We start from the raw sequence: 60,948 nt of genomic DNA, 5'->3' as shown, positions 1-60,948 counted from the left end.
GGATTGGGATTGAAATATTTATTTAGTTTTTTTTATTATTCCATTGCAGCATTTATGAATTTATTTATTTATTTCTCTCTTTCAAGTAAGTCTTTGATAGAATTATTTAATGCCCGATTTAGTAATTTAATCTAGTGATGTCCGATTCGGTTCTAAGATAAAATAAAAATAAAAAGATAGGATAAAATACAAAAAGGAAAAACATTGTTTTTATTTTAGCAATTAATTTGGCCGTCTTTCTTTCTTGAGATTAATATTCTTGTTGCGGTTTGGGTTAGTTAGGGTCCGTTTTGCCAAAGTTCATATTTTTACTGCTTTTCGTTATCGTCTTTAATTAGTGCATGTTTCGGTGTTTTCTTGAGTAGATTAGGGTTTCCGTTTTTGCTCTCAATTTCAGTGCATGCTAGGTTTAGAGTTTTTAATTACATGTCGTTTAATTTGCCAAAAGTGAAATCAAACAACCTTGAAACCCCGAATCTGAATTGAGTTCAGTATCTTTTTGTTTTTGATTGGAAGAATGAAAAATTTGAGATTAAAACACATTCCCCAAGGAGATGATCTAACCCTTAGGCTGAATATTACACGACATAACTAATATACTTGGGATAGCTTCCGAGCTACTCATTTTTTGAGTGAGTCAAGTTTCTGGCACCGTTGCTAGAAAATGTCGGTCTTAGTCTCAAATTAGCGTTTTTCCCGTCATTTTTATTAGTTTTATTAAAAAAAAAAAAAAAAGGAAAACAGAAAAGGGAAAAATTTAAGTTTTGAAAAAAAAAAATAAACACATAAATATGGCTGCACCTACACCGCGCACGATAATGGACTTTTTGCTGCTTGAATATGCCACGGCATCCTTTTCCACTATTTGTCTAATGAAGAACTTGCTTTCATGATGCAGCGCAGGAGGATGTCATTGCTACCCGAGTTTTACGGGACAGAATCTGAGTGCCTCTATCAGCACCTAGCAGAGTTTGAATTAACTGGGAATATGTTTTTCCTCATGCTAGAACTGATGAAGCTATTAGACTGAATTTATTTCTTGCTACTTTGCAGTATGGGGCATGAATATGGTTTCAGTCCTTGAGACCTCACTTTATCACTAATTGGTCTGATATGGAGTGTGAATTTTTGCATGCGTTTTGTCCCTCACAAAAAACTCAATTTTTGCAAAAACAGATTCTTAATTTTGTGCAACAGGATGACGAGACATCTCAAGCTTGCTGGGAGCGATTTAAGGATCTTCTAAGTACTTGCCCACATCACAGGTTTGACTCAGGGAGGTTAGCCAATTATTTTCATACTGCTCTTACACCTAATTGCAAGTATTTTGTCCAGACCATGTGTAATGGAGAACTCTTCAGCAAGGATCCAGATCAGGTATTATCGTTCTTCGATTACCTAGATGACAATGTCCCACGATGGAATACACGATACAATCAGGTACCTATGATTGCACACCCTATCAGCACAATTAGTGGTAGAGAAGCATATGAGCCAACATATTATCAAGATGATCCTCCGCCTCAATACCAGCCACAACAGATCCATCAGAGCTGTACACCGTCAAACCTTTTTGAGGAAAGCATGACACAGATGGCGAACTTGCTCCAACAGTTCATGCAAAGTCAGATCAATCAGTATACTCAACATACCCTGGACTTTAATGAATTATGGGACACCATTATGCGATGAGCATGTAGTTGGACATCTTAGAACAAAAGGAATCACTCGCGGAACCTCAGCCTAGTTCTTAATAGTACCGACAACAACAACAACAAATGAACGATGTTCTCTTTGAGACAATAGAGACCGCCACTACTTCGAGAAGCGAGAAAGAATTTCCCCAACCTGAGAAGCTCATCGTCGGACAACCAGTTGTCCCAGCACTGGAAGTTACGGCTGAAATAGATGAATTCAAAGAAAAATTAGAGGAAATGGGCCTAGAAGTGGAGAAGTTAGTTGATGAGGAGATTGATACTCATACAGAGTACCAACCTGTGGTACCTCATACTCCGAGCTTGGAAACCGTGGAACGGTCACTCCTGCATGAATCAAATGTCAAAGAGCCCAATGTAGAGGCAGACCCTTGTAATGGTGAGATGATATGTACACTCGATAAAGAGGGTGACCAGTCTGGTGAGAATCTCATTTTCAAGGAATCAGGTAAAACTCGTAATGTTAATGCTTCTAAAGAACTACAGGTACTTATTCCAATAACTCTCTCTCGAACACTGGTTCGTAAAGAAGCAAATTTCCTGGACACGATGTTGAACAAAGACCCTTTCTTATCAACATACGAGGGTCGAACTGCACACATATTGTTTGGTATATTGACGAGCATTAATTCATTTGAGGTTGATTTTCGTGCAGGTATGAAGACTGATCGATTGTGGCGGCTCAAATTTGGAGACCCGCCGGTGCAATTTATAGACCTGTGGCCACCAGACGAAATTCCTCCTAAGCCTTTACCAAACAATTGTGATGTTTTTCTTTTCTTTATTTTTCTTTAGATCGTCATTTAGGCACAAAAATGACCCTTTTAATATAAACATATATTTTTCTTTCAAATCATTAATAACTTTATACACGTAATTAAATATGTATAAACATATATTATAAAAACCACCCTTAGGCATGTTAGCCATAAGTCAAGTTTACCCCCATGATTGGGTTGTGCGGTCCGAAGACTGGACTTAGCTGGCTAACCGACTAAACTAAATCAACGTACGTAAACATTAAGTGAAATTTTCCTTATCAAGTCCTGGTCCGGAACCAGGTGTGCACTCAGGAGAAATTCACTAACATAAATAATCACTCTATAAACAGTGTGAGTGCACTTTGATCTGTTTAAACTTTAAGCTGCGGTACCGAACATTTGTGAATTTGAACTTCCTTTGCCATAAAGGGTTTTAAAACCATCTTATTATAATTTATGCAATTTAAAATAATATCGTGAAAATCTGATCTTTCTCATATTTTCATGAAACATGCAACGTAGAAATAAACTCAAGCCATACAATTTTTGTGTTAAATATATATATATATAAACCCAAAAATAAATGTAAGAATATTAAAGATTAAAATTGGTATAATAAAATATGCGTAAAAAATAAACTTAGGGGAATTTTATGAAACTAAGTAACATAATCGAAATTTACTTATAAATAAACTCGGGTAAATTTTAAATGAAAATATAACATAGTCAAATTTACTTACCTCTTTTTGTGCTACGAACACAATGACTATTTCTAAAAAATGAGATCGGAAGGAGTGGGTGAGTGAGAACTTACTCAAAAATTTTCTCTCTACCACTAATTATTTCACTCACTAATTCTTCTTTTCCTTTGAATTTTTTTGTGAAAAATGAAGGCTGAAAGCTTTGTATTTATAGGAAAATTTTGGGGAAGAAAATAAAATTTGTAAAAGTGTAGGGAAATGAGTGAAATTATAATTTTTTTAAAATTAAAGAATGGGCATGTGATGGGTTAGGTATGGGTTAAGTATGAGATAGGGATGGAGATCATGTGGGGGAAATAAGAGTGCTTGTCGACACTCCTATTTAATTAATTTTTAATTAATTACTTAATTAATTAATTATTTTTTTAAATTTTTTTTAAATCCTCATTTTTAAGCTATGTTTTAGTTTTTTTTTTTTTAAATTAAATTCGAATTTCAAAAACTCATGTGGGCCCCACATGGTCTTGTGGGTCCCACACAATTTTGAGACCCAAGTGGGTATTACGTAACTCTAATAGTTCTCATATGTTTTTATGAGCCTTATATAGTTTCAAAACTCATGTGGACCCCCCACAGGGTTTCGGGAGTCATGTGGGCCTCACACGGTCTTGTGGGCCCCACATTGGATACATATATTATTATTATTTTATCATATATTTTTACAAATTATATCATTCAAAACATTATTTTATGTATTTATTTACGTATACAAACAGTGTCTATCCTATTTTATCCTATGAAATTTTATTTTGAATAGGCCGACCTCTAGGGAGCTACTGAGTCGTAATGGTTTCTGAGCACTTGCTTAGATAAGGTCTTTCTTAAATATCAAACATGGAATCAAGAATCCTAACAGAAAAACACTTTCGTTTTGATACTAACTAAATGACCATTATTATTATTCTACAATTTTTTTTTTCGGTTATTACAAATTTCCCTCGATTATCTGGTTGTAATGAAACCCTAAGCTAGATTCGCATAACTAGGATTTAGTTGATTGTGCATAATAGGGTTTGATGGCTAGAAAGGAATCCATGTTCGCTAGATAGGGTATGCCCCGTTCTCCTGATCGTGCTCCAAACGATTGGTGCGAACCCGGCTACGCTATGCTACTTGAGCGGATTACTTGTCGTTGAAACCATAGGATGGATAATTGATCGAACCTAGTTATTGCGAATTAACAGCTCAGGGTGGATTCATAACAGGGGACTTGCTTTTCCATAAAGAATTCAATTTAATTAACTTGCTTTCGTAGTTTAAATAGAAAACCCCAATTCAACCTTTTCTTCTTGTTATATCATAGTAAATTATATTGATTCGGTAGACCGCTGCATTGAGTCCCTGAGGATCAACACCAGAATTACTCACTGTTCTACTGAACTTGGGAGTAGTTAGATTTATAAATTTGATGTTTGATAAACAAGGACCCAAGCCTTGGCGAAGTTTTCAAATTTTGGTGCTGTTGCCGGGGATTGAACTCGGGTCACCCGCGTGATAGGCGGGAATACTCACCACTATACTACAACGACTGCCACATCTATTGCACCAACTGCCACATCTGGTGGAGAGATTGAGTCACCTATGAGTCCTCCTGTGCCCGTTGTTGCGTTTACTTGAAAAATTCATCAACATTTTAATAATTATTTAAGTAACTAATTAATTGCTTATTATATATTTTTATTTTAAAAAATAATTCAAATTTATTATAATTTTTTAATTATATGTTGAATATATGTTATAAATAATTTTAATTAAATATTAACTAGTATTTATATTATTTTAAAATTTTAATTGACTTTCTAAATATTTTCTATCAATTAAAGAAGACTATAATTTATAATTAACAATAATATAATGATTTTGTGTTTATTATGTTTTTATTTCAATGATATTTTGTCAGCAATTCATCATTAGTTTTTAAATAAGAACATCACACTTATAAAAAAATTAAATAGTATAAGGGTATTTTGTGATAGTTGTAGATAATTATAAATATATTTTGGAATAATTGTGAATAGTGATGAGAATAAATTTAATATAATTATGAAGATACTTTAGAATGATAACATGTAATTAAAAATATTTTAAAATAATTATTATTAATGATTGGGATAAATTTAACATTTTAAAAATGGTAAGGGTGCGAGTTCCACCGTCACAGCTTATAGTTCCAAGCATTGAATAATTGAGTCATCTCATGATAATTAAAGGGCCCCAAATTACGCGTTAATCACAGAAGCACCGCTCTGCCTTTTCCGTAACGTGGCGTCGAGCCATTGGTTCGATCATGCCGACAACTGCTTCAATTACCAAATTACCCCTATTCATCCCAAGATATTCACGATATCTACCCCTGCTCGCCTTCTCGCACTTCGCGTCTCATCAGCTCAAGTTCATGACTGGGAGCGACTCTCAGTCTCTCTCGCTCTCTCTCGGCCATGTCTTCTTGAATTTCAGCGGATTCTGTGAAATATCCTTAGGTTTCACAGCCAAAGCAATCGATTTTGGCGGAAGAACCCTAGGTTCTGCTTTAGATCCAGTGCGAATCTCAACTAAAAGATTCCAAGAACAGGTTCGCTTCAATCTACTCAACTCTCTCTTTATCGACATCGTTCTCAAATATCTGTGTATGTGAAATTCGAAGTTGTGTTTTGTGTTGATTCAGAGAAATTAGTGATTGCCAACTCTTACTTGATATTCTACTGAAAATGGGGAAATTTTCGTCTTCTGATACTAATCTTGATGTGTATGTTGCTTGCTACTTTCAAAGTTCGTCGTTCTACTTACACGTTTTAAAGTATGAAATCGGGCTATATGCTGTTAGCTACAGTTGCTTTTTGCTTTTATGCTCCATTTTTGCATTTTACTGTTGTTATTGCTATATTTTATCGTCTTCGTTTATTTTTGGACATTTATACTCTCTAAGAATGGGTTATTTAATGTCTGCAGTTAATTTTTGGACGTGGCTTAAGATTTGGTGTCTTATCAGGATATTTTTTTATAACTAGCGGTGATCTGGTATTTAATTTTTGAATTTATGGAGAAGTTTTTATCTGACCAAGATCCAACCTTGTCCAACTCTATGAATTTATGCCTGATTTTGATTCTAAGCTTCTCACTCGCATTTAAAAATGTTTTACTTTTACATTATACTTTTTGTATCCTCTATCCATTTAGAATTATTTTCTGAAACTCAACTGTATTTAAATAGTGTATATTCGAACCTTGGGATGGGATAGGGGTGGGTTTGGGATGCGGTAATGGGGTATGTCAGATGGCTTACCTTTTGTTGGGTAGATCTGCTCGCTATCTCAATGAACTGAAAAAAAGAAGAAGAAGAAGAATTCATTGAAACAAACAAAAGGTTTGAACCAAATATGGAAGTTTTTAGAAAAGATTATAAGCACGTCCCTCCAGTGGATACTACGAATGGAATGTAATGTCTTTTGAACTCAAAAATGCCGCGTCAGAATTTCAAAATATTATAAATAAAATTTTTAACAATTATACAAAGTTTACTATTATATATATTGACGATATCCTTATATACTCTGAATCAATAAGTCAATATTTTAAACACCTCACTATTTTTTACAATATTGTTAAAAGAAATGGTTTAATTGTTTCTAGACCAAATATCAAATTATTTCAAACCAACATCAGGTTTCTTGGTCACCAAATTTATCAAAATAAAATTACCCCAACCCAAAGGTCTTTAGAATTTGCTGATAAGTTTCCAAATGAAATTACCAATAAAAATCAATTACAAAGATTTTTAGGATGTTTAAATTATGTTGCAGACTTTATTCTTAATATCAGAATTCTAGTCAAACCATTATTTAAAAGACTCAAGAAAAATCCTCCGGCTTAGAATGAAGAATGTACTCAAATTATTGTTAAAATCAAAGCCTTAGTCAAAACCCTCCCTTGTCTTTGTTTACCAGATCCTAAAACTTTTATGATTGTAGAAATTGACGCCTCTGATGAAGGGTTTGGAGGTATCCTTAAACAAAAAATTAATTCAAAAGAAATCTTAGTGAGATTTCACTCAGGAGCCTGGTCTGGTCCTCAAATTAATTACTCAATTATCAAAAAAGAAATGCTTTCAATCGTTTTATGCATTCAAAAATTTCAAGGTGATTTAATTAACAAAGAATTTTTATTTCGAATTGATCGTGCCAGTGTAAAAAAATATTATTGAAAAAGATGTTAAAAACCTTGTTTCAAAATAGATTTTTGCAAGATGGCAAGCAATCCTTTCAATATTTGATTTTCAAATTGAATTTTATTCCAAAGCCTCTTCTTCAAAAGCTCCAGAAAGAATTCCTATTCCTATTTCAAATAGGTTTTCTCCCATTGAGAGACCTTCAATACCTCAAACCCTCAGCTTCAAAGATATCATGGGAGGAAAAGTGTCTTCCCCACATCCTTCTCCTTCAAAAAACTCGCCAAAAGGTTACTTTACCAAAAATCTATATGAAGATTTATTTCCTATTGAACTCGAATGAGAAGCATCCCAACCCTTTGAAATTATCAAAAAATACTTTTTTTAGGGGATGTCATTTTGATACTCCTGATATTATCAAGGATAGAAGATTTTATGAATTAATCCTTATTGAAACCAATTCAGTTATCATTGATCATACGTTTGATCTTCAAGAACCTCAAAAGATAAATTTCTCAAAATTAAAAATTTTAAAGGTAATTTCTTCTTCCGAATGGGGACAACATTCTCGAACTTCAAAAGAATTTAAAGGAATTTATATTCCTTAAACCTATGATTATCAAGACTATCAAAAGGCCTGATATTTTATTTTTTATGTAAGAAATTTTACTCACTCTTGGTTTATTCATTTTAATCAAAAAATTATTAAATATTTTTCAAAATGGTTTCTCATATGGTTTTCTTACTTTGGTGCTGAAGTAGGAATTTTCCCAAAAGTTATTCAAAATGATTTTGATCTTTTTAGAAAAAAATTTAAGCTCCCTTTTGACTACTCAAAAGGATGCTTTGAAGAGTCTACTAGCCTCTTTTTCTTTTACTCATTTTTCATGATCACATGGATATTCTGCTGGGATTATGTTCTGATTTCCCCATCTGATAGTTCATTTGGTCATTCCAAAACTTTACGAAGAATTTTTAAGATCCTTTGGTGGGACAAATTCATTATGCCTGAAGGCAAAGTTAGTGCATGACTTGCAAAAGGCCATTGTTCAAAAGTTTCCCTTGTTCAGAAAGAAAAGAAGAAGATCCTTGAAAACGATGATACTATATCCACAGTATCATCAAGAAAGTCAAAATCTTTAATGAAGTCAAAATTACTCAAGATTATTGCTCAGCTCAATTCGGATGATTTAGGATCCGAACCCGACTCGCCAACCGCTCCAAAATTCAATCTACTAGGGTTTGACATCAACGCCTGGTATAAATTTATTCAAGACCCTCAAGAAAGTTCCTCGAAAGAGGCTTAAAGCAGAAGATGCTGCTTTCTTATTCAAGACCGACAGGCCATCCTGTCATTTTCTCAAGATCTTATCAAGAAAATTTTACAGCTGTTAGCCATTTGGCCCAGCTTGTATTATTCTATTGTAAATTATGAGTGTGTAAGTTTGAGTGTTTTACACATGTCCACCTTTCGGCCAGGGTTGTATTATTTTATTATCTGTCTTTTTTAAAGGTGGTGAGTTATCACACAAATGCAGCCGTTTATGTGTTGTCACCTTGTCACCTTTAATTAAAGATGTTTGTCGTTCGTGTCGGCTCGAGTATCTTGTAAGGAATCCGTGAAGACTTAAGTGGTCGATGGGGCCCAATGAGCACTCGCACTTATTTTCCCTGGATTCCAAATATTTTCAAGTCCGAGTCAAGTCTGTCTATAAATTTGAAGCTTAGCTTCAGTTGTTCCTTGCACCAAGTTGAGGGTTTAATTTCTATTAGAGAAAGTCTGAGTCCTAGAGCTCCACTCAACCTCTCACTTCTCTCACCCCCCACACTTCTGTAAGTCCATTATCTTATGTTGTAAAAATTACTAAAGCCTTTAATAAAAGTTTTCGAGTGTTTTGTTTCAAGTTATTTAAACCTTTCATAAGTATGCTCTGCACTCGCGACATCGTTCGATCTTGTGCATCAGAAAATTTGTTTTACGTTTAAATTTGTTCATTCAGTTCGTTCATTCTCTAGATTGCTCAAGGGTTGTCTGTCAAGCTTGACTAAGCCAGTTATTCAGACATAATAGCACGTCCCTCCAGCAGACTATTAGTCACCCCTTAAATCTGAGAAAAATTACTTTCAATTTGCTCATACTATTTATGATGCTTCTGTCTTTTGCTTGCCAAATTGTTTAAACTTTCCTTGTTCTAAGAGTGATCTAGGCGCACTTGCGTAGGGATTTCATTTTCTTCCTTGACTTTCTTTGATTCGTAAGTTTGTCTTTTTTCAAAGGCGGTAAGATAATGATCCCACCATTCTCTAAAAATTCCACTAAAACCATGAGTAAGAAGAGAAACTATTTGTTCCTCACTGGCTTTATTTGAATGAAGTCTATAGGCAGTTACTGCCATAACCATTTGATGTAGAAATGAATGAAGTTGATGTTCTGTTAACCCATCAATTCTCCATTCATGAATTTCATTACCTTGAAAATTCCTTCGAGGAAGAAGATCATTTGATTCTTCTGATAAAAAACTTGGAGGTGTAGGTTTTTTGTAATAAGTTCTTTGATTTTGACTCTTCCAATCTTTAATTTTGTTAATGTCAAAACTTTCTTCTATAAAGTTTGACTCAAGAGTGTTAATTGCTTCTTTTGTTATCGTATTAATTTTTAAATTTGAGGTTTGATTAACTAGATCATTAATTCTATTAATAAGTAATTCGTTCTGTTTGTCAAAGTTAAAATTCTTAAGATTTTGATCCATTATGTTAAATTTAATTGGTTCTTCAAGTCTTTCTTTTGATTTACTTGATTCACCTTTCTCATAAGTACTGTTAATTTTTATCTCAAGAAGACTTTCAAGTTGTTCTTCTAATCTTGTTGATTGGGTGGCTATTGACCTTAACATTTGATTTGTATAATTATTTTGACTAATTAATTGATCAATGTCTGTTTTTCCTTTTGATTCCTTAAAAGGAGAGGCTAAAATTTCAGTTCCTTTGTAGTTAAACCTGATTGATTTTCTGGAGGATGAATTGATTTGATAAAATAATTATCAGTGGTTTTCCAAATTTTTATAGGATTTTGAATTACATTAATTGTTTGTCTATCTTTGACAAATTTAAAGAAAGGGATATTCTCTTGTAATTATTCCATCCTTTTAAACCATTCTGACTTAATTTGTTCTCTTTCTTCATGATCATATTTTTTGAGGAATAATTTTCTATTTTTCTCATTAAGTTCATGATTATAGTATCTTTCAATCATTTCTATGTTTGGTTCAAATTTTTTATTAATAACCATAACATTTCTTCTTTGGTTTTCTTCGTAAAGATTTTCACTTTGTTCTTCTGTTAAAATTTGTGATTCAGTTGGAGAATTTGATTTAGGGATTTCTTGATAATAGCCTTGAGGTATTTCAGGGCCAAAATCAACTCTTTTCAACTTAAGAATTCTGTTTGGTTCAACATATGTATAAAGAATTGAAATACTTTTTCTTCCTAAATCAATTGATTGTTTTGAAGTCTGTCCTAAACTGTGACTTCTTATAAGTAAAGATTGAAAGTTAATTTTAACGTTTCCTTCTTCATCTTGAACACCTTTTGTAGCAATTGTTTTTTGTGTTTTTGGAATAACTTGATGATCTGTTTCATTTAAGTTTGTAAATTCCCAATCTCCCTCGGCTTGAATCTCATGCCAAAGAAGTTTCTTGGGATGAGAGACACATGATTTTCTGTTGTAATTTGCTTGCAACATGATTGTTTCTCCTTTTTCACTTGTTTGAAGCAAATTAGGTAAAACTATTGAAGTTGTTGATTTGTAATAAATTTGGTATATCATTTCAAGATTTGAACTTCTTGAATCCATATTGTAGCACTTAGTCTGAATATCAAGATTTGCTTTAATGTTTGGGTAACCTTCAAAATAAATTGGTCCTTCAGCTATGTTAGATTCTAACATACCTAAAAAGGAGTCATTGAATTCATGATGCTTGACATCACGAAGAACAATACAAACTGATTTGTTAAGTTCTGCTCTTGTTAAAGGAAATAGTCCTACTTGGACCATTCCAATATGAATCCTATCATATTTTGATCTAAGGAATTCTAGGTCTTCTAAACCTAAGAGTCTTTTCTGTTGTCTTGCCTCAGTTGTTGTTAATGAGATTGATTTGTTAATAATTTTAATGAAGTATTCTTCATTATTTTCTAATGATCCTTTATGCTTAATTATTTGGCTTTCAGATCTGGTCATCTTCCAAATCTTATTTGAGTCTTGATTTGGTAAACTCTTTCCATTTCAATTTGATAATCTTTTTTCAATTTTGTCAAGAGATATCTGTAATTCTTTTTTGTTAGATCTTTTGCTTGTTTCTTCTTGTTTCTTCTTAACTTCTTTTAAGAATTTTCTAGTATTCTTAATATTTTGAACTAGTCTGTCCATCTTCTTTTTAAGTTTTCTTTATTTGGATGTTTGTTTTTTCCTAATTGGGAACGGCACCGGGACCACCCTTTTCGCTCTCCTAGCTTCGATGGGCTGACCAACGAATTTTCACTGCCTTACCAACGCTTAGCAAAAATCAAAACATACAAATGTTGAAAACTTTTGAAAGAGTAATGAATAAAATTGTCTCTGATACCAAGTGTGTCCATATCACTCTTAGAACAAGGAAAGTTTAAACAATTTGGCAAGAAAAAGACAGAAGTATCATAAATAGTATGAGCAAATTGAAAGTAGTTTTTCTCAGATTTAAGGGATGACTAATTATCCGCTAGAGGGACGTGCTATTATGTCTGAATAACTAGCCGAGGCAGGCTTGACAGACAACCCTTGAGCAATCTAGAGAACGAACGAACTGAATGAACAAATTTAAACGCAAAACAAATTTTCTGATACACAAGATTGAACGATGTCGCGAGTGCAGAGCATACTTATGAAAGGTTTAAATAACTTGAAACAAAACACTCTAAAACTTTTATTAAAAACTTTAATAATTTTTACAACATAAGAGAATGGACTTACAAAAGTGAGGGGGGTGAGAGAAGTGAGAAGTTGAGTAGAGCTTTAGGACTCATACTTTCTCTAGTAGAAATTAAACCCTCAACTCAGTGCGAGGAACAACTGAAGCTAAGCTTCAAATTTATAGACAGACTTGGCTCGGACTTGAAAACATTTGGAATCCGGGGAAAATAAGTGCGGGTGCTCATTGGGCTCCATCGACCACTTAAGTCTTCACGGGTACCTTACAGGACACTTGAGCCGACACAAACGACAAACATCTTTAATTAAAGGTGACAAGGTGACGGCAGATGGACGGCTGCATTTGTGTGGGAACCCACCACTTTTAAAAAAGACAGATAATAAAATAATACAACCCTAACCGAAAGGTGGACATGTGTAAAACACTCAAACTTACACACTCATAATTTACAATAGAATAATACAAGCTGGGCCAAATGGCGAACAGCTATAAAATTTTCTTGATAAGATCTTGATAAAATGATAGGATGACCTGTCGATCTTGAATAAGAAAGCAGCATCTTTTGCTTTAAGCCTCTTTCGAGGAACTTTCTTCAGGGTCTTGAATAAATTTATTCCAAGCGTCGATGTCAGACCCTAGTAGATTGAATTTTGGAGCGGTTGGGGAGTCGGGTTCGGATCCTGAATCATCCGAATTGAGTTGAGCAATAATCTTGAGTAATTTTGGCTTCGTCGAAGATTTTGACTTTCTTGATGATAGTGTGGACATAGTATCATTGTTTTCAAGGATCTTCTTCTTTTCTTTTTGAACAAGGGAAACTTCTGGACAATGGGTTTTTGCAAGCCATGCACTAACTTTGCCTTCTAGCATAATAAATTTGTCCCACCAACGTATTTTGAAGATTCTTCGTAAGGTTTTTGAATGGCCAAATGAACTGTCAGCTGGGGTGACAAGAACGTAATCCCAGCTGAATATCCAGGTGATCATAAAAAATGAACAGAAGAAAAGGAGGCTAGCAGTCTCCTCAAGTCGACCTTTTGAGTAATCTAAAGGAAGTTTAAAATTTTTCTTGAACAGTTCAAAATCATTTTGAATATCTTTTGGAAAGATTCCAGCTTCAGCACTGAAGTAAAAAAACCAGGTGAGAAACCATTTTGGGAAATTATTAATAATTTTTTTATCAAAATGAACGAATCAGGAGTGAGTAAAATTTCTTACATAAAAAACATAGTACCAGACTTTTTGGTAATCTTGGTAATCATAGGTTTGAGGAATATAGACTCCTTTAAATTCTTTTGAAGTTCGAGGATGTTGTCCCCAAATAGAAGGAGAAATGACCTTGATAATTTTTATTTTTGAAAAATTTATCTTTTGAGGTTCTTGAAGATCATATGTATGATCAATGATAACTGAATTGGTTTCAATGAGAATAAGTTCATAAAATCGTCTATCTTTAATGATGTCAGGGGTGTTAAAGTGACATTCTCTGAAGAAGAATTTTTTGATAACCTCGAATGGTTGCGAAGCTTCCCATTCAAGTTCTACTTGAAATAAATTTTCATAAATATTTTTGGTAAAGTATCTCTTTAAAGGACCTTTTGATGGAGAAGGACGAGGGGAAACCGCCTTTCCTTCCATAATGTCTTTGAAGCTTGGGGTTTGAGGTTTTGATGGTCTCTTAAGGGGAGAGAACCTATTTGACAAAGCAATTTCTGAGGTTTTTAAAGAAGAGGTTTTGGAATAAAAGTCACTTGCGATTTGCCTTCTTGCCATTATTTTCCTGTAAAAATTTTTTTTTTTAAAATCTGGGATTGAATTTGAGGTTCCTTTGATAAATTCGATTCGAAAATCAAAAACTGAAAGGATGGCTTGCCATCTTGCAAAAATTTGTTTTGAAACAAGGTTTTTAATATTTTTTTCAATAATATTTTTTGCACTAACACAATCAATTCGTAGTAAAAACTCTTTATTAATCAAATCATCTTGAAATTTTTGAATGAATAAAACTATTGAAAGCATTTCTTTTTTAATAGTTGAGTAATTAATTTGAGGACCTGACCAGACTCCTGAGTGGAATATTATTAAGGTTTCTTTTGAATCTAATTTCTGTTTAAGGAGACCTCCGAATCCTTTATTAGAGACATCAGTTTCGACTATTATAAAAGCTTTTGGATCAGGAAGATTAAGGTATGGTAAAGTTTTTACTAAAACTTTTACCTTAATAATAATTTGGGTACATTCTCCATTTCAGATTGGAGGGTTTTTCTTAAGTCTTTTAAATAATGGTTTTATTAAGATTATAAAATCTGCAACATAATTTAAACAATCTAAAAATCTCTGTAATTGATTTTTATTGGTAATTTCAATTGGGAATTTGTTAGCAATTCTAAGGATCTTTGGATTGGGGTAATTTTATTTTGATAAATTTGATGTCTAAGAAATCTAATGTTAGTTTGAAATAACTTGATTTTTGGTTTAGAAATGATTAAACCATTTCTCTTAACAATATTGTAGAATATGTTAAGATGCTTAAAATGTTGACTTATTGACTCAGAGTATACAAGGACATCGTCAATGTATACAATTGTAAAATTCGTGTATTTGTTAAAAATTTCATTCATAATATTTTGAAATTCTGATGGAGCATTTTTAAAACCAAAGGACATAACATTCCATTCGTAATGCCCGAATGGAACTGTACATGTAGTTTTGTATTTATCTTTTTCAGCAATCCGTGTTTGCCAAAATCCTGACTTCATATCAAATTTTGAATATATTAAGGCAGTATTAAGTCTATTGAGTAAATCTCTTTTGTTAGGTATTGGATACGTAATCCATTGTAATGCTTTGTTTAAAGGTTTATAATTAATAACAAGTTTTGGAATATCTCTTTATATTTCAGCTTGATTCTGAACATAGAAGGCTGCACAACTCCTAGGAGATTTGCTTTTTCTAATAAGTTTTTTTGTTAAGTAGTTCTTGTATTTCTTTTTTATAATATTCGAGTAATTCTTTACTCATTTGAATCGGTCTAACCTTTGTAGGTATTTTTTCTTCATCAAAATCTTTTGTATAAGGAAGTTTGGTAGAATGCCTTTTTTCTGTTCCAAAAGGCATTTGGTAAATTTGAGCAAACTTCTCTTCAAGTTTTTCTTTGAACAAATCAATTTGTGATTTAATTTCTGTCTTTTGAATTTATTCTTCAATTTTCTTGTGATAAATTTCTCTTGATAAAGATTTAATATGTTTTTGTTTATTTTGAATAAGATTTAGTCTACTTATTCCTAAATCTTTCAGAGTATTGATTTCTTTTTCATACATTTTGACAATAAATTCAAACGTAATATATTGATTGCTACTGAAGTAGAAATACCCTTTTTATTAACGGTAAAAGGATAAATCATGGTAAAAAATGATGTATCAAGAATAATTTCTTGTTACATATTTTTGACAAGTACAAAGGTATTTTTGAGACAAATGTTATCTTTACAAATATGAGCATTAGAGAATTTGTATTGTATTTTGAGTGTAGAATTTGTTGCACTGAACAATTGTACTTTAGTCTTTTCATAATAACATGAAGGTATAAGACCTTCTAGAATACAATTTAGGTCTGATCCTGTATCAAACAGAGCAGCCTTTAAGGAAAAAATCTTTATTTATGACAATTTTGATTTCTGAATACCATTTACGGATATTCACTTTTGATAAGTAATTAAGAAATCCTTGATTAATCTGGAAATCATCTTCATCATCTGAATTGATTTTTTCTTTTCCTTTATGATTTACTTTGTCAATTTTTAAATTTAATTGCAACATTTCTTGTTTAAATTCTTCATTTTGTTCCTTTAATTTCTTAATTTCTTCTTTAGTTTGATTAATTTCTCTTTGTAAGTCTTGAATTGTTAATTCATTTTTTGGTAGTATTTTTTCTTTATTTTGGAATCTATTGAATATTTCTTCTAGATTGTAACCTACTTCAATTTTTGGTAATTTATCCTTTTCTAAATTTCTTTTTAATTTTTGTAAATACTTATTCCTAACTTGTGGATCTTAAATATATTCAATCATTTCAAGTATAATTTCATTGGATTTTGAAATAACATGAACAGACTTTGAACACTTATTACATGAGCAAAATCCTAAATCTTTTTGACAGGATTCTTCTGAAAATGTATTTTGACTTAATGTTTCTAAACTTGTATTAATTTGATTAATAAATTTTTTGTCAGAGGATGAGTTTGAATAAGATATTTCTAAATCTTCTGAATCTTCTGAATCACTTTGAATAATTAAATTAAGCATTTGTCTTTTTAATTTTCTTCCCATGTTAAGTTCTTTGATTTCTTGTTTAACTCTGCAATCTCTAGCATAATGACCTTTCTTACCACATTTGAAACAATTTTTTGATTCCTAAATTTTTTGGGATTTTCTTTCTTTTGAGGCTTTGAAACATCTTTTGGCCTCTTCTTCTTTTTCTTATAATATTTTTTATCATAATTTTCGTAATATTTTTTGGATGGTTTGTACTTCTTGGAACTTTTCTTAAGAGTTTTTCTTGAAGGTGCTTGAATCTTTTCATACCCATATTGAGCATAAAAATCTCCAAGTTCGCCTTTGTTTCTTTTGAATTCAGTCTTCATTTGGGACTGAATCTTAAGTTCATTGCATAATTTTAGACCTTCATGATTAATTGTACAAACAATTTGTTCGTAAGTAATTGATTCATAATTTGTTCATAGAGTTTCTTTGACACGATTTCTAACTCTTTGAGCAAAGAGCTTTGGTAATCCACTTATGAATTTTTCTTTCCAAAATCCAGACCTTCCATCAGGTCTTCCCATAACTTTAGCAATAAAAATATCTTTATACCATTGAAAATCTGATAATTTTGGACAAGTAAGATTAAGAAGGATAATACTATTTTCTCGTGTTGGCTACTTTGTTCGCATATAAATTGTCTAAATATTGACCAAATAAGTGCTGCAACGACATCACTTTCTTGTGTAGGGATTCCATTTTTTTCCTTAACTTTCTTTGATTCGTAAATTTGTCTTTTTTCAAATGCAGTGAGATAGTGATCTCACCATTCTCTGAGGGTTCCAGTAAATCCATGAGTAAGAAGAGAAGCAATTTGTTTCTCACTGGCTTTATTTGAATGAAGCATACAGGCAGTTGCTGCTACGGCCATTTGATGTAAAAAGGCATGAAGTTGATGTTCTGTTAGACCATCAATTCTCCATTCATGAATTTCATTGCCTTGAAAGTTTTTTTGAGGAAGAAGATCATTTGATTCTTCTGATAAAAGACTTGGAGGTGTAGGTTTCTTATAGTAGGTTCTTTGACTTTGACTTTTTCAATCTTTGATTTTACTAATGTTAAAGGTTTCTTCCGTAAAGTTTGACTCAAGCGCATTAATTGCTTCTTCTTTGGTTATTGTGTTAATTTTAAGATTCAAAGTTTGACTAAACAGTTCATCAATTCTTTTGATAAGTAATTCATTTTGTTTGTCAAAGTTAAAATTCTTAAGGTTATGATCAACTATGTTAAACTTAATAGGTTCTTCAAGTTTATCTTTTGACTTACTTGATTCACCTTTTTCATAAGTACTATTGCTTTTGATTTCAATAAGATTTTCAATTTGTTCTTCAATCCTTGTTGATTGGGTAGAGATTGATCTTAACATTTGATTTGTATAATTATTTTGACTAATTATTTGATCAACTTTTGATTTTCCTTTTGATTCTTTCAAAGGAGAGGCTAATATTTCAATTCCTTTATAATTAAACTTAATTGAATTTTCTGGAGGATGAACAACTTTAATAAAATAATTGTCAATCGTTTTCCAGTTTTTAACAGGGTTTTGAATAACATTAATTGTTTGTCTATCTTTGACAAATTTGAAGAAAGGAATGTTTTCTTAATTGTTTCATCTTTTCAAACCATTTTATCTTAATTTGTTCTCTTTATTTCTGATTATATTTTTTGAAGAATAATCTTCTGTTTTTCTCATTAAGTTCATGATAAATCTTTTCTAATTATTTTCATATTTGGTGCAAATTCTTTATTAATTACCAAAACATTCTTTCTTTGACTTTCTTTGTAAACTTTTTTTCTTTGTTCTTCTATTAAGATTTGTGATTCAGTTGGTGAATTTGATTCAGGGATTTCTTAATAATAGCCTTGAGGTATTTCAGGGCCAAAATCAACTCCTTTTAGCTTAAGATTTGTTTGATTTGGTTCAACATAAGTGTAGAGACTTGAAATACTTTTTCTTTTTAGATCGATTGATTTTCTTAAAGTCTGCCCTAAGCTGTAACTTCTTGTGAGTAAAGGTTGAAAGTTAATTTCAACATTTCTTTCTTGATCTTGAATAATTCTTGTGGCTGCTGTCTTTTGTGTTTCTGGAATAATTTGGTGATCTGTTTAATTTAAATTCGTAAATTCCCAATCTCCCCCAGCCTGAATCTCATTCCATAGAAGTTTCTTGAGATGAGAGGTAAAGGATTTTCTATTATAATTGACTTGTAGCATAAGAGTTTCTCCTTTTTTATTTGTTTGAAGTGAATTTGGTAATATTATTGAAGTTATTGCCTCATAATAGATTTGATAAATGAGTTCAAGATTTGAACTTCTTGAATCCATATTGTAACCTTTAGTTTGAATGTCTAATGTTAATAATTTGTATAATGATTCATCATTAAGATTTGCCATAATATTTGGATAACATTCAAAGTAAATTGGTCCTTCAGCAATATTTGATTCAAGCATTTCTAAGAGAGAGTCATTGAACTCATGATGTCTAGCATCACGAAGAACAATACAAACTGGTTTGTTAAGTCCTGCTCTTGTTAAAGGAAATAGTCCGACTTGGACCATTCCAATATGAAGTCTATCATATTTTGATCTAAGTGATTCTAGGTCTTCAAGACTAAAAAGTTTTTTTTGTTGTCTTACTTCATTAGTTGTTAATGAAACTGATTTATTAATAATTTTGATAAAATATTCTTCATCTTTCTCAAGTGAACCTTTATGCTTAATTATTTTGCTTTCGGATTTTGTCATTTTCCAAATTTTGTTTGAATCTTGACTTGGTAAACTTTTGCCATTCCAATTTGATAATCTTCTTTCAATTTTGTCAAGTGATATTTGTAATTCTTTCTTGTCAGATCTTTTGCTTGTCTCAACTTGTTCATTTTTATCTTCTTTTAAGAATTTTCTTTTGTTCATGATACTTTGAACTAGTTTATCCATCTTCTTTCTAGGTTTTCACTAAAATATGTTTTAAGGTTTTTCTAATCGGGAACGGCATCGGGACCACCCTATATGCTCTCCTGACTTCAGCGGGCTGACCAACGGATTTTCATTGTCTTACCAACGCTTAGCGAAAATCAAAACATATGTTTGAATGAAAACTTTCCTTGTTTTAAGAACATACAGTAGAAGCTTACGCAGCAGAAAATATAAAATCATATACGTCTCATCATAATGTGCATAACAAATACCAGAGTTATTACAATCACTATCTCACAGTATATACATCCCGAAATGAAATTTAGGGACAATTCCCACAAAACCTAATTGTCCTTACCAAAAACTTACCTTTCCAAAGAAGGCAAACAACTGATCTAGATCAGCGAGGCTTTTCCCGCTTTCCTATTTGGGGCTCCTGAAAAATTTGTAAGATTTAGGGGTGAGACACCTCTTAGTAAGGAAAATAAACTAATACTAGTGTATGACAACATGAGTAATCCGTGTTCTACATATAATATACATAACATATTTAATACTGTTTATCAAATCTGGGAAAACATATGCATATCAAAACATGGCAGAACATACTGCATTTTCATAAACATTTCTCATCTTATATCATAATAATAATAACATAAAAACAATCCTGATAGGTTAACTGACTGTTGTCATGTATTACCCCCACATGACTGGGTTGTGTGGCCCGAAGGCGGGACTTGACAATGGTTGGCCTACCACTACTAAGTCAAACAGTAGTCTGTAGGTCCGATGGGTCAACCCAGACTGGTCCGTACACGAGGGGTGATAGCATCACACTTCTTGAAAATAACCATATCGACCATCCAATCTCACACCACTCCGTACAATGGTGTTAACACAAATATCATGATCATGTGGACCATGGACACATAGCAACGGTACCATGCAAGTGCTAGCTTAGACCAAGTCAATCAGGTTCTAATATCATATACATATACTAAAAATCGTGATACATGGATATCTCATATCAATAATTATCATATCAATCATATCATTTTCCACATATACATATTTCATGAAAATCATCGGCCCGTACGCCAGAATTACACATTTTATCATAGCTTGGCCCGTACGCTGGCAAATCACATAGCACAGCATGTACGCTAGCAAATCACATAACTCGACCTGTACGCCGGCAAATCACATAGCACAGCCCGTACGCTGGCAAATAACATAACTTGGCCCGTATGCCGGGAAATCACATAGCACAGCCTGTACGTTGACAAATCTCATCCACATAGCACGGCTCATACGTCGGCAAATCACATATACATATAAAATATCTCGACCCGTACGTCGATTTTCTCATCATAAAAACCCGTGCCATAGTCCCATTCCCATAAAATAGTTTTTCATACATTTTATACTCATGCCACATTGAACAAATTTTTCACATATTCAACATATCATCATTTAAACAGTATTTTTCAAATATAATTCATATATATAAATATATTTATTTTTCCTGAAATCAGATGCTACATATATATACATGCATTTTCTCAAAACAAAATTAGTTTAGTTTATCCCCTTACCTGATTCCTGTAAAACCCCTAAGAAAATCTTCCTTGCACCCGCAGGATTCTCAACTCAATAACCCTGGAAACGAAAACTTGCAGAATTAAAGTTCAATATTTTCGTACGTACAACATTTCTTATAATTACCACAAAGTCAAATTTGGTTTAAAAAGCCTTACCTCAACTTAGGGATGATTCCCAACATTCCCAATCAACACCCCTGGAAACGAAAACTCCTAGTATTAAACTTTAATATTTCAACGCGTATAACACTTTTCTCAACTGTCACAACTTCAAATTTGACTTAAAAAGTCATACCTCAACTTAGAAATGATTTCCAAATTACTTTCTTCAACGATCTGCTCCAGTAGATTTGTAGAGAATTTCGCCAGGAGCGTCGTGGTGACTTCGGTTTGTTGATCCGGCGTAAAGTTGGCCCGAAATCGAAGAGAGAGTCATAGGAGAGAGAGAGGAGAGAGAGAGAGAGAGAGCACTTCCAAAAAAAATCTAAGCAAGCTTCTTGAAGAAGCTTGCACACTATTATGTATGTATATATACCTTTAACCTATATATTAAATGTATATCATAGTAACTTACTTATATATATATATATATATATATATATATATATATATTCCTTATCATACTATTCATTTTACTTGTTAATTTAATTAATTTATTTTATTTTATTATTTTATTATTATAATTTTTTTAAAATTTTATTTTTTCCGGTTACTACATTCCTACCCCCTTAAAAGAATTTCGTCCTCGAAATTTACTGTTCCCGTAACTCGCCATCATTTAATAAGGAAAAAGGGTCTACTCATTTTATTACCTACCCTCACTTATGGCGGAGGAATACCGTGACTACATTTCAAGTCTTGGGAGATTACATATATACAAAAGAAAATTTCTCCCAAAACTAAAATACTACACTAATTAAAACATTACATGTACCTGCAAAAGAAACTACCTAACTATTTGCATTTTATCCCATCAACTTTCTTGGAATAGATGCGGATATCTCTGTCTCATTTGTTACTCGGATTCCCAAGAAGCGTCTTCTACCGCATGATTCCTTCACAAAACCTTTACCTGAGGAATTTTCTTATTACGTAGCTCTTGCACTTTCCTATCCAAAATCTGTACTAGTACCTCCTCATATCTCAGTGAATTACTAAACTCCAACTCATCATAACTGATGACATGAGAAGGGTCTGGGACGTATTTCCTCAACATAGTAACATGAAATACGTCATGAATCGTGGATAATACAGGTGGCAAAGCTAGCCTGTAGGTTACCGGTCCCACTTTATCTAGAATCTCAAATGGACCGATCAACCTAGGACTAAGTTTACCCTTCCTCCTAAATTGCATAACCTCTTTTATCAGAGCTATCTTCAATAATACGTGATCACCTATGTCAAACTCTAAATTCCTGCGGCGATGGTCGACATAACTCTTCTATTGGCTCTGAGCTGCACTGATCCTGTCCCTAATAAGACGAACTTTGTCACACGCCTGCTGAACCAGCTCTGACCCCACTACTCGCCGCTCACCCACTTCATCCCAAAACAAAGGAGAACGGCATCTCCTACCGTACAGAGCCTCAAATGGTGTCATGCCAATGCTAGACTGATAACTGTTATTATACGCAAATTCTACTAATGGCATGAACTGAGTCCAACTACCCCCAAAGTCTAGTACACATGCTCTGAGCATGTCCTCTAATATCTGTATCGTCTTCTCAATCTGCCCGTCTGACTATGGATGGAATGCCATACTAAATGATAACTGAGACCCCAAAGCCTCCTACAGATTCCTCCAAAATCGTGATGTGAATCGTGAGTCTTGATCTGACACAATAGATACATGCACCCCATGAGAATGTACTATCTCCTGAATGTAAATCTCCGCTAAACGGTTAAGGGAGTAGCTGATCTTGATAGGAATAAAGTGGGCGGTCTTCGTCAATTGATCAACAATCACCCAGATGGTATTATGACCATGTAACGCCGTCGGCAGTCCTGACACGAAGTCCATCGATATGTGATCCCACTTCCACTTCAGGATAAATAACGGTTGCAACTGCCCTGCCGGTCTCTGGTGCTCAGCCTTTACCTGCTGGCACATCAAACACTACGCTACATACTCGGCAATTTCTTTCTTCATACCACTCCACCAGTATGACTCTCGCAGATCTCTGTACATCTTCGTACCACCGGGATGAAATGTATACAAAGATATGTGAGCCTCCTCTAGAATAGTTTTCCTGATCTCAGTATCGGAAGAAACACATAATTTGGAACGGAACCGCAAAGCTCCGTCATCTGCGATATTGAACTCCTCCCCTTGCCCACTCTGTACTCTGTCTATCATCTCTACTAACTCTGGATCTTCCTTCTGGGCAGCTTTAATTCTCTCGTACAGGGTAGGCTGTACCACTAGGCTGGCAATACATACTGGGAGATCACTCTCCACCAACTCTATGCTGAGTCTCTCTAGATCCATCATGATCGGATGCTGGATCCCCATAGCCGCCAACGCTGGCTCCCTGAATTTCCTGCTCAACGCATCAGCTACCACGTTTGCTTTCCCTGGGTGATAACTGATGGTACAATCAAAATCCTTAATCAGCTCTAACCACCTTCTCTGCCTCATATTTAGTTCTTTCTGCGTAAAGAAATACTTCAAACTTTTATGGTCGGAGAAGATCTCACACTGCTCACCGTACAGGTAATGTCTCCAAATCTTTAGCACGTGTACCATTGCAACCAACTCAAGATCATGGGTAGGGTAGTTCTTCTCATATTCTTTCAACTGCCTGGATGCATACACCACTACCCTGCCATGCTGCATCAATACACAGTCAAGTCCCTTCAAGGCCGCATCACTGTAAATGGAATACCCCTTACCCCCAGACGAGATGATCAATACAGGTGCTGTGACTAACTTCTGCTTCAGCTCCTGAAAACTCTGCTCACAGCTATCATCCCACTTAAATTTGACATTCTTCCTCATCAGTCGTGTCAAAGGTCCTGACAGCGCTGAGAATCTCTCAACAAAACGACGGTAAGAGCTTGCTAGCCCCAAGAAACTCCGAATTTCCTGGACATTGCTCGGTCTAGTCTAATTCACTACAGCCTCAATCTTGTTAGGATCCATAGAAATACCGTCTCCAGATACAACATACCCCAAGAACACGACCTTCTCAAGCCAAAATTCACATTTACTGAACTTAGCGTACAACTTCTTTTCCCAAAGTGTCTGCAAAACCTGCCTCAAAGAAAGTTTGAGCCAGTTTTATTCATTGATCTTTTGAAAGTTTTCATTTAAACATATGTTTTGATTTTCGCTAAGCGTTGGTAAGGTAGTGAAAATCCATTGGTCAGCCCGTCGAAGCCAGGAGAGCGTATAGGGTGGTCCCGGTGCCGTTCCCGATTAGGAAAACCTTAAAACATATTTTAGTGAAAACCTATAAAGAAGATGGATAAACTAGTTCAAAGTATCATGAACAAAGGAAAATTCTTAAAAGAAGATAAGAATGAACAAGCTGAGACAAGTAAAAGATTTGACAAGAAAGAATTACAAATATCACTTGACAAAATTGAAAGAAGATTATCAAATTGGAATGAAAAAAGTTTACCAAGTCAAGATTCAAACAAAATTTGGAAAATGACAAAATCCGAAAGCAAAATAATTAAGCATAAAGGTTCACTTGAGAAAGATGAAGAATATTTTATCAAAATTATTAATAAATCAGTTTCATTAACAACTAATGAAGCAAGACAGCAAAAAAGACTTTTTAGTCTTGAAGACCTAGAATCACTTAGATCAAAATATGATAGACTTCATATTGGAATGGTCCAAGTCGGACTATTTCCTTTAGCAAGAACAGGACTTAATAAACCAGTTTGTATTATTCTTCGTGATGCTAGACATCATGAGTTCAATGACTCTCTCTTAGGAATGCTTGAATCAAATATTGCTGAAGGACCAATTTACTTTGAATGTTATCCAAATATTATGGCAAATCTTAATGATGAATCATTATACAAATTATTAACATTAGACATTCAAACTAAAGGTTACAATATGGATTCAAGAAGTTCAAATCTTGAACTCATTTATCAAATCTATTATAAGGCAACAACTTCAATAATATTACAAAATTCACTTCAAACAAGTGAAAAAGGAGGAGCTCTTATGCTACAATCCAATTATAATAGAAAATCTTTTGCCTCTCATCCCAATAAACTTCTATGGAATGAGATTCAGGTTGGGGGAGATTGGGAATTTACGAATTTAAATGAAATAGATCACCAAATTATTCCAGAAAAACAAAAGACAGCAGCCACAAGAATTATTCAAGATCAAGAAAGAAATGTTGAAATTAACTTTCAACCTTTACTCACAAGAAGTCACAGCTTAGGGCAGACTTCAAGAAAATCAATCGATCTAGGAAGAAAAAGTATTTCAAGTCTCTACACTTATGTTGAACCAAATCAAACAAATCTTAAGCTAAAAGGAGTTGATTTTGGCCCTGAAATACCTCAAGGTTATTATCAAGAAATCCCTGAATCAAATTCACCAACTGAATCACAAATCTTAACATAAGAACAAAGAGAAAACGTTTACTAAAGAAAGCCAAAGAAAGAATGTTTTGGTAATTAATAAAGAATTTGAACCAAATATGAAAATAATTAGAAAAGATTATTATCATGAACTTAATGAGAAAAACAAAAGATTATTCTTCAAAAAATATAATCAGAAAGAAAGAGAACAAATTAAGATAAAATGGTTTGAAAAGATGAAACAATTAAAAGAAAACATTCCTTTCTTCAAATTTGTCAAAGATAGACAAACAATTAATGTTATTCAAAACCCTGTTAAAAACTGGAAAATGACTGACAATTATTTTATTAAAGCTGTTCACCCTCCAGAAAATTCAATTAAGTTTAATTATAAAGGAATTGAAATATTAGCCTCTCCTTTCAAAGAATCAAAAGGAAAATTAGAAGTTGATCAAATAATTAGTCAAAATAATTATACAAATCAAATGTTAAGATCAATCGCTACCCAATCAACAAGAATTGAAGAACAAATTGAAAATCTTGTTGAAATCAAAAGCAATAGTACTTATGAAAAAGGTGAATCAAGTAAGTCAAAAGATAAACTTGAAGAACCTATTAAGTTTAACATAGTTGATCATAACCTTAAGAATTTTAACTTTGACAAACAAAATGAATTACTTATCAAAAGAATTGATGAACTGGTTAGTTAAATTTTGAATCTTAAAATTAACACAATAACCAAAGAAGAAGCAATTAATGCGCTTGAGTCAAGTTTTACGGAAGAAACCTTTGACATTAATAAAATCAAAGATTGAAAAAGTCAAAGTTAAAGAACCTATTATAAGAAACCTACACCTCCAAGTCTTTTATCAGAAGAATCAAATGATCTTCTTTCTCAAAGAAACTTTCAAGACAATGAAATTCATGAATGGAGAATTGATGGTCTAACAGAACATCAATTTCATGCCTTTTTACATCAAATGGTCGTGGCAGTAACTGCCTGTAGGCTTCATTCAAATAAAGCCAGTGAGAAACAAATTGCTTCTCTTCTTACTCATGGATTTACTGGAACCCTCAGAGAATGGTGAGATCACTATCTCACTGCATTTGAAAAAAGACAAATTTACGAATCAAAGAAAGTTAAGGAAGAAAATGGAATCCCTACACAAGAAAGTGATGTCGTTGCAGCACTTATTTGGTCAATATTTAGACAATTCATATGCGAACAAAGTAGCCAACACGAGAAAATAGTGTTATCCTTCTTAATCTTACTTGTCCAAAATTATCAGATTTTCAATAGTATAAAGATATTTTTATTGCTAAAGTTATGGGAAGACCTGATGGAAGGTCTGGATTTTGGAAAGAAAAATTCATAAGTGGATTACCAAAGCTCTTTGCTCAAAGAGTTAGAGATCGTGTCAAAGAAACTCTAGGAACAAATTATGAATCAATTACTTACGGACAAATTGTTTGTACAATTAATCATGAAGGTCTAAAATTATGCAATGAACTTAAGATTCAGTCCCAAATGAAGACTGAATTCAAAAGAAACAAAGGCGAACTTGGAGATTTTTATGCTCAATATGGGTATGAAAAGATTCAAGCACCTTCAAGAAAAACTCTTAAGAAAAGTTCCAAGAAGTACAAACCATCCAAAAAATATTACGAAAATTATGATAAAAAATATTATAAGAAAAAGAAGAAGAGGCCAAAAGATGTTTCAAAGCCTCAAAAGAAAGAAAATCCCAAAAAAATTAGGAATCAAAAAATTGTTTCAAATGTGGTAAGAAAGGTCATTATGCTAGAGATTGCAGAGTTAAACAAGAAATCAAAGAACTTAACATGGGAAGAAAATTAAAAAGACAAATGCTTAATTTAATTATTCAAAGTGATTCAGAAGATTCAGAAGATTTAGAAATATCTTATTCAAACTCATCCTCTGACAAAGAATTTATTAATCAAATTAATACAAGTTCAGAAACATTAAGTCAAAATACATTTTCAGAAGAATCCTGTCAAGAAGATTTAGGATTTTGCTCATGTAATAAGTGTTCAAAGTCTGTTCATGTTATTTCAAAATCCAATGAAATTATACTTGAAATGATTGAATATATTTAAGATCCACAAGTTAGGAATAAGTATTTACAAAAATTAAAAAGAAATTTAGAAAAGGATAAATTACCAAAAATTGAAGTAGGTTACAATCTAGAAGAAATATTCAATAGATTCCAAAATAAAGAAAAAATACTACCAAAAAATGAATTAACAATTCAAGACTTACAAAGAGAAATTAATCAAACTAAAGAAGAAATTAAGAAATTAAAGGAACAAAATGAAGAATTTAAACAAGAAATGTTGCAATTAAATTTAAAAATTGACAAAGTAAATCATAAAGGAAAAGAAAAAATCAATTCAGATGATGAAGATGATTTCCAGATTAATCAAGGATTTCTTAATTACTTATCAAAAGTGAATATCCGTAAATGGTATTCAGAAATCAAAATTGTCATAAATAAAGATTTTTTCCTTAAAGGCTGCTCTGTTTGATACAGGATCAGACCTAAATTGTATTCAAGAAGGTCTTATACCTTCATGTTATTATGAAAAGACTAAAGTACAATTGTTCAGTGCAACAAATTCTACACTCAAAATACAATACAAATTCTCTAATGCTCATATTTGTAAAGATAACATTTGTCTCAAAAATACCTTTGTACTTGTCAAAAATATGTAACAAGAAATTATTCTTGATACATCATTTTTTACCATGATTTATCCTTTTACCGTTAATGAAAAGGGTATTTCTACTTCAGTAGCAATCAATATATTACGTTTGAATTTATTGTCAAAATGTATGAAAAAGAAATCAATACTCTGAAAGATTTAGGAATAAGTAGACTAAATCTTATTCAAAATAAACAAAAACATATTAAATCTTTATCAAGAGAAATTTATCACAAGAAAATTGAAGAATAAATTCAAAAGACAGAAATTAAATCACAAATTGATTTGTTCAAAGAAAAACTTGAAGAGAAGTTTGCTCAGGTTTACCAAATGCCTTTTGGAACAGAAAAAAGGCATTCTACCAAACTTCCTTATACAAAAGATTTTGATGAAGAAAAAATACCTACAAAGGTTAGACCGATTCAAATGAGTAAAGAATTACTCGAATATTAGTAAAAAAAAAATAGAAGAACTACTTAACAAAAAACTTATTAGAAAAAGCAAATCTCCTAGGAGCTGTGCAGCATTCTATGTTCAGAATCAAGCTGAAATAGAAAGAGGTACTCCAAGACTTGTTATTAATTATAAACTTTTAAACAAAACATTACAATGGATTAGGTATCCAATACCTAACAAAAGAGATTACTCAATAGACTTAATACTGTCTCAATATATTCAAAATTTGATATGAAGTCAAGATTTTGGCAAACACAGATTGCTGAAGAAGATAAGTACAAAACTGCATTCACAGTTCCATTTGGGCATTACGAATGGAATGTTATGCCCTTTGGTCTTAAGAATGCTCCATTAGAATTTCAAAATATTATGAATGAAATTTTTAATAAATACACGAATTTTACAATTGTATACATTGACGATGTCCTTGTATACTATGAGTCAATAAGTCAACATTTTAAGCATCTTAACATATTCTACAATATTGTTAAGAGAAACGGTTTAGTCATTTCTAAACCAAAAATCAAGTTATTTCAAACAAACATTAGATTTCTTGGACATCAAGTTTATCAAAATAAAATTACCCCAATTCAAAGATCCTTAGAATTTGTTGAGAAATTTCCAAATGAAATTACCAATAAAAATCAATTACAGAGATTTTTAGGTTGTTTAAATTATGTTGCAGATTTTATTCCAAATATAAGAATCTTAATAAAACCATTATTTAAAAGACTTAAGAAAAACCCTCCAATCTAAAATGAAGAATGTACCCAGATTTTTATTAAGGTAAAAGCTTTAGTAAAAACTTTACCATACCTTAATCTTCTTGACCCAAAAGCTTTTATGATAGTCGAAACTGATGCCTCTAATGAAGGATTCGGAGGTATCCTTAAACAGAAATTAGATTCAAAAGAAACCTTAGTAAGATTGCACTAAGGAGCCTGGTCAGGTCCTCAAATTAATTACTCAACTATTAAAATAGAAATGCTTTCAATAGTTTTATGCATTCAAAAATTCCAAGATGATTTGATTAATAAAGAGTTTTTACCACAAATTGATTATGCTAGTGCAAAAAATATTATTGAAAAAGATGTTAAAAACCTTGTTTCAAAACAAATTTTTGCAAGATGGCAAGCCATCCTTTCGGTTTTTGATTTTCAAATCGAATTTATCAAAGGAACCTCAAATTCAATCACAGATTTTTTAACAAGAGAATTTTTACAGGAAAATAATGGCAAGAAGACAAATTGCTTGTGATTTTTATTCCAAAGCCTCTTCTTCAAAAACCCAGAAATTGCTTTGTCAAATAGGTTCTCTCCCCTTGAGAGACCATCAAAACCTCAAACCCCAAGCTTCAAAGACATTGTGGAAGGAAAGACGATTTCCCCTCGTCCTTCTCCATCAAAAGGTCCTTCAAAGGGATACTTTACCAAAAATATTTATGAAGATTTATTTCCAGTGGAACTTGAATGGGAAGCTTCACAACCATTCGAGGTTATCAAAAAATTCTTCTTCAGAGGATGTCACTTTAACATCCCTGACATCATTAAAGATAGACGATTTTATGAACTTATTCTCATTGAAACCAATTCAGTTATCATTGATCATACATATGATCTTCAAGAACTTCAAAAGATAAATTTTTTAAAAATAAAAATTATCAAGGTCATTTCTCCTTCTGTTTGGGGACAACATCCTCGAACTTCAAAAGAATTTAAAGGAGTCTATATTTCTTAAACTTATGATTACCAAGATTACCAAAAAGCCTGGTACTATGTTTTTTATGTAAGAAATTTTACTCACTCTTGGTTCGTTCATTTTGATAGAAAAATTATTAAAAATTTCCCAAAATGGTTTCTCACCTGGTTTTCTGACTTTGGTGCTGAAGCTGGAATCTTTCCAAAAGATATTCAAAATGATTTTGAACTGTTCAAGAAAAATTTTAAACTTCCTTTAGATTACTTAAAAGGTCGACTTGAGGAGACTGCTAGCCTCCTTTTCTTCTGTTCATTTTTTATGATCACCTGGATATTCTTCTAGGATTACGTCCTGGTCTCCCCAGCTGACAGTTTATTTGGCCATTCAAAAACCTTATGAAGAATCTTCAAAATACGTTGGTGGGACAAATTTATTATGCTAGAAGGCAAAGTTAGTGCATGGCTTGCAAAAACTCATTGTCCAGAAGTATCCCTTGTTCAGAAAGAAAAGAAGAAGATCCTTGAAAAAGATGATACTATGTCCACAGTATCATTAAGAAAGTCAAAATCTTCGATGAAGTCAAAATTACTCAAGATTATTGCTCAGCTCAATTCGGATGATTCAGGATGCGAACCCGACTTGCCAACCGCTCCAAAATTCAATCTACTAGGGTCTGACATCGACGCCTGGTATAAATTTATTCAAGACCCTAAAGAAAGTTCCTCGAAAGAGGCTTCAAGCAAAAGATGCTGCTTTCTTATTCAAGACCGACATGTCATCCTGTCATTTTCTCAAGATCTTATCAAGAAAATTTTACAGCTGTTCGCCATTTGGCCCAGCTTGTATTATTCTATTGTAAATTATGAGTGTGTAAATTTGAGTGTTTTATACCTATCCACCTTTCGGTCAGGGTTGTATTATTTTATTATCTGTCTTTTTTAAAGGTGGTGGGTTCCCACACAAATGCAGCCGTCCATGTGCGGTCACCTTGTCACCTTTAATTAAAGATGTTTGTCGTTTTTGTCGGCTCGAGTGTCCTGTAAGGTACCCGTGAAGACTTAAGTGGTCGATGGGGCCCAATGAGCACCCGCACTTATTTTCCCCGGATTCCAAATGTTTTCAAGTCCGAGCCAAGTCTGTCTATAAATTTGAAGCTTAGCTTCAGTTGTTCATCGCATCAAGTTGAGGGTTTAATTTCTACTAGAGAAAGCCTGAGTCCTAGAGCTCTACTCAACTTCTCACTTCTCTTACCCCCCTCACAACTGTAAGTCCATTCTCTTATGTTGTAAAAATTATTAAAGTTTTTAATAAAAGTTTTAGAGTGTTTTGTTTCAAGTTATTTAAACCTTTCATAAGTATGCTCTGCACTCGTGACATCGTTCGATCTTGTGCATCAGAAAATTTGTTTTGCGTTTAAATTTGTTCATTTAGTTCGTTCATTCTCTAGATTGCTCAAGGGTTGTCTGTCAAGCCTGCCTCAGCCAGTTATTCAGACATAATAGCATGTCCCTCTAGCGAACAATTAGTCATCCCTTAAATCTGAGAAAAACTACTTTCAATTTGCTCATACTATTTATGATGCTTCTGTCTTTTTCTTGCCAAATTGTTTAAACTTTCCTTGTTCTAAGAGTGATATGGACGCACTTGGTATCAGAGACAGTTTTATTCATTACTCTTTCAAAGTTTTCAACATTTGTATGTTTTGATTTTTGCTAAGCGTTGGTAAGGCAGTGAAAATCCGTTGGTCAGCCCATCGAAACCAGGAGAGCGAAAAGGGTGGTCCCGGTGCCGTTCCCAATTAGGAAAAAACAAACATCCAAATAAAGAAAACTTAGAAAGAAGATGGATAGACTAGTTCAAAATATTAAGAATATTAGAAAATTCTTAAAAGAAGTTAAGAATAAACAAGAAGAAACAAGTAAAAGATCTAACAAAAAAGAATTACAGATATCTCTTGGTAAAATTGAAAAAAGATTATCAAATTGGAATGGAAAGAGTTTACTAAATCAAGACTCAAATAAGATTTGGAAGATGACCAGATCTGAATTCTAAATAATTAAGCATAAAGGATCATTAGAAAATAATGAAGAATACTTCATTAAAATTATTAACAAATCAATCTCATTAACAACAACTGAGGCAAGACACAGAAAAGACTCTTAGGTTTAGAAGACCTAGAATTCCTTAGATCAAAATATGATAGGATTCATATTGGAATGGTCCAAGTAGGACTATTTCCTTTAACAAGAGCAGGATTTAACAAACCAGTTTGTATTGTTCTTCGTGATGCCAGACATCATGAATTCAATGACTCCCTTTTAGGTATGTTAGATTCTAACATAGCTGAAGGACCAATTTATTTTGATGGTTACCCAAACATTAGAGCAAATCTTGATTTTCAGACTAAGTGCTACAATATGGATTCAAGAAGTTCAAATCTTGAAATGATATACCAAATTTATTACAAATCAACAACTTCAACAGTTTTACCTAATTTGCTTCAAACAAGTGAAAAAGGAGAAACAATCATGTTGCAAGCAAATTACAATAGAAAATCATGTGTCTCTCATCCCAAGAAACTTCTTTGGCATGAGATTCAAGTCGGGGGAGATTAGGAATTTACAAACTTAAATGAAACAGATCATCAAGTTATTCCAAAAACACAAAAAACAATTGCTACAAAAGTGTTCAAGATGAAGAAGGAAACGTTAAAATTAACTTTCAATCTTTACTCACAAGAAGTCACAGTTTAGGACAGACTTCAAAACAATCAATTGTTTTTGGAAGAAAAAGTATTTCAAGTCTTTATACATATGTTGAACCAAACAGAATTCTTAAGTTGAAAAGAGTTGATTTTGGCCCTGAAATACCTCAAGGCTATTATCAAGAAATCCCTGAATCAAATTATTCAACTGAATCACAAATTTTAACAGAAGAACAAAGTGAAAATCTTTACGAAGAAAACCAAAGAAGAAATGTTATGGTTATTAATAAAAACTTTGAACCAAACATAGAAATGATTGAAAGAGATTATAATCATGAACTTAATGAGAAAAATAGAAAATTATTCCTCAAAAAATATAATCATGAAGAAAGAGAAAAAATTATGTCAGAATGGTTTAAAAGGATGGAACAATTACAAGAGAATATCCCTTTCTTTAAATTTGTCAAAGATAGACAAACAATTAATGTAATTCAAAATCCTATAAAAAATTGGAAAACCATTGATAATTATTTTATCAAATCAATTCATCCTCCAGAAAATTCAATCAAGTTTAACTACAAAGGAACTGAAATTTTAGCCTCTCCTTTTAAGGAATCAAAAGGAAAAACAGACATTGATAAATTAATTAGTGAAAATAATTATACAAATCAAATGTTAAGGTCCGTGGCCACCCAATCAACAAGATTAGAAGAACAACTTGAAAATCTTCTTGAGATAAAAATTAACAGTACTTATGAGAAAGGTGAATCAAGTAAATAGAAAAAAAAGACTTGAAGAACCAATTAAATTTAACATAATGGATCAAAATCTTAAGAATTTTAACTTTGATAAACAGAACGAATTACTTATTAATAGAATTAATGATCTGGTTAATCAAACCTCAAATCTAAAAATTAATACAATAACAAAAGAAGCAATTAACACTCTTGAGTCAAACTTTACTGAAGAAAGTTTTGACATTAACAAAATTAAAGATTGGAAGAGTCAAAGTCAAAGAACTTGTTACAAAAAAACCTACACCTCCAAGTCTTTTATCAGAAGAATCAAATGATCTTCTTCCTCGAAGGAATTTTCAAGGTAATGAAATTCATGAATGGAGAATTGATGGGTTAACAGAACATCAACTTCATTCCTTTCTACATCAAATGGCTATGGCAGCAACTGCCTATAGACTTCATTCAAATAAAGCCAGTGAGGAACAAATAGTTTCTCTTCTTACTCATGGTTTTACTGGAACTCTTAGAGAATGGTGGGATCATTATCTTACCGCCTTTGAAAAAAGACAAATTTACGAATCAAAGAAAGTCAAGGAAGAAAATGGAATCCCTACGCAAGAAAGTGATGCTGTTGCAGCACTTATTTGGTCAATCTTTAGACAATTTATTGGTGAACAAAGTAGTCAGCATGAAAAGAATAGTGTTATTCTTCTTAACCTTACTCTTCCAAGATTATCAGACTTTCAATGGTACAAAGATATTTAATGTCTGCAGTTAATTTCTGGTCGTGGCTTAAGATTTTGTGTCTTATCAGGAGATTTTTTTATAACTAGCGGTGATCTGGTATTTAATTTTTGAATTTATGGAGAAGTTTTTATCTGACCAAGATCCAACCTTGTCCAACTTAATGAATTTATGCCTGATTTTGGTTCCAAGCTTCTCACTCGCATTTAAAAATGTTTTATTTTTACATTATAATTTTTGTATCCTCTATCCATTTAGAATTATTTTCTGAAACTCAACTGTATTTCAATAGTGTATATTCGAACCTTGGGATGGGATAGGGTTGGATTTGGGATGGGGTAATGGGGTATGTCAGATGGCTTACCTTTTGTTGGGTAGATCTGCTCGCTATCTCAATGAACTGAAAAGAAGAAGAAGAAGAAGAAGAAGAATACATTGAAACAAACAAAAGGTTTGAACCAAATATTGAAGTTTTCAAAAAAGATTATAAGCACAAGTTAAATAACCTGCAAAACTAAAGAAAAATTTAGAAAGATCATGGATAAGCTGGTTCAAAATATCAGAAGAACCGGAAAGTTTTTAAAAGATGTAAAATTGGAACAAAAAGAATCTACATGAAGCAAAAAATCAGATAAGAAAGAAATTTAAGTTTCATTAGAAAAAAATTGGAAAAAGATTAGCAAATTAGAATGGAAACGACTTACCAAAATAAGATCCAAAAGAAATCTGAAAGATGTCAACAAGTAATTAAGCAAAATAGTGCCTTAAGAAAAATTATTTCAAGTCTCTATACATATGTTGAACCAAATAGAAATCTCAAACTTAAAGGAGTCAATTTTGGCCCTGAAATACCTCAAGGATATTATCAAGAAATCCCTGAATCAAACTCTTCAACTGAGTCACAAATTTTAACAGAAGAACATAGAGAAATTCTTTATGAAGAAAATCAAAGAAAAAATATCATGGTTATAAATAAGAAATTTGAACCAAATATGGAAATGATCAAAAGAGACTAATAATTTGAGACAGATATTTTGTTTACAAATATGAGCATTCGAGATCTTGTATTATATTTTGAGCGTAGAATTTGTTGCGCTGAATAATTGTACCTTAGTTTTTTAATAATAACAGGAGGATATAAGAGCTTCTTGAATACAATTTAAATCTGCTCCTGTGTCAAGAAAAGCACAAGCTTTAAAAACAAAATCTTTATTTATAACAATTTTGATTTCTATATGCCATTTATGAATATTGACCTTGGATAAGTAATGAAAGAATCCTTGATTAATCTGAAAATCATCTTTATTATCAGAATTGATTTTCTCTTTTCCTTTATAATCAATTTTGTCAATTCTTGTATTTAAGTGAAGCATTTCTTGCTTAAATTCTTTACTTTGTTCTTTTAATCTTTTAATTTCTTCTTTAGTTTCATTAACTTCTCTTTGTAAATCTTGAATACTTAATTCTTCTCTTGGTAATGTTTCTTTATCTTTGAATTTGTTAAAAATTTCTTCAAGATTATATCCTTCATTGATATAATTCGTTTATTGTTTTTATAGGATTTTGAATAACGTTTATTGTTTGTCTTTCTTTGACTAATTTGAAGAAAGAGATGTTTTCTTCTAATTTTTCCATTTTTTTTAAACCATTCTGATTTAATCTGCTCTCTTTCTTCTTGATTATATTTTTTGAAAAATAGCTTTCTATTTTTTTCATTAAGTTCATGATAATAGTCTCTTTTTTTCATTTCCATATTTTTTCTTTGATTTTATTCATGAAGAATTTCTCTTTGTTCTTCTGTTAAAATTTGTGACTCAGTTGGAGAGTTTGATTTAGGGATTTCTTGATAATATCCTTGACGTATTTCAGGGACAAAATCGACTCCTTAAAGTTTGAGATTTCTATTTGGTTCAACATATGTATAGAGAATTTCTATAGTCAACAGCAGCATCATAAATAGAATAAGCAAATTGAAAAAGTATTCTCAGATTTAAGGAATGACTAATAGTCCGCTGGAGGGACGTGCTATTATGTCAGAATAACTGACCGAGTCAGGTGTGACTGACAACCCTTGAGCAATCTTGAGAAAATAAAAACTTTTATAAAAACAATGTTTCTGATGCACAAGATCGATTGAAATCGCGAGTACAGAGCATACTTATCAAAGCTTTAAATAACTTATGAAATAAACAATTAACTTTATTAAAAGCTTGATTAAATATTTTACATAAAAGAAAGACTTACGGAAGAGAGGGAGAGAGGAGAGGGAAGAGAGAAGTTGAGTGGAGCTCGAAGACTTAGGCTTTCCTTAATGGAAATTAAACCCTCAACTTGGTACGAGATTCAAAAGGAAAAAAACTTCTAATTTATAGACATAGAGGCTTGGACTTCAAAACATTTGGAATCTGGGGAAATTAGTGCGGGTGTTCATTGGGCCCCATTGACCACTAAAGTCTTCACGGAATCCTGACAGGACACTCGAGTTGACGCAAAGGACAAATGATAAAGTAAAGGTTATTGCAGATGGACGGTAGCATTTCTGAGGCTAAGCCACAACCCAAACTTTATCAGAAACAAAAATGGCAGAAAGGAAAAACAACCCTGGCCCAAAAGGTGGACAGGTGTAAAAATAATTACAAGCTGGGCCAAGTGGCTAACAGCTGTAAAACATACTTGATAAGCTTGAAAAAACGACAGGATGGCCTGTCAAGTCTGGATAAGTGAAATTTTCTTTAAGTCTCCTTCAAGGAAATTTCCTCTGAATCATGAATAAACTTGTACCAGGTGTCAATATTTGATCCCAGTAGGTTGAAATTTGGAGCGACTGGTGAGTCGGGCTCGGATTTAGAATCGTCCGAGTTGAGCTGATTAATCATTTTGAGCAATTTTGACTTTGTTGAAGATTTTGACTTTCTTGATGATACTGTTGACATAGAATCATCGTCTTCAAGAGCTTTCTTCTTTTCTTTTTGAACTTGGTAAGGAGCTTCTGGGTTGAGGGACTGTGCCAGCCAAGCACGAACTTTTCCTTCAGGCATGGAGAATTTGTCCCACCAACGGACTTTAAAAATTCTTTGTAATGTCTTTGTATGCCCAAAAGAACTTTCTGAAGGGGGAACAAGAACATAGTCCCAACAGGAGATCCAGGTGATCATAAAAATTGAACAAAAGAAGAGAAGACTCGCTGTCTCCTTCAAACCTTTTGAGTAATCAGAGGGGAGCTTGAAGTTTGTTTTAAATAAATCAAAATCATTTTGAATTTCTTTTAGAAAGATTTCGGCTTCTGGACCAAAGAAGTTGAACCATGTAAGAAACCATTTTGGAAAATGTTTGATAATTTTTTAGTCAAAATGAATAAACCATGAGTGGGTAAAATTTCTTACAAACAAAGCAAAGAACCATGCCTTTTGATAATCTTGATAATCATATGTTTGAGGAACATAAATTCCTTTAAATTTTTTTGAAGTACGAGGATATTGACCCCATTCAGAAGGTGAAATAACTTTCAAAATTTTTATTTTTGAGAAATTGATTTTCATAACATCTTGTAAATCAAAAGTATGATCAATAGTGACTGAATTAGTCTCAATAAGAATTAATTCGTAAAATCGTCTGTCCTTAAGAATGTCAAGAGTATCAAAATGACATCCCTTGAAGAAGCATTTTTTGATAATCTCAAAGGGTTGAGATGAATCCCATTTAGGTTCAACAGGAAACAAATTTTCATGAAAATTTTTAGTAAAATAACCTTTTGACAAGTTTTTTGAAGGAGAAGGATGTAGAGAGGAAACTTGTCCTTCCATAATTTCTCTGAAGCTAGGGGCTTGTGGTCTTGAAGGTCGCACAAGGGGAGAAAACCTGTTTGAAACAGGAATTCCTTCTGAAGGTTTTGAAGAAGAGGCTTTTGAATAAAAATCATTGGTCGTTTGTCTTCTTGCTATGGTTTCCCTGTAAGAATTCTCTTGTTAAAAAATCTGGGATTGAATTTGATGTTCCTTTGATAAATTCTATTTGAAAATCAAAAATCGAAAGAATTGCTTGACATCTTACAAAAATCTGTTTTGAAACAAGATTTTTAACATCTTTTTCAATAATATTTTTAGTACTTGCACAATCAATTTGAAGAAAAAATTCTTTATTGATTAAATCATCTTTAAATTTTTGAATGCATAAAATAATTGAAAGCATTTCCTTTTTTATGGTTGAGTAATTAATTTGAGGACCCGACCAAGCTCCTGAATGAAACCTGACAAGAGTTTCTTTTGAATCAACTCTTTGTTTGAAAATTCCTCCAAATCCAGCATCAGAGGCATCTGTTTCGACTATCATGAAAGCGTTAGGGTCTGAAAGACAAAGACAAGGGAGAGTTTTGACTAAAGCTTTGATCTTGACAATAATTTGAGTACATTCATCATTCCAGGCTGGAGGATTCTTCTTGAGTCTTTTGAATAAGGGTTTGATTAAAATTCTAATTTTTGGAATAAAGTCTGTAACATAGTTGAGACATCCCAAAAATCTTTGCAATTGATTTTTATTGGTAATTTCATCTGAGAATTTGTTAGCAAATTCCAAAGATCTTTGAATTGGAGTAATCTTGTTTTGATAAATTTGATGACCAAGAAATCTGATATTGGTTTGGAATAATTTGATCTTTGGTTTAGATACAACTAATCCATTTCTTTTCACAATATTGTAAAAAATATTGAGGTGTTTGAAATGTTGACTTATTGACTCAGAGTATGCAAGGACATCGTCAATCTATACAATGGTGAAATTTATTGAAAATTTTATTCATAATATTTTGAAATTCTGAAGGGGCATTTTTGAGTCCAAAAGACATTACATTCCATTCGTAGTAATCGAATGGTACTGTGAATGCAGTTTTGTATTTATCCTCTTCAGCAATTTGTATTTGCCAAAATCCTGATTTCATATCAAATTTTGAGTATATTGAAACAGTATTGAGTCTATTGAGTAAATCTCTTTTATTAGGTATTGGATACCTAATCCATTGAAGAACTTTGTTTTAATGTTTGTAATTGATAACAAGTCTTGGGGTACCTCTTTCTATTTCAACTTGATTTTGAACATAGAAAGCTGCACAACTCCAAGGAGATTTACTTTTCCTAATAAGTTTTTTATTGAGTAATTCTTGAATTTCCTTTTTCCAGTATTCAAATAATTCTTTGTTCATTTGTATTGGTCTTTCTTTTGTAGGTATTTTTTCTTCATCAAAATTTTTTGTATAAGGTAATTTGACGGAATGTTTTTTCCTATCCCAAAACGCATTTGGAAGATCTGAACAAACTTCTTTTTCAAGTTTTTCTTTGAATAAATTAATTTGTATCTTGATTTCTGGAGTTTGAATTTGTTTTTCAATTTTCTTATGATCGATTTCTCTTGACAAAAATTTAACATGTTTTTGTTTATTTTGAATAAGATTTATTTTACTTATTTCTAAACCTTTGAGTATATTGATTTCTTTTTCATGCATTTTATCTACAAATTCGAACATAATATCTTGATTTCCAATTGAAGTATGAATACCCCTTTCATTAACTGTGAAAGGGTAAATCATTGTAAAGAACGGTGTTCCAAGTATGATTTCTTGTTGCATATTTTTGACAAGTACAAAAGTGGTTTTGAGACAGATATTTTGTTTTACAAATATGAGCATTCGAGATCTTGTATTGTATTTTGAGCGTAAAATTTGTTGTCCTAAATAATTGTACCTTAGTTTTTTCATAATTGGTATTCAGAAATCAAAATTGTTATCAATAAAGATTTTGTTCTTAAAGCTTGCGCCCTTCTTGACACAGGAGCAGATTTAAATTGTATTCAAGAAGGTCTTATATCTTCCTGTTATTATGAAAAAACTAAGGTACAATTATTTAGCGCAACAAATTCTACGCTCAAAATACAATATAAGATCTCGAATGCTTATATTTGTAAACAAAATATCTGTCTCAAAACCACTTTTGTACTTGTCAAAAATATGTAACAAGAAATCATACTTGGAACACCGTTATTTACAATGATTTACCCTTTCACAGTTAATGAAAGGGGTATTCATACTTCAATTGGAAATCAAGATATTACGTTCGAATTTGTAGATAAAATGCATGAAAAAGAAATCAATATACTCAAAGGTTTAGGAATAAGTAAAATAAATCTTATTCAAAATAAACAAAAACATGTTAGATCTTTGTAAAGAGAAATCTATCATAAGAAAATTGAAGAATAAATTCAAACTCCAGAAATCAATATACAAATTAATTTATTCAAAGAAAAACTTGAAAAAGAAGTTTGTTTAGATCTTCCAAATGCGTTTTGGGATAGGAAAAAATATTCTGTCAAATTACCTTATACAAAAAATTTTGATGAAGAAAAAATACCTACAAAAGTAAGACCAATGCAAATGAACAAATAATTACTTGAATACTGCAAAAAAGAAATTCAAGAATTACTCAATAAAAAACTTATTAGGAAAAGTAAATCTCCTTGGAGTTGTGCAGCTTTCTATGTTCAAAATCAAACTGAAATAGAAAGAGGTGCCCCAAGACTTGTTATCAATTACAAACCTTTAAACCAAGTTCTTCAATGGATTATGTATCCAATACCTAATAAAAGAGATTTAATCAATAGACTCAATACTGCTTCAATATACTCAAATTTTGATATGAAATCAGGATTTTGGCAAATACAAATTGCTGAAGAGGATAAATACAAAACTGCATTCACAGTACCATTCGGTCACTACGAATGGAATGTAATGCCTTTTGGACTCAAAAATGCCCCTTCAGAATTTCAAAATATTATGAATAAAATTTTCAATAAATTTCACCATTGTATACATTTACGATGTCCTTGAATACTCTGAGTCAATAAGTCAACATTTCAAACACCTCAATATTTTTTACAATATTGTGAAAAGAAATGGATTAGTTGTTTCTAAACCAAAGATCAAATTATTCTAAACCAATATCAGATTTCTTAGTCATCAAATTTATCAAAACAAGATTACTCCAATTCAAAGATCTTTGGAATTTGTTGACAAATTCCCAGATGAAATTACTAATAAGAATCAATTGCAAAGATTTTTGGGATGTCTCAACTATGTTGCGGATTTTATTCCAGATATCAGAATTTTAATTAAACCCCTATTCAAAAGACTCAAGAAGAATCCTCCAGCCTGGAATAATGAATGTACCCAAATTATTGTCAAGGTCAAAGTTTTAGTCAAGACTCTCCCTTGCCTTAGTCTTCCAGATCCTAAAGCCTTTATGATAGTCGAAACAGATGCTTCTGATGCTGGATTTGGAGGTATTCTCAAACAAAGAGTTGATTCAAAAGAAACTCTGGTCAGGTTTCATTCAAGTGTTTGGTCTGGTCCTCAAATCAATTACTCAACTATTAAAAAAAAAAATGCTCTCAATTGTTTTATGTATTCAAAAATTTCAAGATGATTTAATCAATAAAGAATTTTTTCTTCAAATTGATTGTGCAAGTGCTAAAAATATTATTGAAAAAGATGTTAAAAATCTTGTTTCAAAACAGATTTTTGTAAGATGTAAAGCAATTCTTTCGATTTTTGATTTTCAAATAGAATTTATCAAAGGAACATCAAATTCAATCCCAGATTTTTTAACAAGAGAATTCTTACAGGGAAACCATGGCAAGAAGACAAACGATCAATGATTTTTATTCAAAAGCCTCTTCTTCAAAACCTTCAAAAGGAATTCCTGTTTCAAACAAGTTTTCTCCCCTTGTGCGAACTTCAAGACCACAAGCCCCTAACTTCGGAGAAATTATGGAAGGATAAGTTTCCTCTCCACATCCTTCTCCTTCAAAAAACTTGTCAAAAGGTTATTTTGCCAAAAATCTTCATGAAGATTTATTTCCCGTTGAGCCAGAATGGGATTCATCTCAACCCTTTGAGATTATAAAAAAATGCTTCTTGAGGGGATGCCATTTTAATACTCTTGACATTCTTAAGGACAGATGATTTTAAGAATTAATTCTTATTGAGACTAATTCAGTCACTATTGATTATACTTTTGATTTTCAAGATGCTATGAAAATCAATTTCTCAAAAATAAAAATTTTTAAAGTTATTTCCCCTTCTGAATGGGGTCAACATCCTCGTACTTAAAAAAATTTTAAAGGAATTTATGTTCCTCAAACAAATGATTATCAAGATTATTAAAAGGTATGGTTCTTTGCTTTGTTTGTAAGAAATTTTACCCACTCATGGTTTATTCATTTTGACCAAAAAATTATCAAACATTTTTCAAAATGATTTCTTACATTGTTCAACCTCTTTGGTCGAGAAGCTGAAACCTTTCCAAAAGAAATTCAAAATGATTTTGATTTATTCAAAAGAAACTTCATACTCCCCTCTAATTACTCAAAAGGTTTAAAAGACTCAGCGAGTCTTCTCTTCTTTTGTTCAATTTTTATGATCACCTGGATCTCCTGTTGGGACTATGTTCTTGTTCCCCCTTCAAGAAAGTTCTTTTGGGCATACAAAGACATTACGAAGAATTTTTAAAGTCCATTGGTGGGACAAATTATCCATGCCTGAAGGAAAAGTTCGTGCTTGGTTGGCACAGTCCCTCAACCCAGAAGCTCCTTACCAAGTTCAAAAAGAAAAGAAGAAAGCTCTTGAAGACGATGATTCTATGTCAACGGTATCATCGAGAAAGTCAAAATCTTCAACAAAATCAAAATTGCTCAAAATGATTAATCAGTTCAACTCGGACGATTCTGAATCCGAGCCTGACTCACCAGTCGCTCCAAAGTTCAACCTATTGGAATCAGATATTGACACCTGGTACAAGTTTATTCATGATCCAGAGGAAATTTTCTCGAAGGAGACTTAAAGAAAATTTCACTTATCCAGACTTGACAGGCCATCCTGTCGTTTTTTCAAGCTTATCAAGTATGTTTTACAGCTGTTAGCCACTTGGCCCAGCTTGTAATTATTTTTACACCTGTCCACCTTTTGGGCCATGGTTGTTTTTCCTTTCTGTCATTTTTGTTTCTGATAAAGTTTGGGTTGTGGCTTAGCCTCAGAAATGCTACCGTCCATCTGCAGTAACCTTTACTTTATCATTTGTCCTTTGCGTCAACTCGAGTGTCCTGTCAGGATTCCGTGAAGACTTTAGTGGTCAATGGGGCCCAATGAACACCCGCACTAATTTCCCCAGATTCCAAATGTTTTGAAGTCCAAGCCTCTATGTCTATAAATTAGAAGTTTTTTTCCTTTTGAATCTCGTACCAAGTTGAGGGTTTAATTTCCATTAAGGAAAGCCTAAGTCTTCGAGCTCCACTCAACTTCTCTCTTCCCTCTCCTCTCTCCCTCTCTTCCGTAAGTCTTTCTTTTATGTAAAATATTTAATCAAGCTTTTAATAAAGTTAATTGTTTATTTCATAAGTTATTTAAAGCTTTGATAAGTATGCTCTGTACTCGCGATATCGATCGATCTTGTGCATCAGAAACATTGTTTTTATAAAGGTTGATATACTTAATTCTTCTCTTGGTAATGTTTCTTTATCTTTGAATCTGTTAAAAATTTCTTCACAATTATATCTTTCATTGATTTTGGGAAATTTTCCTTTTTCTATATTTTTCTTTAATTTTTGTAAATATTTGTTTTTGATTTCTGGGTCTTGAATATGTTTAATCATTTCAAAAATGATTTCATTTTCTTTTGAAATAACATTTATAAATTTCGAACATTTATAACAAGAACAAAATCCTAAGTCTTCTTGACATGATTCTTCAGAAGAAATAGTTTTTTGTGAGGATTCAGAGCTTTAATTAACTTCATTAGCAAATTCCTTTTCAGAGGAAGAGGTAGGTGAAGTGAAATCAGAATCTTCTGATTCACTATTTATAATTAAATTTAGCATCTTTCTTTTTAATTCTTTTCCTATATTAAGTTTTTTGATTCTTGTTTTTCAGAGATTTATCTTTTCTTTGAGATTTTGAAGTTTGTTCAGGTTTCTTTTTCTTTTTCTTATAGTATTTTTTGTCATATTTTTTATAGTATCCTTTTGAAGGTTTGTATTTTTTATGGACTTTCTTTTGATGCTTTCTTGAAGGTGCTTGAATTTTTTCATATCCATATTGAGCACAAAAATCACCAAGCTCGCCTTTGTTTCTCTTAAACTCAGTTTTCATTTGAGATTGGATTTTAAGTTCATTGCATAATTTAAGTCCTTCATGATTAATTGTACAAACAATTTGACCATAGGTGATTGATTCATAATTCGTTCCTAACGTTTCTTTGACATGATCTCTAACTCTTTGAGCAAAAAGTTTTGGTAATCCGCTAATAAATTTTTCTTTCCAAAACCCAGATCTTGCATCTGGTTTGCCCATGATTTTTGCAATAAAGATATCTTTGTACCATTGAAAATCTGATAATTTTGGACAGGTAAGATTAAGTAAAAGAACACTATTTTTCTCATGTTGACTACTTTGTTCTCCAATAAATTGTCTAAAGATTGACAAAATAAGTGCTGCTACTACATCACTTTCTTGAGTATGAACTCCATTTTCTTCTTTGACTTTCTTGGATTCATATATTTGTCTTTTTTCAAAGGGAGTGAGGTAATGATCACACCATTCTCTAAGAGTTCCTGTGAATCCATGAGCAAGTAGGGCAACGATTTGTTCTCACTTACTCTATTTGAATGAAGTCTATAGGCAGTTGCTGCCATAGTCATTTGATGTAAAAAGGAATGAAGTTGATGTTCAGTTAACCCATTAATTCTCCATTCGTGGATTTCATTTCCTTGAAATTTTCTTTGAGGAAGGAGATCATTTGATTCTTCTGATAAAAGACTTGGAGGGAGAATGGTATCAGAGCCAATTTCATTCATTGCTCTTTCAAAGGTTTTCATTAATTTGCATGCTTTGATTTTCGTTAAGCGTTGGTGAGGCAGTGAAAATCCGTTGGTCAGCCCGTCGAAGCTAGGAGAGCGTTTAGGGTGGTCTCGGTGCTGTTCCCGATTAGGAAACTTAAAGCATACAGATTTGAAAACTTAGAAAGAAGATGGATAAGCTAGTTCAAAATATTATAAACACTGAAAAATTCTTAAAAGAAGTAAAGAATAAACAAGATGAATCAAGCAAAAAGTCAGACAAGAAAGAATTACAAATTTCTTTAGAAAAAATTGAAAGAAGATTATCGAATTGGAATGGTAAGAACTTGCCAAATCAAGATTCAAACAAGATAAGGAAGATGTCCACATCTGAAAGTCAAATTATCAAGCAAAAAGGATCAATTGAAAATAATGATGTGTATTTTATCAAAATAATTAACAAGTCAGTTTCATTAACAACAAATGAGGCACGACAACAAAAGAGACTCTTAGGATTAGAAGACCTAGAATTCATTAAATCAAAATATGACAGAATTCATATTGGAATGGTCCAAGTAAGGCTATTTCCTTTAACAAGAGTAAGACTTAACAAGCTAGTCTGTGTTGTTCTTCGTGATGCAAGACATCATGAATTCAATGACTCCCTTTTAGGAATGCTAGAATCAAACATAGCAGAAGGTCCAATTTATTTTGAATGTTATCCAAACATTAGAGCAAATCTTAATGATGAATCATTATACAAACTTTTAACACTTGATATTCAAACCAAAGGTTACAATATGGATTCACGAAGCTTAAATCTTGAAATGATTTATCGAGTTTATTAGAAGGCAACAACTTTAATAATTTTACCAAATTCGCTTCAGACAAGTGAAAAAGGAGAAACAATTATGTTACAAGCCAATTATAATAGGAAATCTTGTTTCTCATCCCAAGAAACTTCTATGGCATGAGATTCAAGCCGGGGGAGATTATGAATTTACAAATCTAAACGAAACAGATCATCAAATTATTCCTAAAACACAAAAAACAGTTGCTACAAAAGTTATTCAAGATGAAGAAGGAAATGTTAAAATTAATTTTCAATCTTTACTCACAAGAAGTCACAGTTTAGGACAATCTTCGAAACAATCAATAGATATAGAAAGAAAAAGTATTTCAAGTCTCTATACATATGTTGAACCAAATAGAAATCTCAAACTTAAAGGAGTCGATTTTGGCCCTGAAATACCTCAAGGATATTATCAAGAAATCCCTAAATCAAACTCTCCAACCGAGTCACAAATTTTAACAGAAGAACAAAGAGAAATTCTTCATGAAGAAAATCAAAGAAAAAATATCATGGTTATAAACAAGGAATTTGAACCAAATATGAAAATGATCAAAAGAGACTATTATCATGAACTTAATGAAAAAAATAGAAAGCTATTTTTCAAAAAATATAATCAAGAAGAAAGAGAGCAGATTAAATCAGAATGGTTTAAAAAAATGGAAAAATTAGAAGAAAACATCCCTTTCTTCAAATTTGTCAAAGAAAGAAAAACAATAAACGTTATTCAAAATCCTATAAAAAGTTGGAAGGCCAATGATAATTATTCTGCCAAATCAATTCATCATCCAGAAAATTCTATCAAATTTAATTACAAAGGAACATAGATTATTGCCTCGTCATTTAAAGAATCAAAAAGGAAAACTGATATTGATCAAATAATTAGTCAAAATAATTATACAAATCAAATGTTAAGATCAATGACTACTCAATCAACAAGGATTGAAGAACAACTTGAAAATCTTATCGAAATTAAATCAAACAGTACTTATGAAAGAGATGAATCAAGTAAGTCCAAAGAAAGACTTGAAGAACCAATTAACTTCAATACATTAGATCAAAGTCTAAAGGATTTCAACTTTGACAAACAAAATGAATTACTCATTAAAAAAATTGATGAATTAGTCAGTCAAACTTCAAATCTTAAGATAATACAATAACAAAAGAAGAAGCAATTAATGCTCTTGAAGAAAGTTTTGAAGTTAATAAGATTAAAGATTGGTCCAAGAACAGGTTTGCTTCAATCTACTCAACTCTCTCTTTATCGACATCGTTCTCAAATATCTGTGTATGTGAAATTCGAAGTTGTGTTTTGTGTTGATTCAGAGAAATTAGTGATTGCCAACTCTTACTTGATATTCTACTAAAAATGGGAAAATTTTTGTCTTCTGATACTAATCTTGATGTGTATGTTACTTGCTACTTTCAAAGTTCGTCGTTCCACTTAAACGTTTTAAAGTATGAAATCGGGCTATATGCTGTTAGCTACAGTTGCTTTTTGCTTTTATGCTCCATTTATGCATTTTACTGTTGTTATTGCTATATTTTATCGTCTTTGTTTATTTTTGGACATTTATACTCTCTAAGAATGGGTTATTTAATGTCTGCAGTTAATTTTTGGACGTGGCTTAAGATTTGGTGTCGTAGGATATTTTTTTATAACTAGCGGTGATTTGGTATTTAATTTTTGAATTTATGGAGAAGTTTTTATCTGACCAAGATCCAACCTTGTCCAACTTTATGAATTTATCCCTGATTTTGATTCCAAGCTTCTCACTCGCATTTAAAAATGTTTTACTTTTACATTATACTTTTTGTATCCTCTATCCATTTAGAATTATTTTCTGAAACTCAACTGTATTTCAATAGTGTATATTCGAACCTTGGGATGGGATAGGGTTGGATTTGGGATGGGGTAATGGGGTATGTCAGATGGCTTACCTTTTGTTGGGTAGATCTGCTCGCTATCTCAATGAACTGAAAAAAAAAAAAGAAAAAAAAAAGAAGAAGAATACATTGAAACAAACAAAAGGTTTGAACCAAATATGGAAGTTTTCAGAAAAGATTATAAGCACAAGTTAAATAACCTGCAAAACTAAAGAAAAATTTAGAAAGATCATGGATAAGCTGGTTCAAAATATCTAGAAGAACCGGAAAGTTTTTAAAAGAAGTAAAATTGGAACAAAAACAATCTACATGAAGCAAAAAATCAAATAAGAAAGAAATTCAAGTTTCATTAGAAAAAATTGAAAAAAATTAGCAAAGTACAATGGAAAAGACTTACCAAAACAAGATCCAAAAGAAATCTGAAAGATGTCAACAAGTAATTAAGTAAAAGAGTGCCTTAGAAGTTAATGAAAAGTATTTAGTCAAAATTGTTAACAAGTCAGTTTCCTTAGTTACGAATGAAGCTAACAACAGAAAAGACTTTTAAGTTTAGAAGATTTAGAAACTTTTAGATCAAGGTATGATAGAATACATATTGGAATGGTCCAAGTAGGATTATTTCCTTTAACAAGAGCAAGTCTTAACAAGCCATTCTGTGTTTTACTTACAGACGCAAGACATCATGAGTTTAGTGATTCTTTGTTAGGAATGTTATAATCAAACATAGTTGAAGGTCCAATTTATTTTGAATGTTATCCAAACATTAGGGCAAATCTTCATGATGAATCAATCTACAAATTATTAATGTTAGACATACAAACAAAGAATTATAATATGGATTCAAGATCATCAAACTTAGAAATGGTTTATCGAGTTTATTACAAAGTAACAACTGCAACAGTTTTTCCAAATGCAATAAAAGGAAATCCGAAAGGTGAAACCCTTTTATTACGAGCTAATAATGAAAGAATCTCGTTGGTATCTTAACCAAAGAAGCTTATTTGGCATGAGATTCAAACTGGGGGAGAATGAGAATTTAACAATCTCAATGAAAATGTTGATAAAAAAAATTAGAAGTGTTCAAAAGACGAATGCTACAAGTATTATTCAAGATCAATATGAAAATGTCAGAATTAATTTTCAATCTTTATTAACAAGAAGTAGAAGTGTAGGACAATCCTCAAGATCAAACATAATAGAAGACTTAGGAAGAAAAAGTATCTTAAGTGTTTATACTGAACCTAACAGATATTACAAACTTAAAGAAGTCAATTTCGAACCAGAAGTTCCCCAAGGATATTATTCTGAAGAATCTAATTCACGTACAATGTCTCAAGCTTTAGATGAAGAACAAAGAGAAGCTTTAAAAGAAGAAAGTTAGAGAAGAAAGCAGAAATTACATAGACAGAAGCTTACTTGACAGAAGGAGGGAGAAGAGGGAGAAAGAGAGAAGTTGAGTGGAGCTCGGAGACTCAGGCTTTCCCTAGTGGAAATTAAACCCTCAACTTGGTGCGAGGGAAACATAAAAGAAAACTTCTAATTTATAGACAAAAAGGCTCAGATTTGAAAACATTTGGAATTCGGGGAAAGTAGTGCGATGCTCATTGGGCCCCATCGTCCACTAAAGTCTTCATAGGTTCCTTACAGGACACTCGAGCTGACACAAGAGACAAGAGATAAAGTATGGGTTACTGCAGATGGACGATAGCATTTCTGAGGCTAAGCCACAACCACAACTTTATCAGACTGACTTGACAGAAAAGAAAATACAACCCTGGCCGAAAAGTGGACAGGTGTAAACGATAAAAATACAAGCTGGGCCAATTGGCTTACAGTTGTAAAACTTACTTGATAAGTTCTTAGATGTGGACAAAAGGCTTGTCAGTGTTTGAATAAGTCTTGAAAGATGACAGGGTAGCCTGTTAATTTTTGAATAAGTGGAGCCGAAACTTTTGACAATTTCGAGGGAAAATTTTGTTTTCTTCTCAAGTCTTCTTCGAGGAAATTTCTTCTCAAACACTGGAAACTTACTTGATAAGTTTTGAGACGTGGACAAAAGGCTTGTCAATGTTTGAATAAGTCTTGAAAGATGACAGGGTGACCTGTTAATTTTTGAATAAGTGGAGCCGGAACTTTTGACAATTTTGAGAGAAGATTTTGTTTTCTTCTCAAGTCTTCTTTGAGTTGAGCAGTGCAATCATTTTGAGTAATTTTGACCTTGTAGAGGATTTGGACTTTCTCGATGATATTGTTGACATAGTATCATCGTCTTCAAGGGCTTTCTTCTTTTCTTTCTGAATTTGATAAGGAGTTTCTGGGGCAAAGGGACTGAGCAAGCCATGCACAAACTTTTCCTTCAGGCATGGAGAATTTATCCCACCAACGAACTTTAATATACTCAAAATTTGATATGAAGTCAGGATTCTGGCAAATACAAATTGCTGAAGAAGATAAATACAAAACTGCATTTATAGTTCCTTTTGGCCATTACAAATGGAATGTCATGCCTTTTGGATTAAAAAATGCTCTTTCAGAATTTCAGAATATTATAAATGAGATTTTTAATGCTTATACAAAATTCACAATTGTTTACATTGATGATGTTCTTATTTACTCAGAATCAATTAGTCAACATTTTAAACATCTTAACATTTTCTATGAAGTCATTAAGAGAAATGGATTGGTTGTTTCCCAACCAAAAATCAAATTATTCCAAACTAATATAAGATTTTTGGGTCATCAGATTTGTCAAAATAAAATTACTCCAATTCAGAGATCATTGGAGTTTGCTGACAAATTTCCAAATGAAATTACAAATAAAAATCAATTACAAAGATTTCTCGGGTGTCTTAATTACGTTGCAGATTTTATTCCAAGTATCAGAATTCTCGTCAAACCATTATTTAAAAGACTTAAGAAAAATCCCCGTGCCTGGCCAGAAGAATGTACTCAGGTTGTCATCAAAGTTGAAGCTTTAGTTAGAACACTTCCTTGTCTTAGTATCCCAGACCCTAAAGCATTCGTGATCGTTGAAACCGATGCCTCTGATGCTAGATTTGGAGGAATACTCAAGCAAAAAGTTGATTTAAAAGGAACTCTGGTTAGGTTTCATTCAAGAGTCTGGTCAAGTCCTTAAGTTAATTATTCGACAATTAAAAAAGAAATTCTTTCAATTGTTTTTTGTATTTAAAAATTTCAAAGTGATTTATTCAACAAAGAATTTCTTCTTAGAATTGATTGTGCAAGTGCAAAAAAGCATTATTGAAAAAGATGTTAAAAATCTTGTTTCAAAATAAATTTTTGCCAAATGGCAAGCAATTCTCTCTGTTTTTGATTTTCAAATCGAATTTATCAAAGGAACCTCAAATTCAATTCCAGATTTTTTAACAAGAGAATTTTTACAGGAAAATCATGACAAGAAGACAAACAACTAGTGATTTTTATTCAAAAGAGGTTACCCCCTCAAAAGCCTCCTCTTCAAAACCCTTTGAAGGAATTCCTGTTTCCAACAGGTTTTCTCCTCTCATTAGACCATCAAAACCTCAAACTCCAAGCTTCAGAGAAATTTGGAAGGACAAGTTTCTTCCCAACATTCTTCTCCTTCTCAAAAGTTTTCAAAAGGCTATTTTATCAAAAATTCCTTCGAAGATTTGTTTCCCATTGAACCTCAATGGGGTTCATCTATACCCTTTGAAATTGTCAAAAAATGCTTTTTCAAGGGCTGTCATTTTGATTCTCTTGATGTTCACAAAGATAGTATTAATTAATCTTAATTGAAACCAACTCAGTTGCTATTGATCATACCTTCGATCTTCAAGATGCTGCGAAGATCAATTTTTCAAAAATCAGTTCTCCCTTTGAATGGGGTCAGCATCCGCGTGCTTTAAAAAGGTTTAAAGGGGTTTATGTCCCTCAAACTTATGATTATCAAGATTATCAAAAGATCTGGTTTTATGTAATGTTTGTCAGAAATTTTACCCATTCTTGGTTCATCCATTTTGACCAAAAAATTATCAAACATTTTCCCATATGGTTTCTTTCATGGTTCAATTTCTTTGGCCCAGAGATTGAAATTTTGTCAAAAGAAATTCAAAATGATTTTGACTTATTTCAAAGAAACTTCAAACTCCCTTCTGATTACTCAAAAGATTCAGCAAGTTTACTGTTCTTTTGTTCAATTTTTATGATTACCTGGATTTCTTGCTGAGACTATGTTCTAGTTCCTCCTTCTGAAAGTTCATTTGGACATACAAAGACTTTACAAAGAATATTTAAAGTTCGTTGGTGGGATAAATTCTCCATGCTGAAGGAAAAGTTCGTGCATGGCTTGCTCAGTCCCTTTGCCCAGAAACTCCTCATCAAATTCAGAAAGAAAAGAAGAAAGCTCTTGAAGACGATGATTCTATGTCAACAGTATCGTCGAGAAAGTCAAAATCCTCTACAAAGTCAAAATTACTCAAAATGATTGCACAACTCGACTCGGACGATTCGGACTCTGAATCAGGTTCACTTGCTGCTTCAAATTTTAATCTACTGGGTTTAGACATCGACACCTGGTATAGATTTACTCATGATCCAGAAGAAATTTCCTCGAAGAAGACTTGAGAAGAAAGCAAATCTTCTCTCAAAATTGTCAAAAGTTTCGGCTCCACTTATTCAAAATTTTACAGGCCACCCTGTCATCTTTCAAGACTTATTCTGGGTTTGAGGTTTTGATGGTCTAATGAGAGGAGAAAACCTGTTGGAAACAGGAATTCCTTCAAAGGGCTTTGAAGAGGAGGCTTTTGAGGGGGTAACCTCTTTTGAATAAAAATCACTAGTTGTTTGTCTTCTTGCCATGATTTCCCTGTAAAAATTCTCTTATTAAAAAATCTGAAATTGAATTTGATGTTCCTTTGATAAATTCGATTTGAAAATCAAAAATAGAGAGAATTGCTTGTCATCTGGAAAAAATTTGTTTTGAAACAAGATTTTTAACATATTTTTCAATCATGTTTTTTGCACTTGCACAATCAATTCTAAGAAGTGATTGCAGATGGACGACAACAATTGATATAAACTAATATCAGATTTTTGGGTCATCAGATTTATCAAAATAAAATTACTCTAATTCAGAGATCATTGGAGTTTGTTGACAAATTTCTAAATGAAATTATAAATAAAAATTAATTACAAAGATTTCTAGGGTGTCTTAATTACGTCGCAGATTTTATTCAAAATATCAGAATTCTCATCAAACCATTATTTAAAAGACTTAAGAAAAATCCTCCCACCTGGTCAGAAGAATGTATTCAGGTTGTCATCAAAGTCAAAGCTTTAGTTAGAACCCTTCCTTGTCTTAGTCTCCCAGACCCTAAAGCATTCATGATATTACCTTTCATTTCCTACTATTTTAAGACAAATGTCCTGTTTACAAACATGAGCGTTTGAGATTTTGTATTGTATTTTAAGGGTCGAGTTGGTTGCACTGAATAATTGGACTTTGGTTTTTTCATAATAGCATGTTGGTATGAGACCTTCTTGAATACAATTCAAATCTGCTCCTGTATCGAGCAGAGCACATGCTTTGAGGTCAAAAGTTTTATTAATAACAATTTTAATTTCTAAATACCATTTATGAATATTGACCTTTGATAAGTAATTGAGAAATCCTTGATTAAATTGGAATTGAAATTCTTCTTCATCTTCAGGATTGATTTTTGACTTTCCTTTGTAGTCAATTTTAATAATTCTTGTTTCAAATTGAAACATATTTTGTTTAAATTCTTTATTTTGCTCTTTTATTCTTTTGATTTCTTCTTTTGTTTGCTTTACTTCTCTTTGTAAATCTTGAATTCTAATTTCTTTATTAAGTGAAACTTCTTTATCCTTGAATCTGTTTATAATTTCTTCAACATTATATTCTTTATTGATTTTTGGAATTTTCTCTTTTTCTAAATTTTTCTTTAATTATTGTAAGTATTTGTTTTTAACTTCTGGGTCTTGAATATGTTCAATCATTTCAAATATAATTTTGCTTTCTTTTGAAATAACATTGACTGATTTTGAACATTTATTACATGAGCAAAACCTCATTTTTTCTTGACAAGATTCTTCAGAAGAAATATCTCTTTCTGAAGTTTCAGAACTTGAGATAATTTCATTGACAAATTCCTTATCATAAGATGATAAAGTAGAATCAGATTCTTTTGACTCACTGTTGATGATCAAATTAAGCATTTATCTTTTTAACTCTTTTCCTATGTTAAGTTCTTTTATTTCTTGCTTAATCCTACAATCTTTTGCATAATGACCTTTCTTTCCACATTTGAAACATGTTTTTTGATTTTTATTTAATTTTTGAGTTTTATCTTTGTATTGGGATTTTGAAGTTCCTTCATGTTTTCAATTGAACCATTTTGCTTCATAATTTGACTCTCAGATATTTGTTAATCTTCTTTCAATTTTCCCTAAAGATATTTGTAATTCTTTCTTATCAAATCTTTTACTTGAATCATCTTGTTTATTCTTTACATATTTTAAGAACTTTCTAGTGTTCATAATATTTTGAACTAGTTTATCCATCTTCTTTCTTAGTTTTCTCTGTTTGTATGTTTATCTTTTCCTAATCGGGAACGACACCGAGACCACCCTATATGCACTCTCGGTTTCGGCGGGCTAACCAACGGATTTTCATTGCCTTACCAACGCTTAACGAAAATCAAACATACAAATTTTAAAAACTTTTGAAAAAGTAATGAATAAAACTGGCTCTGATACCATAAACGCCTAGATCATTTTTAAACATCAGGAAAGAATTAAATAATTGATATAAAGTAAAAGATCATATAAAGTAAAAGGACATAAGCATCATAAATTTAACAAGATGATGAAAGGTAATATAAGAGAAGAAGGTAATATAAGAGAAGTTCTCTGATTTAAGGGATGACTACTAGTCCGCTGGTGGGACGTGCTATTATGTCAAACTAACTGGCATAGCCAGGCGTGAATGACAACCCTTGAACAATCTAGAGACTTGATAAACATTCAAGCAGTTGTTTCTGATGTATCAGATCGATTGAAGTCGCAAGTATAGATCATACATATAAACAGACCTATTTACAAAACAAAAGTTATTTTATTAGAGACTTTCTAAAGTAATTACATAAACAGAAGCTTACTTGATAGAAGGAGGGAGAAGAGGGAGAAGAGAGAAGTTGAGTGGAGTTCGGAGACTCAGGCTTTCCCTAGTGAAAATTAAACCCTCAACTTGGTGCGAGGGAAACATGAAAGAAAACTTCTAATTTATAGACAAAGAGGCTCGGATTTGAAAACATTTGGAATCCGGGGAAAGTAGTGCGGGTGCTCATTAGGCCTCATCATCCACTAAAGTCATCACGGGTTCCTTACAAGACACTCGAGCTGACACAAAAGACAAAAGATAAAGTATGGGTTACTGCAGATGGACGGTAGCATTTCTGAGGTTAAGCCACAACCCAAACTTTATCAGACTGACTTGACAGAAAAGAAAATACAACCCTGGCCGAAAAGTGGACAAGTGGAAAAGATAAAAATACAAGCTGAGCCAATTGGCTTACAACTGTAAAACTTACTTGATAAGTTCTGAGACATGGACAAAAGGCTCGTCAATGTTTGAATAAGTCTTGAAAGATGACAGGGTGGCCTGTCAATTTTTGAATAAGTGGAGCCGAAACTTTTGACAATTTTGAGAGAAGATTTTGTTTTCTTCTCAAGTCTTCTTCGAGGAAATTTCTTTTGGATCATGAATAAATTTGTACCAGGTGTCGATGTCTGAACCTAGTAGATTAAAATTTGGAGCAGCAGGTGAAATTGGTTCAGAGTCTGAATCGTTCGAGTTGAGCTGTGCAATCATTTTGAGTAATTTTGACTTTGTAGAGGATTTTGACTTTCTCGATGATACTGTTGACACAGTATCATCGTCTTCAAGAGCTTTCTTCTTTTCTTTCTGAATTTGATAAGGAGTTTCTGGGCAAAGGTACTGAGCAAGCCATGCATGAACTTTTCCTTCAGGCATGGAGAATTTATCCTACCAACGAACTTTAAATATTCTTCGTAAAGCCTTTGTATGTCCAAATGAACTTTCAGAAGGAGGAACTAGAACATAGTCCCGGCAAGAAATCCAGGTAATCATAAGTTTGAGGGACGTAAATCCCTTTAAACCTTTTTGAAGCACGCGGATGCTGACCCCATTCAGAGGGAGAAATAATTTTTAAAATTTTGATTTTTGAAAAATTGATCTTCAGAGCATCTTGAAGATCGAAGGTATGATCAATAGCAACTGAGTTGGTTTCAATTAAGATTAATTCATAAAATCGTCTATCTTTGAGAACATCAGGAGAATCAAAATGACAGCCCCTGGAAATGCATTTTTTGACAATTTCAAAGGGTATAGATGAATCCCATTCGGGTTCAACAGGAAACAAATTTTCGAAGGAATTTTTAAAAAAATAGGCTTTTGAAAACTTTTGAGAAGGAGAAGGATGTGGGGAAGAAACTTGTCCTTCCAAAATTTCTCTGAAGCTTGGGGTTTGAGGTTTTGATGGTCTAATGAGAGGAGAAAACCTGTTTGAAACAGGAATTCCTTTAAAGGGCTTTGAAGAGGAGGCTTTTGAGGGGGTAACCTCTTTTGAATAAAAATTACTAGTTGTTTATCTTCGTGCCATGATTTCCCTCTAAAAATTCTCTTGTTAAAAAATCTAGAATTGAATTTGATGTTCCTTTGATAAATTCGATTTGAAAATAAAAAACAGTGAGAATTGCTTGCCATCTGGCAAAAATTTGTTTTGAAACAAGATTTTTAACATTTTTTTCAATAATGTTTTTTGCACTTGCACAATCAATTCTAAGAAGAAATTCTTTGTTGAATAAATCACTTTGAAATTTTTGAATACAAAGAACAATTGAAAGAATTTCTTTTTTAATTGTCGAATAATTAACTTGAGGACTTGACCAGACTCCTGAATGAAAGCTAACCAAAGTTTCTTTTAAATCAACTTTTTGCTGGAGTATTCCTCCAAATCCAGCATCAGAGGCATTGGTTTCAACGATCATGAATGCTTTAGGGTCTGGGAGATTAAGACAAGGAAGTGTTCTAACTAAAGCTTTGACTTTGATGACAACCTGAGTACATTCTTCTGACCAGGAGGGAGGATTTTTCTTAAGTCTTTTAAATAATGGTTTGACGAGAATTCTGATATTTGGAATAAAATCTGCGACGTAATTAAGACACCCTAGAAATCTTTGTAATTGATTTTTATTTGTAATTTCATTTGGAAATTTGTCAGCAAACTCCAATGATCTCTGAATTGGAGTAATTTTATTTTGATAAATCTGATGACCCAAAAATCTGTTATTAGTTTGGAATAATTTGATTTTTGGTTGGGAAACAATCAATCCATTTCTCTTAACGACTTCATAAAAAATGTTAAGATGTTTAAAATGTTGACTAATTAATTCTGAGTAAACAAGAACATTATCTATGTAAACAATTGTGAATTTTGTATAAGCATTAAAAATCTTATTCATAATATTTTGGAATTCTGGAGGGACATTTTTTAATCCAAAAGGCATGACATTCCATTCGTAATGGCCAAAAGGAACTGTAAATGCGATTTTGTATTTATCTTCTTCAACAATTTGTATTTACCAGAATCCTGACTTCATATCAAATTTTGAGTATATTAAAGCAGTGTTAAATCTGTTGAGTAAGTCTCTTTTATTAGGTATCGGATACCTAATCCATTGTAAAGTTTTGTTAAGTGGTTTATAATTAATGACCAATCTGGGTGCACCTCTTTCAATTTTTGCTTGATTTTGAACATAGAATGCAACACAACTCCATGGAGATTTGCTTTTTCTAATAAGTCCTTTGTTAAGTAAATCTTGTATTTTTTTTTCCACAAAATTTAAGTAATTCTTGATTCATTTGTATCGGTCTTGCTTTTGTAGGTATTTTGTCTTCTGCAAAGTCTTTTGTATAAGGAAGTTTGACCAAATGTCTCTTCCTATTCCAAAATGCATTTGGAAGATTTAAACAAATTTCTTTTTCAAGCTTTTCTTTAAACAATTCAATTTGAGATTTTACTTCGGGAGTTTGAATTTGTTCTTCAATTTTTTTGTGATAAATTTCTCTTGACAGGGATTTAATGTGTTTTTGCTTATTTTGAATAAGATTTATTATGCTAATTCCTAAATCTTTTAATGTATTGACTTCCTTTTCATGCATTTTTTCAATAAATTTAAATGAAATGTTTGGATTACCAATTGTTGTATGAATACCATTTTCATTGACTTTAAAAGGATAAATCATGGTAAAGAATGGTGTTCCGAATATAATTTCTTGTTGAAGTTCAAAATACACAAAAGATTGCTTTAAACTATTAGTCATCCCTTAAATTAGAGAACTTCTCTTATATTACCTTTCATTATCTTGTTCAATTTATGATACTTATGTCTTTCTATAGAATGTTTCCTAATTTGAATTCGAGCACGTGTAAACCCTACGGGGTATAAAATTAAACTTCGAAGAGATAATTAGGAGTCCTTTGGAGGCCAATTAGCTTAGTTCTTTTTAGCTCCTTCAGTTTTAGCCGTCGAGAATCGTAATTGAATTCGTTTTACGTTTGGAATTGTAGAGTTTTAAGTTTTGTTCTTGCTTTGTGTTTTGATTTTGAATTTCAATAAAATTTATGTTTACATTCATGTTTTCCATCTTGTCTTTACGTTTGATTGCTTGCATGATAAGTAGCTAATTTTATAATACCCCAACCCCGAAGGATATGAGATATTTACTTTTTACCATAGATTTACAACGAAAGTAAATAAACTCAATTATTATTAAACCAGAGCGTTAATTAATCATATTATAATCATTTATTTTAAAAGAAGAAAAAATACACAAGCATAAATATTTGACATCATACTAACATTTCTAATCAAGCTTTATTTTTTTATCCTATTCCCACTCGCATGCTTGCTATGTGTGATTTTCGATATGTCCTTCAGAGTTATCTGAAATGTAAAATATGATTAAGGTGAGACGACACTCAGTAAGTAAATAAGATTATTATTATTAGTGTGTAGTCAAAATGAGCTTTTAAAATTTCGTAAAATAATATTTAATACTATAACTTCAAAACTGTTTCTAAAATAAATGTAAATTTAAAAAATTTCCACATAAAAGTTTTACAATCAACTATAATAGTAAAATTTAATAACCATATGCTGTGACTTTTAACTTTAAAATTGTAAAAATATTTAAATATATATACATATATACTTTTCCTTATACGTTTCCTTTAAATTGTCATTTAGGCACAAAAATGACCATTTTCATATAAGCATATATTTTTCCTTTAAATCATCAATAATTCTGTATACGTAATTAAATATATATAAACATATATTGTAAAAATCACCCTTAGGCCTGTTAGTCATAAGTTATGTTTACCCCCATGACTGGGTTGTGCGGTCCAAAGACTGGACTTAACTGGCTGACCGACTAAACTAAATCAACGTACGTAAACATTAGGTAAGATTTTCCTTATTAAGTCCTGGTCCGGAATCAGGTGTACACTCAGGAGAAATCTACTAACATAAATAACAAATCTATAAACAGTGTGAGTGCACTCTCATTCGTTTAAACTTTAAGTTGCAATACCGAACATCTGTAACTTTGAACTTCCTTTGCTATAAGGGGTTTTAAAATCATCTTATTATAATTTATGCAATTTAAAATAATATTATGAAATCTCATCTCTACTCATATTTTCATTAAACATACAACGTAAAAATAAACTCATGCCACACAATTTTTGTGTTAAAAATATATATATATATATATATATTTTTTTTTGAATAGAAAAAAATGTTGAAATTACCCGAGTGGATTAAAACATTTCTTAACCCAAAAATAAATATAAAAATATTAAAGATTAAAACTGGTATAATTAAATATGCGTAAAAAATAAATTCAGGGGAATTTTATGAAATTAAGTAAAATAATCGAAATTTACTTATAAATAAACTTGGGTAAATTTAAATGAAAATTTAACATAATCAAATTTACTTACCTCTTCTTGTTCTACGAATACAATGACTATTTCTAAGAAATGAGATCAGAAGGAATGGGTGAGCGAGAACTTACTCAAAAATTCTCTCCACCACTAATTCTTTCACTCACTAATCCTTCTCTTCCTTTGAAAATTTTTGTGAAAAATGAAGGTTGAGAGTTTCCTATTTATAGGAAAATTTTGGTGAAGAAAATATAATTTGTAAAAGTGTGGGGAAATGAGTGAAATTATAATTTTTTTAAATTTAAAGAATGGATATGTGATGGGTTAGGTATGAGTTAAGTATGGGATAAGAATGAAGATTATGTGGGGTAAATGGGAGTGCTTGCCGACACTCCCATTTAATTAATTTACTTAATTAATTAATTAATTAATTAATTATATTTTTTAATTTTTTTTAAAAAAATCCTCATTATTATCATTGTTATTA

The 60,948-nt window shown here is 31.9% G+C and overlaps 1 protein-coding gene across 2 annotated transcripts; it reads left to right on the top strand.

The window, feature by feature from the left end:
- Positions 1–5,495: 5,495 nt before the first annotated feature.
- LOC131145528 (uncharacterized) lies at positions 5,496–58,684 on the top strand. 2 transcript variants are annotated; one of them, XM_058094668.1, is made up of 3 exons: positions 5,496–5,809; positions 6,187–6,255; positions 58,396–58,684. In XM_058094668.1, the coding sequence occupies exons 1-3, from the start codon at positions 5,525–5,527 to the stop codon at positions 58,435–58,437; spliced, it is 396 nt and encodes a 131-aa protein (XP_057950651.1). In that variant the 5' UTR covers positions 5,496–5,524; the 3' UTR covers positions 58,438–58,684. The 2 variants fall into 2 exon arrangements, 1 of the variants encoding a protein (XP_057950651.1); XR_009134161.1 differs by lacking the exon at positions 58,396–58,684 and having other exon boundaries at positions 5,903–6,429.
- The last annotated feature ends 2,264 nt before the right edge of the window (positions 58,685–60,948 follow it).

Source organism: Malania oleifera, chromosome 13 (assembly GCF_029873635.1).
Source record: "Malania oleifera isolate guangnan ecotype guangnan chromosome 13, ASM2987363v1, whole genome shotgun sequence".
In the NCBI taxonomy this organism is placed as follows: domain Eukaryota; kingdom Viridiplantae; phylum Streptophyta; class Magnoliopsida; order Santalales; family Ximeniaceae; genus Malania; species Malania oleifera.
The sequence above is the reverse complement of the archived record's forward strand: the minus strand, read 5'-3'. Positions and strand labels throughout refer to the sequence as shown.

Excerpts from the sequence above, each read along its gene's own strand:
- LOC131145528 (XM_058094668.1), top strand. The coding sequence starts at position 5,525 with ATGCCGACAACTGCTTCAATTACCAAATTACCCCTATTCATCCCAAGA. Across the intron at positions 5,810-6,186 it reads CTAAAAGATTCCAAGAACAG|TTAATTTTTGGACGTGGCTT; the intron begins GTTCGCTTCAAT and ends TAATGTCTGCAG. Across the intron at positions 6,256-58,395 it reads TTATAACTAGCGGTGATCTG|GTATTTTGTCTTCTGCAAAG; the intron begins GTATTTAATTTT and ends TTGCTTTTGTAG.